The 60,948-nt window shown below is 38.1% G+C and overlaps 1 protein-coding gene across 2 annotated transcripts; it reads right to left on the bottom strand.

The window, feature by feature from the left end:
- Positions 1–4,624: 4,624 nt before the first annotated feature.
- Positions 4,625–40,275, bottom strand: lcor (ligand dependent nuclear receptor corepressor). Of its 2 annotated transcripts, none has more exons than XM_081384945.1 (7): positions 40,145–40,275; positions 17,405–17,470; positions 13,696–13,775; positions 12,995–13,121; positions 10,049–10,378; positions 8,337–8,433; positions 4,625–5,832 (listed from the first exon to the last, which is right to left on the bottom strand). In XM_081384945.1, the coding sequence occupies exons 1-7, from the start codon at positions 40,239–40,241 to the stop codon at positions 4,776–4,778; spliced, it is 1,854 nt and encodes a 617-aa protein (XP_081241071.1). In that variant the 5' UTR covers positions 40,242–40,275; the 3' UTR covers positions 4,625–4,775. The 2 variants fall into 2 exon arrangements, with proteins under 2 accessions (XP_081241071.1, XP_081241072.1); XM_081384946.1 differs by having other exon boundaries at positions 10,049–10,375.
- Between the last annotated feature and the right edge of the window lie 20,673 nt (positions 40,276–60,948).

Raw genomic sequence — 60,948 nt, 5'->3', positions numbered from 1 at the left:
TGGCAGTTGTAAAGAGACATTGAATCAGATATAATAAGACATCGTGTCCATTTTTGCCTTTTCAGATTCTTTCTAATGTCACAACCGACTAGTTTCCCTTGAAGAGTTATCAAACCAATAGCTTAAAACTGTAAACCACCCACATGATGTAGACATGATGGTGTTTTGTGTGCATGTGAGTGTTTGGAGTGTGTATTATTTGTGGAGTACAAATGTGTGCCCTATTGATTTGAACGTGTGCTAAAGTTGTATTCAAAAAAGAGACCCGTGGTTCAGTTAAGCAAAGCATTCAATTGTAAAATACACCGGAGGAAAACAAAAAAATGCGACTAGCGTTATTTATAAACTGCTTCCTTGAAAAGTGATCGTTGCGTTTTTGGAAACGTGTAAAAGTCAAGTACAGGTCCTGATTTCTACAACTAAATGTAGAATCAGCTGCTCTGGAGAGGTCTCACCTGAGGTAATGCTGTTATGTGGATATGCAGTGGAGGTCAAAAGCTTGTCAAATAAAATAAAATAAAATAAAATAAAAGGCTATCGGAACATCTTTTTCAGAAAAGAAATCATAATGAGCCACTTGAGACAAAACAAATGGCACTTCATGTCGGCGTCGATTTCCATCGTTATTTTGTGTAGCATTTCAATGTCAACCAGAACAAAAAGACAAATAAACAAGATTAACAGTAAAATAAATATAATATATTCATTTGTAATATGTATAGTTTTCTTCTTCCATATAAAGGTATCTCTTGAGATTTTTGGAATGCAGTTTAAAAACAAGTTTACAAAGAGCACAAAAACAACAGAAAGGTTAACATTTCCACCTGTCCCATATTCTCCCCTTCCAACCTCCATTTGTGTTTTCCACAAAAACACCCATATGAGGGTTAAACCTGATGGTTGAATCGCTATTCAGAGCACAGGAAAAAGGGATTGTGTCTTACAGTATCCATTGATGTTTGCCTTTGATGATTAACGATAGTTAACTTAAAGCATGGGACCCGTTATTGGCGAGATGCGAAATGTTAAGCGAAATTTTTGATTGTATTCAAAAAAATCGTTTTTTTCTGTACCTGAATGAAAAGGGTGTAAATATTGGTCAGTCAGACACATGAAATGCCTCGCCATCCCCCCTCATAGAAGACAAAAAAGAGGGTGAAATAGGAAAATAAAATTAATTTCCCAGAGTTTCAACTGCTCCTTTTCCACGTGCCCCTGAATGGTATTTAAGGATGTGGCACAGAAAGGTGCGTTTATTCCCAAGGATGAGGTATATTGTGCAAAGACTGTAGTTAATATAACATGTCTATGCACTTCTTGTACAGGTAGTTATGTCTGCATTGATATCCGACTGACAAATATTGCGAACCCTTCTGCTGAATCTATCCTGAGATACGAAAGTACTGAAGGCTACAGGTGTACGTTTCAGAGAAACGCAAATAAAACAACAACTGTTGAAACGAGCAGCAAGAGAAAAATTAAAACAGTCTGTTCAATGTATGAAATGTGAAAGTGCCATGTTTTCTAAACTAAGTTCCAAAAATGGTTCTACATTCATTTGTGTAAAAGATGTTTTGATTTCTTTAAGAGGAGGATGTTTTTGGACAGGGGGAGCCGTTAACCCTGTAATACATTAATCATCGAAGTCAAATTAAATAAATATGTCGAAATGGCATGCACCATTGTGAATCAGACAGCTGATGACGAATTGCAGAATGTACAGTAGCAATTTTGAAAGTTCAAAACTTTCTAGATCAACAATAGGGAGGTTTCCTCCAAAAGATTTAAGTGCTGCAAAACAACTTCCAGTCATGGCCATCAGTGCAATAATTCATAAGTGCCAATTATGAGGGCAAATATTCAATCTGTTAGTACTAGTTGTACTAACAATCTAGAAGTCGCTACTGATCTACTACTTATAATTTACTAGTTGCACTGCAAAGTAATATTTTTTTGAATCTTGTTTTCCAGTAAAAGTTAAGCAATTTTATTGGGGAATCCAACTAAATTTATACTTAAAACAAGAAAAATACATTCGCCAGTAGGGTAAGAACAATTTAATTCAAGGGTTTCTAATATTCTGTAAAATCAAGAAAACATATCTTTTTTTTTTACGGTGAAACAAGACAATACTGGTTAAGAAAAGTTTTATTTTACATCACGTCGATTAATAAATAACCTGATTGATTGATTAAGGACCAAACTAAATTCTAATTAGACACTTTAAACGCTCAGCATTGGTAAAGTGTTGGTGCATTTGATGCCAGACGACCTAAAGGGATTTACGCGTAGAGCTATAAGTATGAATATGATTCTAACTTAGCTAACTTCCCTTCGACTTGCTACATAATCAATTGTAGAAGTACAGATCATCATTTAAAAATTTGCACTAAATATATATATTACTATTGTATGTAGTATTGGTAAAAATAATCAAGATTCCTAGTAATTTCAGTAGTGTCTCCACACATGGCTATAATGGCAATGCAAATTCATTAAACAAAGCTAACGAAACTAAAAATAATTTTTGATTAATAAGATAATTTAAACAACTATAGTGTTGTAGGAAATTGTCCAATACATACAAGCCTAATTAAGGCTTAAAAATGACTTGAATTCACTGGGGAAAATTGTAAAGGTGAGGCCAGGACAGTGTTCCCGGTTGTCCACCATGAAGCAAACCTGGCCAGATTATAAATAACTCATCAGCCTCCACTGAACTGGTGCATGCCATTTACTTAAATTATTGAAATTAAATAATGAAATAAATAAAAGGTACATTTCAAAGAGTCAGTTTCATCCATCAGAAACCCTGAAGTCTGAAGTATAATTTTTTGTCACAGACTGGGTGAGCACCAGGCAGTGATATACCAGAATGCCCTTAAAACAACATCAAAGTGGAGCCTGCCATTCCAAAAGCCTTCTCTTCTCTGAAAATCTTCACAGATCGACGCGCTTTTTCAGTTTTATAGTATACATCAGGTGACACGGTTTCGATTTGAAGAGGGGCAATGTGACACTAAACAGTGAGGCAACACTAGACAAATCTGAGAGTTCAAGCTGTCGACCACTGTGTGTTAAAGAGGTAATTTCTTCAAAACAAAATGAGCATGTTTGGGTCTAAGCTGCAGGACGGCGGGGGTCGTTGAAATGATCCCCCCTTTGATCTTGCAAGTCTCCTTTATGCTATCTGCTACTGCAAAAGCTACTTTAAAACGCACACCCAAACATATTCGCTTTTATTTTTAAACAAAGTGCTATTTTCAGAGAGATCTCAGAAAATTCCCATCGGGCCGGGCGTCTCGAACGATAACATCCCACCAATCTCTGCAATCCATGGCTCAGCTCGACCCAACTAACGCCCGGTGTAAAGCCCTGCCCCCTGACCCAACTCATTTACTGCGAGTGTGTCACAGGTTCCAGTTCAAGTAGGTAAGATGCATTGTTTCTCTAAAAACATGATCGCTATATTTGTCTCAGTTGCCCTGAGTTTTACATGAGGAAAAGAATCTATTCAGAGACAACATCTGGCTCTCTGAAAGAACGCAAATTTATAATATAACAGGGTTATATGGTCATAACCCGACCTACATTTCCCCACCCTCCCCAAAACCAACCCTCTGCGAAAAATGCTTTTCTTTTTATAAATATACACGTCAGCGACTGACTATAAGCAGCGACGAGGGAGCCGCCAGAAACAGCCAAAAATTGACTGCATGAACCCTCCCTCGATTCATTTTAGTAGAAAGATGTGAATCTGAAACACGTTCCTGTCCTGTGTGGTTTAAGTCGGCATCGTCCCCTTTCATGGGTTTTGGAAACCTTTTAAGAGAGAGGCTCTCACCAAGAGTAGAGTACTGTAAAATGAGTATGATGTAGTATGCCAGACAGAACAGTAAGTGCGTAATGCAAGCAGTGTCGAGGTAATCAGGTCTAATTGCCAGATTTAGGCTCTGGCGAGCGCCAGACTGAAAGTGTAGTGCAAAAGAAAGCGCTAGAGTAAAAGAAAAGTAAGTTATACAGTAAAGTAAAAAAAAAATCTTTTCAACATCACAAACATGCATCCCTGAATGACTAATCTTAAGCTTCATTTGTTTTTTTAAAATGGACTTGTCTAATTCTCAGTCTGTTTCAATGGCGCAGAATATAAAAGGAGGAAACTACAAAGAGTTGAAAGCAATCGGTTTTACCTGTTAATAGAAAACGGGCCTAGGATTGATCCCTGGGTCAGAATCCTTGTCAACTCCATTTGAAATAAATTAGTTTTAAAGATCATGAATTATTTCAGAAACCTACCAATAAGAGAAGATGAATTCATTTTTGAAGGGTTATTTTCCAGCTTTGCACGTAAACCCTTCAAACCCCACTTCTCATTTCTCAAAATGGCATGCCGTCCAAAATGCGCGAGCATTAATGGCACAGCTAGCAAAGTTCATGATGAAGGGGGCGAACAAAGGGTTAATCTGCTTGCTTTTCGTTTTTAACAAAATGTCTTTCTGTCGATACTCTCTTATGGCTTTAGTACGCATTTGTTGCTTTATGTTGTAAAAAACTTCAGCAAATGCTTGCAGTGTCAATGCGACCACTGATAACTGCCAATTTGTTTCTTATCCCCAGTTATCAGGCTTAAATCCTCCCATCAATCCCTGCAGTTGTGCTCACCCAGATACTGCAAGTAAATTGGCACAATTAAAGCCCCATCCTCAATTCCAAATCATCAATTGTTTCTGTCAGAATCTAAAACTGTTTCCATTTAATGAGGTGTTCTGTGTAATCTACTCGACTTTGTCTCCTGTCCCCTGCAGGAGATCCACTGGCGTTGCGATGGGTGTGGTGGTGGGCGTCGACGTGGATTCGGTTTCGCCGGTGATCCCAGAGTCTTGCCCCTCGGCCCTCATCATCAGTTTAAGCTTTTTCTTTGGTGGGTTCTTCAGTGTGCCCATCCTCTCTTTTACCTTGTACTCCAAGGTACTGTGGGGAATACCGTAGATGTTTTGCGCCTTTGAAACGCTCATCTTCCCACCCATCACCACAGCAATGGCTTCCTCTAGAATCTCAGTGTTGTACTGCCGATACCGTCCCCTTTTCTTTCGGGGTTGCTTGGAGCCTGTTGGGTCGGCCTCTGGATCTGACGTCGGGTACTGGGGTCCCAAAGTTGGCTGTTCGAGCTCTGCCCCCCAGTACTCGGCCACCGCTCCTGCCTCGAGAAGGCCTCCCAGAGCGGCCCTGCGACTCTGCTTTGGCAAGATGACCCTCAGCTTCCTACTGAGCGCATTCTCCGAGTGCACGTTACCCATCGTTATAGAGCTGTAGCTATAGAGATCCGAGGCGTTCCCATGGGAGTCCCAGGACAGGTCCATGCCTCTGACTTGCGGGATCTTCAAGTCCACTGGAGGGGAATGTCCTGGTTCTTTCTTTACCGTGATGGAGCCAGTGTCATGGGACTTTGTGCCCTTGGTGAACAGGCCTAGGTTCTCCTGGAAAAGAGGCAGGTCGCTTAGGTCATTGAGATTCCCGCCAATTTGTTTGAGCTTCAGGAGGCTGTCTAGATGGGTTTTTCCCCATGATCCATCACGCGAAAGAATGGATTGGGCTTGGCTGTTGAGGAGACCCACGGACTCTAGGCTAGCCAAAGAAAGAGGTGTGGGTTGGCCAAGGAGGCGATGTTTCTGGTTCAGGAGTTCCTCTTTTATAAGGAGTGAACGGGCCAACGGTGGCTTGAGGGGTCCAGAACTAATACAGTTCTCCCTTATCCCATCATGCAAGCTTCTCGGCGGCAAGCCATCCTCATCGTCAACATCTCGATAGTTGTGATCAGCTCTCTGGGAACGCCTAATTTATGGAAAGATAAAATGTTCATATGTGAGAATGTGGTATGTTACTGGAATGAAGTCTTGCACTTAATGGAAAGGAACAATTCTGTTGTCTTCAAGAAATTGAATAGGGGATTTTCCATGAATAGTCACTTTTTGTAAAGAGTAATACCACTTTTACAACAGATCCCCGATTGTGTCGAACAATGAACGCCAAATGTTATAATTTACACATAATCTTGAACTATTTATAATCATTATATCTACAGAACTATTTATAATGATGTAATATTGACTGCATTTGTCAAGCTTAATCATTCATCCCCATTACCATAGATATTGGAATTAGAAAATATCAAACTAATATTTTTTCTTTAATTTGTGGAAAATAAATGGAAACCAACATCCGGAATCAAACAAGCTAACCCCTACTTCAGTGACAGATTAACTTACACAAATTTGCTAGCTTGCCATTCTAACCGTTTTAATTTCATACATGTTGTCATTTTTAATGAAATGTTTTTCCATCTATGCTAGTTTTGTTGCTAAAAATAAAACAAATCAGAGTCTTAAAGTGTATTTAGACATGTCCCAAATTTTAATAAGGTTGCAAATATTGCAAACCACATGTAAAATGAATAGAAAATAAAACGGCTCATGTAATATGTAGTTTGATCCAAGGTTAGACACATACAATTAAGGTTTTTGAACCTTATTTGTGTGGTTTCATAGACAATCATTCACAGTACCATTCTGTATCTTTTCAGAGAACTAAAAATGTACCTTTTCTGAGGAAATGTACCACATTGTCTGTACCTTAGTAAAGTGTCTTAGTACAGAAAGGAAAGTTGATTGTCTAAGCAGGAAATTGAAGGTCCGTCAAGGGGTTTTACATAAACTATCACCATTGTGCTCTGATGATGCTTCACTTAGATAACTCTGGTTGCTCTGTTCTTTCAAACATCAGCTAAATTATGAAATTTTATTCGTGCCCATGGTAGAAATAAAGTTCTTCACTGTAAAACCGCACCATTCCCTACAAGATTTATAAAAAATTCACTACACAGACATGCACTTTTTGGGGTTTTTGTGTATCCGAGTAACATTTTTATAACCTAAAAGAGTACCATTTTAAGGACACCTGTACCTAGAGTATAAATGTTTATTGTGCCAAACACTGGTGCAGCAACAGTCTTTCTATGATCTTTGCATTACATGGTTTGGCTTGAAATGTAAATCTTTTTCATGCGCTTGTTCGAGCTTTGGTGTTTAACATGTTTGATGCACACTTTTGTAACAAATCACTCGAAAGTCATTTATTTACTGTTTATTTTATATGCCGTCAGACTATCTGAGACATCTTAACGCGTTATGTGTTGAGTCTTGCTTCGGACTTGACTGACAAACTGGCATTCTGACACCACAAGCTTCAATACTAGAAGTTCATATCAATATTATAATCATATTCATAATTGTAACCACACAGTCTGTATACAATGTCTACCATTGTAACAGATGCTAATATAATATCAGGGCTAGTTTTTTTTTCTATTGGCCCAGTCAGACGAGTTCAGATTTTTACTTGCCCTGTCAAAATTCACAAAAAGTCATTGTTTTCGACCCATGTAACCTTATAAACAGTGCTTTAAGATTTTCAGGTAGGTCTAACAGGTAAGATATATCCAGAAATTGAATAAAGTTATCAAACACTTCGCAGTCTTCACTGCATAAATTATAAATGAAACATAGATGAATCCTTATTAAAGCTACAAAAGCTATTCAGTCAAGAGCAACGAGTGATTTTCTCCTTTTCTTTTGTTCTTTGATTAACATTAATAACAAACACGAGGAGGTTTATTAGGCAGCTGTCACTTTAAGACCTGATGCACGACACGGATCTGACACACACACCCCATTTCTTTCCCAACTCTTAACGTTCATTTAACTCATGTAAGATTGTGCTTGTGAGGATACTCGACAAAACGGGCATTTTGGCATAATTTTGTGTGGTTTTGTCTGTTCAAGCGTCGTCTGAAGCGGCTTTCTGTGCGCACGAGTCATGTTTCTGTCACACAGACAGGAGATACACAGATCATATAATATAACACTAGCCAAAGGATGATGAAAAAAAAAAGGATGCCGCGTTGTGTTAAATATTTGTAATATGTTAAACTAGAAAAATGAATTGTGTGCGTTAACGTGTTAATTTTGACAGCCCTAATATATATATATATATAAAACCAAGCACTAGGAAAATACAAGTAGGCTATTGGATTGGGACACGGTATCGGCAGATGCTCAATATTCATTGACTCATTCATTCAATATTCATTCATGGGACATCCCTACTCACTGAATCTTATTTTTGTAGTGCTCATTTTGTGAACAAAAAGTGAGACATAAAATAAGCAACTAGTGATAGGACTAAAAACTCATTGACCGATTCACTGATACAGTCATGTGTACAACAGACATGCCAGAAATGGTCACAGTGCCACAAAGAAAAGAAAAAGGACTTCTTACCCCTTAACTGTGGGCATGATTGAGAAACCTTGAGAGCTTTTCATTGAGACACTACCATGACTATGGTTCTTCTTAGTTGAGAGGTCAAGGACTCCATCTGCAAATAAAGCGTTGTCATATTCTAAGACCAAACTAAAACACAAATCAGTTGACCAAACTGAATCAAAGCATCTAGTTATCCTTTAACCATTCATAGATCCAAAGTTTTGATATTTTATAGTCTTGAAAGATCTTTACGAGGTTCTGGTTATAATAATTTCTGTAATCATATTCACAGTTTCCTAACTGAGTAATGCACATCCCAAACGCAAGACAATCTCTGTGAAAAGAGATCTATATACAACAAATGTGTACAGAATTATGCAGTGAGCTGATTATCAACCAAAACGACATTCTGTCTCAAAACTTTGCAAGCTGACTCAATATATTTGATATTTTGTTTCCAGTATAAAATTCACCAGCAAAATGAATATTGTTACGATTTTAAAGCATGTTTTTCCGATTTCTTAAAATTGTGTAAGTACAATAGTTACATTCAGTTTAATAGTGTATTTTCAGGCAAATATTTAAATCTTATTTTAGTCTCTCTTTTTTTTTTTTGCGTATCAAATATTTTAAATGAATCTGCTCAAAACACTGAATCATAATTTGCCCCAATTTTGACAGATTGGAAATTAACATGCTTAAAAATTCAATAAAAATGTAGGTAAATTGCTGTTTATTAAAATGTATTGATATTTCAGTGAATACAGAATAAAAATTTTCTTTTTTTTTTAACGTTTAATGGAGGGCTGTCAAAAGATTAATCGCGATTAATCGCATCCAAAATAAAAGTTTGTGTTTAAATAATATGTGTGTGTGTACTGTGTACAATTAAATTTGTATATATAAATACACACACATACTTGTATATATTTAAGAAAAATTTGTAATCTAAAAATAAAAAAATTATATTTATAAATAATATAAATTATATATAAATATATACAGTATGTATGCAAATATTTCTTAAATATATACATGCATGTGTGTGTATTTATATATACAAAATAATTATACACAGTACACACACATATATTATTTAAACACAAACTTTTATTTTGGATGCGATTAATCGCGATTAATCTTTTGACAGCCCTTAACTTTTAATCGCATCCAAAATAAAAGTTTGTGTTTACATAATATATGTGTGTGTACTGTTGTATAATTATTTTGTATATATAAATACACATATATGCATGTCATATATATATATATATATATATTATATATATATTTCAAAAATATTTGCATGTATATACTGTACATATACAGTAGTCAACATTTGAAGTGGATCAAAAAAGTTCAAAATTCATGTATAACTTTGATGAAAGATTTTGATCCACTTCAAATGTTGACGCCTGTATTTATACATAATTTATATCATAAATATAAATATTTTATAAATAAATAACACATTTTTTATTAAATGCATACATGCATGTGTGTATTTATATATACAAAATAATTATACACACAGTACACACACATATATTATGTAAACACAAACGATGCGATGAACCGTTGCCCAGCACTACTTTTAATAGCCTAAATAAAGAATTAATTGATTTTTTTTTTTTTTTTTAAACATTAAAACATTAAATAAGTATGTTTCGACATTTAAAAAAGATACACATACAGGTTAAGAAAGCGATGAACGCAGCTGGCCTCACCTTGTTCGCTGGGTTCTGGCGTCTCTGGTTTCTTGATGGTGAGGTCCAGCGGGGAGTCCTGGTCTGCCATGAGGAGCTTGCTGAGGACGGGGTTCTGTGCGGAGGCAGCGGTGCCGGTGCCGGGAGCGGGTGTGGAGGCGTCCGGGTCCAGCGAGGGCGCTTTCGGCAGGCTTTGGTCCTTGGTGCCGTTGGGCTGGGACTGGGGTTGGGGTACGTCCTGAGTTGAGCTGGTTTTTGAGGTATATTCGGCAGCGAACTGTCGGATCATTCGCTGCATGATCTCACGAGCCACTAGAGGAATGTGGGGGTCTGTAAATCTTGGGAGGTCTGCTGAGAGAGATATACGGGATGCAATGAGACAACGAATGCATTTAGTGTATATATTACCTCGAGATATAGAGAAAGTAGGTTTAGCTATAAGATATACGTCTAGCCTCCAAATATTTTGATCACTCCAACCTCACACTTTACAGCAGTGTTTTTAGTATCGAGATGCTATAGATGCTTAACGATCTTTATTTTTATATTTTCAATTTTTGTTTTAATTTTAGTTAAAGTTTTAGTATTATTATAATACTTTTTTTTTTCATTTTTAGTCTATATATTAGGGGTGTAACAATATATCACAATACAAAAATGCAACAATATGTATCGTGGATAGTGACAAGATGTATTGTGTATAGTTTACCCAAAATAAAAATTCCAGTTTACAGAGTTTTAGTGTCAGTCCTACATTAAACTATTACATTTAATGTTGAATATAATGTATAATAATACAATGGGGGGATATTTGTGCGTCCTGATAATCCCAAATGTCTTGTTACCAGTAAAAAGTGCCCAATATTATTTGAAATATATCTAGTCAGTGAGAGAGATCAAGTATATTAGTCTGAAGTAATTCAGTATTTTCAGCTTCAGAATCATGAATATTGTTATTCTGGTGTCTCTATTGTCCTGTGCTTTGGGTTATCAGCACCAAGTCCAATATATTAATTTACACCCACAATGTAATACTACATTTATACTTAATAATACTTAAATTAATACTAAGTTAACCTTTGGAGTATCGCAATAATATCATATTGTGAGTTAAGTATCGTGATATGTATCGAATGAGGGTATTGTTACACCCCTACTATATATATACACACACACACACACACACACATTTGAACAAGTCTCTTATGTATTTTGCAATATTATTATTGAACAGCCAGGTGAACAAGAACAAGATGAGTTAATATTTTACTAAAAATACCTCTCTCTTTTATGAATTTTATATCTTATAACACTGCAAACTATTTCACAATGCGCTTGTTTACTGCCATTGTTCGAATCAAAGGCACTGGATTCGGCAGACAAGGCTGTGAAAACATGTCCTACAGGGCAGTAAAGATCTGCAGGCTTTCTAAAAGGGAAGACTGTTTCCGTAGAGTATAAAACATCAAATACACACAGCACAAGGAAGGAAAACATCCTGAAAACATTTGAACCTTAAAACCCTTATCTTGTACACTACACATTATATATGCGTATCGTATGTTTACCGTATAATATGTGATTGTGTGATATACAGGGGTTGGACAATGAAACTGAAACATTGGTTTTAAACCAAAATCATGCATTATTATAGTGTAGGGCCTCCTTTTGTGGCCAATAGAGCGTCAATTCGTCTTGGGAATGACAGATACAAGTCCTTCAGAGCGGTTGTGTTTTCTGACTCACTCGTCCTAAATACCCTGAAATATTTAGATCTGGTGACTCTACAGGCCACGTGAGATGTTCAACTTAACTTTTATGTTCATCAAACCATTCAGTCACCAGTCTTGCTGTGTGTATTGGTGCACTTGAACTCTGATTTGTCTGCCATTATGCTGTGTGGACTGCAGCATTTTATGTACAGCTGTGCTATTGCTCTGCTAATCAGTGAAGATTGGCCAACCAGGCCGTGCATACACAGGCATTAAACCTCCAACAGTTTCAGTTTCATTGTCCAACCCCTGTGTATATATTACACAATAGTCAACATTTGAAGTGGATCAAAAAAGTTCAGCAAAGTTGTCCTAAGAAAAGAACGGGTATTGTTCAAAATTCATGTATAACTTTGATGAAAGGTTTTGATCCACTTCAAATGTTGACTACTGTATATATATATATATATACTGTAATTGATTTAAAGAGGACCTATCATGCCCTTTTTCAAGACGTTTTTTGTTTGTGTATTTTGTACTAGAATAGGTTTCATGCTTGAATGATCAAAAAATACAATATTTTCTCCATATTCTCCATTATTGCAGCTCCTCTTTTCCCAGTCTGTCAGTAACGCTCTGTTTAGTTCCTGACTCCATAAAGCCCCTCCTTCTGAAAAGCTCAACATGCTCTGATTGGTCGGCTGGAGCAGCGTGTTGTGATTGGTTAAGCGCTTCGAGCTTGTTTCGGAAATGTCCCGCCCCTAATTACCATAATCGCCAGTTTCAACACACTACTAACTAACTCAACCAGGCCTCGTCTCTTTATTTTGCGTATGCATATGGGCGGGAATGATTTAAATGAGGAATATTGTGATCTTTTTGTTCCTGGAAGAAAACTTAAAATATTTTGCACTGATATACTGACTTTTCAGAGCTTTTTCATGCTCAAACAGACATTTAACACTAAAGAAGGTTGAACAGAGAGGTCCTCTTTAAATTGAGTTGAAGGTTTTTTGAATTATTTCAAAATGCATTTTTGCAATGTTATCATTATTTGAGGTTATAAAAGGACATAATTTTAGTTAACCACTGTAATTGCCTTTGTTTATAACAAATAACTTTAAGAAAAGAAGAAAAAACACACAATTCAACTACAATTAACATTGGTCATACCATTAAACTGGGAAAAGTGTCTTTAGACAGTCTTCAACTACTTTGGTTTCAGTTCTTGTACTGCGTGTGAAGCTTGTCTTACCCTTTCTATAGAAGACAACATTGAGGAAATCCTCTGCTTGCTTCTCAAGTTTGTTAATATTGGACTGATCTTGCTTGAAGCTGTCCGCTTCAGATAACACTTGGTTGTTCAAACCAACCAAATTTTCCTAGAGAGAAAATACAATGAGAGACTAAATGAATTAAATAAAAAAAGCTAATTAAAAGCAAAAAGCAATCATATTAGAAACTTCATTAACAAATACTTAAAGTCTTTTCTTTTCACCTGAAAAATGGATGTGAAGTGAGTGCTATGTGATGTGAACACCAATATACTTCTCAGACTGTTAGCGGCTAACATTTGTGAATACAAATTACACAGTAATGCAGTTTATCTTCAAAGAAAGAAAAAACATGATTTGAGGTTTGTTATAGAGAAAATCTTCCTTTACAGTGTATCTGTCACATCTGAAGATGTGTTATCAAGTAATATCTTAAACACTAAAAGAGTTACGTTAATAATAATGTAATCTGACTAATAAACATTCCTGAGAGCGTTAATGAGCATCTCTCCTGTTTTTCTTTATATTCAACGCCAATGACCCAGCTACTACAGATACTGTATATATATATATAAAGTGCTGCATGTCTGAAAACATAGCATGACTCAAGGTGAAATGTGACATTGCTAATGCATTGTTTGTGGAAATACATAGATAAGAAAATAAGAGCGAGATTAATTACCTTCACTTTTTCACGTCTTAAGCAGCAAAAGAGACAATTTTCATTAAACGACCAATCTGACACACCCTCAGGCTCACAATCTGAAGGAGAACAAGAAATGGTGTAAGTGAAGTGCTATCCTTTTACAAACACTGAAAACACTTTGCAACTAATGACAACATGTTGGCCAATTATTATTAATTATAATGCATATGAAAAAATTATATACTGTGGTTTTTCCTGCACTGACAATTTTTTCAGTAGCAACCCAAATGATATTTTGGTCCATGCTATGTTTTTTTTATATTAAAGTATTAAAAAGAATGAGAAAACCTGACACTATAGAGGTTTAAGCTCAGAAGTCAGAAGATATTTAGTTAGCATAATTAAATGAAATGCGCAACAAGTGATCTTTTCTTTTCTAATTTCAGTGTGATGTTGAGTGTCAGACTCCTAGTTGTAAAGGAGCATGAACTAAAACGCAGTCTATAATATAACACACAAGCTTAAACGCTGAAGAATAGCGAACGCAACCACGTAAACTTAGATGAAACTGAGGGCGTAAAAACTGAAACAGAACATTCTGACAAAGCAAAACAATGTAAAATAAATAATAATGGTTATATGAGTCGTATTTAATTACATATATTTTTTACTAGTACTTTTTTAATTGATTTAAAAATATTGGTAACACTTTAGTTTAGGGTCCAATTCTCACTATTAACTAGTTTAGCATGCATATTACTAGGATATTGGCTGTTTATTAGTAGTTATAAAGCACATATTAATGCCTTATTCTGCATGATCATATTCTACATCCCCTAATCCTACCCAATACCTAAACTTAACAACCTTACTAACTATTAATAAGCAGTAATTGGGAGTTTATTGAGGCAAAAGTCAAATTTAATAGTTAATAGTGAGAATTGGACCCTAATCTAAAGTGTGACCAAAATATCAATTAAATTAAATCACAAGGAAGACTGTGGCGATCTGATGTATTGGTGAACATTGACAGGAATCATGTGCAAAAAAAATAAAAATGGCCCATTTATTTCTAAAGAGGGGGTGGAAAATGGTCATGAGAAACTAAATTACAATGGTTTTTGGTGTAAGAAACCTTGACTACCATAAGTGGGCCTGGGGGGGGGGGCGTTTAAGTGATAAAACTTGACCCCTTATATGACCCCTTTAAATATGCTTCTTTGTTATGATCCTTGGCAGATTATGTTTTCAACGCTGTGTCTGATCATAGCCGCTAGCGGACAATCACATGAAAAGGTCATTCTGCTTATTTTTAGGAGTTGCCGTCTCTTGACCGACTGACTGCAAAGTAACCCAAGCGGAGACAATCTTTTTTTAGTCTAGACTACTCCATGTGTGACAGGTAAATTGAACAAATTATGTGTTATAATAAGGAGATTTAATAGTGAAGAAGAACAGAGAACGGTTTATTAAATTAAGACAAAAGGATAACTTTTCAAAATCAAACAATCTCTCATTACCAAAGAACATGAAGAGCCAGACCTAAACTGTACTGATCTGGGTATAAATAGTAGTTTTCTTACTGTAGTTGCCAGTAACAGCAAAAAGATAAACGGAAATGTCATTAAAATGATATATTTATCAATGGACATTTATTAATATGAAATGTTATTGCAAAAATACGCATTTTTCTTAATAAATAATTGTCAGCATAATTTAAAACTTGGAGAAAAAGTTGGCATAGAAAATTCTGTGTGAAGGTAATTTGCATTTCAAGTGCTGCAAAAAAGAACATCAAAGCCCTGCTTATATTTCATGCTCATTCATGAAATTTTTTATAAAAATGTAGTTAGCTTAATATGATTTGATGGTTTAGGCTCATGAATGGTTCTTTTGAGCAAACAACTAAGTAGTTATACCTTTAGAAACAGACAATTTGAACATTTTCTGGTTTTATGGTTGACAAGCTAATGTGCGATTAGATCGTTGCGTTCAATTTTGTGAATTTACAAAAAGACTAAAGGTCTTAAAACAGAACCCTGAGGCACTCCAGAACAAAAGAAGACATTTTTACACAGCAATTTTGTTCAAGTGGACAAAAAACCTCTTTAAACGGTTTCATTATTTAAAGTGCAGTACAAAAGATTTGTCCGTCGAGCAGTGGAGGCATAAAACTACCAAAACAATGTTCCTCCGAGAGTAATTTGCAATAACTTTTTCAGCGTGAATGAATATGAGGGTTTGAATTAGGGCTGTGCAACGATTAAAAGTTTGTGTTTCCATAATATATGTGTGTGTGTTGTGTATAATCATTTTGTATATATAAAGACACACATGTGCATGTATATATTTAAGAAAAATGTCTTATTTATAATATAAATTATATATACAGTGCTATGCATAAGTTTAGACACCCATACTAAAGTTGACTAAAAAGAGGAATAAAAAATCATCTTTTGGAAATTGAACTTAATGCCTTAATTAAAAAAATTAGGAAAAATCCAACCTTTAAGGACACCAATTTTCTTTGTGAATGAATAATGTATTGTAAATAAATAAATGTTCTTCCTTAAAATACAGGGTGCATAAGTTTTGACACCCCTATGTTAAATTCCCATGAAGTAACTGGCCTTTAAAAATAAAAATCTGCCTGCCTCTATGGGAATTTAACATAGGGGTGTACTCACTTATGCACCCTGTATTTTAAGGAAGAACATTTATTTATTTACGATACATTATTCATTCACAAAGAAAATTGGTGTCCTTAAAGGTTGGATTTTTCCTATTTTTTTAATTAAGGCATTAAGTTCAATTTCCAAAAGATGATTTTTTATTCCTCTTTTTAGTCAACTTTAGCATGGGTGTCTAAACTTATGCATAGCACTGTAAATATATGCAAATATTTCATATATACATGCATGTGTGTGCATTTATATCGATTTATATAGACTAAATAGTTATACACAGTACATATACATATATTATGTAAACATAAACTTTTATTTTGGGTGCGATTAATCATTGCACAGCCCTAGTTTCAGGCTTATTCGTGTATCTGTGGTTACAACCATTCATTTTATCAGAGCGAATGACGTCAAACCTCCAATAACTTAAGAACTCTACAAATCTCTCTCTCTCTCTCTCTTTTAGCTGCTCCCATCACCACAGTGGAACATCTGTACATTTATTCGGCATGTTTTAGTCCAGATTTCCTTCCTAACTTCACTAAATCTCGGATTATGTATTATGTTTAAAGCATTCTGAGACTAAAATAACACTTTAAACATTTCTGGAATAAACCGGCCAACTTCTTTGTCTCACAAAGGCTAATTTTATTGCTAGCACAGTGCGTACCCTTGAACACACTATTTTTGAACACAGTTTGAAAAAAAATTACAGGTTGATTGCAAATTATGCACAATATAGTTTTTAATTTAATGTCATATTTAGTTTTGAACATGCACTTCACTGACGTTATTGTTTCTTTGGTAACCTACAGTGGAACAAACAGTCATAGGTGAAAAAAACTTATGGCCAAATGTTTTTTTAAATGTAATAATTCATATTTTTAATACATTTTCATGACTTATAATATAAGGTCAGGAACATGGCTAATATAAGAAAATCTGAACAAGAAAGAAAAAAAAGGTCTTCTGTATTTAGACTGTAGAAGTTTCCAACATTCGAAACTAACAGTAATCGTTATTTTAATCTTCACCACCATCATATAAACTGCAACACTGACCTTGAAAGAAGGTAAGATCTTTTACGAGTCCTGGTCCAAACAGCCCCTCCAAAATGCTTTCAAACCCTGTGAAGAAGACAAAGGTACATTCTTATTAGCTATATGTATGGACTTTAAGTACAAATCACATGTCCACCCACGTCTACCCCCACACGAGCACAAGCCGCTTTCAATTTTATGAACTAAATCAATGCTTTGCCAATTTAATCCTGCCACTCAATTTAATTAACTGAAAATACTGGATCAACGGAGTAGTTGCATGAATACACTCTGATGAAGCCGCTAAAATAGGGAGTACAAAAAAAAAAAAAAAAAATCAGTATTATTCTGGGTAAATGTCTATAGAAGTGATTTTGCACAAGCCCTGGAAATCTTACAAAGGAACCAGATGCGATGCAGACATCTGAATACACAATGTCGACTCCTAAATGAAGAACTGCCACCAAAAATATCTAAAAAAAGGTTTATGCAAATGAATACAGCCATCATAATGAAATAATTAACATCGTCAAAATAACATTTCTAAACCGTACCATACACTTAAACTCGAATGTATGGCATTTTCTTGAGTTGAGGCAAAACCATACTGTTCAATGACGTCCTTAAAGCTATGCTGTCACAGTGATTAAGAAGAACATGATCACAAGTGTTTGTCCTTCAGGAGAAACAGAAACAGAAACAGCCAGACTTAGTTAGCGTGATTCACTATTCATCAGCTGTTCCCACTGCAGTTATAAAGCATGCATTCCAAATTGTTGCTTCTACAAAGGAGGCTTTGAAAACAAAAACGAGCTCTTCAAAGACTTCTAACATTGTAGTCCATTAAATGCACCGCATTAGTGCTAAAACTGCAGCGCTTTTCCAGCTCTAGTGGATAATTGCATTGGTAGGTACACAGTGATCAAGCACTGGACATAGAATGCAAAGATATTTGTGATTAAGGACATTTTTTTTGTATATATATATATATATATATATATATATATAGATTTTTTGTGCGATTACATTTCATGAACATTTACACATTTCTGCCATACATCATTTTTTGCCCAAAATCAACTGAAACTGAGTTATATTGCTTGTGAAAGTCAGTGTAGTTGTTCATATGATGTGCATTTACAGATACACATTATAAGTTATATTGTAATCAAGAGTATTTTATAAAAAAAAAAAAAATGATAATGGACTGTGATGCCGAATTTCTTTTTGGATAAAATGGTAACACTTTACAATAAGGTTTCATTAGTTTACTACATTAGTGAACGTGCACTAAGAATAAACAATACTTCAACAGCATTATTAATCTTAGTTAATGTTAATTCCAACATTTACTCATACATTATTAAAATCAAAAGTTGTGTTTGTTAACATTTAGTAATGCACTGTGAACTAGCATTAACAAACAATGAGCGTGTATTTTTATTAACTAAAATTAACAAAGATGAATAAATACTGTAACAAATGTATTGTCCATTGTTAGTTCAAATACATTAATAATGTTAACAAATAAGACCTTATTAAGTGTTACTGATAAAATAATGAGCGATGCAAGATGAGCCATTTTCCTGGAAGAAAAAGACTGTACATTTTATATGTATCTGCTAAAAGCCAATTTAGTCAAGTACCTCAAAGCTGACACACACGGATGACAAAACTAACGTTTTACTTCATGGAGTGTTTGATGGTAAAAAGTGTTTGGAGAAAAAAAAGCTTATAAGCAAATTTAAAAAACCTAAAATAATTTACAAATGTCACAAACAAAATGAATACATATAATTTGTGTGTATATATATATATATATACTGTATATAAATTGAGCCTAAAATTGAATCCTTACCCAAGTTGGTTTGCAAGATATCAAGTATTTTGTATTATCATAAGTCTTGGTATAATACTTCATACAGGCCTCTTGCATTTTGTATGAAGGACAACTGTGTGGGATATCGACATAGAGCGACTCAGTCAAGCCAACAAAACTAACATTCATTCACTACATGACCCTAAATCGCCATGAGCAAATGAAGAATGCATTCCATACATACACAACAGTAAAACCAGGGCGGGGAAATGTCCCACTGAGGGGTGCGTGAACGAACAGAAACAAGCCAATCAATTTGACACCAGGGAGGGTCACGTCACGTCAGCAGCTTTTTGTTCGAACTTCCTGGTGACCATTAATAGTCTATATATAGTGTAGTGGATGAATGAATAATTTACTTTCACTGGGCAACAAGCAACCATGTATCTAACCAGTAGATAAGATCGATATATCGTACAGAGTCTGAGTCCTGCAGATGGTTGAAGGACAACGTTTCCAAGATGTACGTCTTGAGCAAGCTTTCCACACAAGCTAACTGGTTCAATCTTTAACTGAATTAAATCTAACATAAATGCATATGTGTAATCTATATTGAGGACAGATTAGAAGGCTCAGTTACTGTACATAATCATGCTTTTACCACTAATGCTGAAATTAGTCTAAACACAATTAACACGGAGTGCTTTGCTTAGGCTATGTTTCGAAAAACCATGAACTACATTAGGGTTTATTTTATCTACTAAAAATTACTAGTAAATTATCCCCTTAAAAAGTGTGTGTGTGTGTGTTCATCCGGTTCGATCCCATAAACTTCTAATTTTCTTTTCTTTCTCTTTTATATATATATATATATATATATATATATCTCGGTATATACGCACACACTTCCACTGTAACATTTTATATATATATATATATATATATATATATATATATATATATATAAAAGAGAAAGAAAAGAAAATTAGAAGTTTATGGGATCGAACCGGATGTGACAACGTTTCCGAGCAAAATTTGAGATTTAGCATAAGCATTATTTTATGAGATTTAGCATTAGCATTATTTTTGAGATTTAGCATTAGCATTATTTTTGAGATTTAGCATTAGCATTATTTTTTTGAGATTTAGCATTAGCATTATTTTTATCTGTGGTGACAGCAAGTCGATTTGGAGATTTTCACACGTTGGACCGAGTACCGAACCCTGAGGCACACCGTTTGACATTTGGCCCCTTTGAAATGAACCTGGATATTAACTGCTTCTGAATGAACATTACAATAATTTGTTAATATTTTGGCTTCATATATGTTGCTAAAAATTTACTTTGACATTTTTTGTTTTATTTAAAAAAATGGCTGTTTCATGCTTAAAATCTAGACTTTCCTAAAGGCTTGAGCTGTTGTCAATATCTTCCAGACTTCCTCTGGAACATTTTAAGGAACTAAGCACCACCCGAGAGATCAATATCATCTTACATTAAGACTGGGGAGGTGTGTGTGTGGGGGGGGGGTTATCTCTTTCTCTCCGGGGATGGCAATACCTTCCTTAAATCGTTAAAATCAGCATATTAGAGACGGCGCACGCTTGCCTCCCCGTGGTTTATCTTAACCCTAAATTAAGCCAACTCCCTACCCCCAATCCTCAACGTCCTCCATTCACAGAAGGTAGAAAGGGGGTTGGGTTTGTTCTTTCAGGGGAAATCTGTGTCAACTACAACCATCTCTATCTGGTAGAGCCATTCCCTGAGACGGATGTCAGCAGCGTGACAGTCAGGTCAAAGGAAAACTAAACAAACCAGTGTGTCGAAGCAAAATTAACTGAGTTTTCAAGAGCGAAACTGACCAATATAATGGCAAACATACACCTCCATCAAGGCACATGGTTAGTCCCTGCAGAAACGTCTCCGATGGGAAGAGTAGATTGTTAGATTTCAACATATACATCGGAAGAGGATGTCACCCTTTATCCGGCCCCAAGCAGTTCAAAAGACAAAAAAGAAAAACACACCAAAATATGATCCCAATCCTGCCCTCATCCCCATTCTTCTGTCCACTGTTGTGTTTAAAGAGCAGTTTCTCCGCATTTCAACCGCATTCATCCAATTTCACTCCAAGCTTATTCAAATTTGGGAGGGGTGGAGGAAAATGGGTCATTTCTCTTTGTTTGGTTAAGGAGTTAACCCACAAAAAAAGCCGCAGTGTTTGAGAAAGCAATCCCAAATCTGCGAAGAACCTGCCATTGTGATCCCGACGGCTATTCTATACGTTTAGAGGAGGGGGGAAAAAAGCAGCAACATTTTCCTTGTGACAGGAATCTGCCGGATGAATTCAGCGTGGCGGCACGCAGGAGTCATGCAGCGCAGTTCAACTATCCTGTTGGGGCCAATGATTTATTCAGTGCGCCATGTGCCAAAAGCAGAACGTCTAATTAATTATCCAATTATTTAATTATCCGACTGAAGGCCACCGAAATGATTAGGATTTCAATTGTAAAACGAAAGCTTGATATCTTTTATTATTCCTTTGACACGTTCATAAAAATAAATGAAATCAATTTTTAATGTGCTCTAATTTTCAAGCACCAAGAAATATAGCTAGAATACTATAGAGCTAATCTAAAGTAATTTTGATTAAAGGTCCCACTATCTTTAATATACCTTTTCATGATATTATACGAAAACACATATCTAAATAGTGTGAGCCTCAATGTCCGCTATTAGAAATATGAAAAGAAGCATCAAGGTATGATAACATCCACTCGTTTGTCCCAAAAATAAAAATAAAAAATATATATATGAAAAATAAAATAAAATAATACAAGCCCGAGACATCAATACAAGTACAACTACACAAATTTTATCCCTTCAAATAAGCTCAAACATATGGAAACTTATTTCCGCCACGTAATAAAAACATTTAAAAAATAATTGCGACTTTTTATCTCACAATTCTGAATTTCTTTCCTTACAATTGTGATATAAAGTCAGAATTGCAGGATATAAACTGGCAAAAACGGGATATAAACTCGCAGTCGTTATAGAGTTTATATCTCACAATTCTGACTTTTTATCTCTGAGTTCTGACTTTATAACACGGAAAACAAGCTTATTAGGCATTATCAATGTCTGTAATATAAATAAACTACAATGTGCATTTAGTGTTTGGGATTTGTTCAAACAAGCCCAAGAAAATGAAGGTAGGCAAACTCTGAGCTGAGAATACATTCAGTAAATTATTATTATTACTGCTATGGTATCCATTATGTAATACATAATATATAAAAAATATTCATTTATAAATAATATGAATATTCATATTTTTTTACATTTATATTTTTTTCAGCAAGTTAATACATAAACAAAAGATGCAAATTAAATCATTTTAAAAGTAATCAATTTGACATCTATTTTCACATTCTTTACAAACAGAACATAAATTCACAAATCATTATCCTAGACACTTTGCTCACAAAAAGCGAGCGCGTTTCAAACGCTTATGTTTTATTCAGCGTTTAAGACGCTCATATTTTTAGTGAAGCGGAACAGATGTTGTGGTAACGAAGATTACCTTCGGCTGCTTATGCTGCAGCTGGATAGATTCACCCTTGAGAGAGTAGATTCCTGCTCTTGTCTCAATCACCTGCGAGGTGTACGGCGAACAAATGCAAACCAACGCCGAGTGAATAGCGCAGATATCTCATGCGACCGCTGTTGGTGTCTACGTGATATCAATAGACTGAATTCTCCATTCTCATACAGGAAAGTGCTTTATAGGTTTTCTACGCTTCAATTCACACGTTCTGCCAGAGTCAATTAACTTCAATTCCAAATAAACTGTAAACACCGACATAAAAGCATTGCACACAGATGACCTTGTGTCAAATGCTTTGAACACTTAAAAAAGGAAAGAAAACCTGTAGTATTTCTTTGGCTCCAAAAAAAAAATCAAACCATAGACCTTTCCTTGCTTTTTAATGTTTGGCCTTCGCTTTTAATGAGATTGAGGAAATAAAACCCTTTTGGCTAAACAAAAAAAATCGAAATCTTTGGTTTTTATATAATGTTTACCACATGAAAGTGGAAAAACCGACAGTAAATGAAGGGAAGAGACACGTTGAAAGCCGGATTTGAACCTCGAGAGTCCGCGTGAGCATCACAGCTCAGCGCCATTAACCACTTCGCCACGGCTTTCGGTACAACCTTAATGTTTCGTTTTGTTCATTCAAGAACTGCAACCCCTAAAAACCTGTTTTCTTTCATCGCAGAAGCTTAAATAAAAGAGTGCCACATCACCTGTGTGAGATTAATGGTATAAATAAGCGCAACGCTGCTGCCATTTTGCCTGCCGTCACTATTTAATGCCCTCTATCCCCGTATTTCACACACAGACATCAAACTAATTAATTTGAAAGACTGCTGAAAAAGCTAATTATGAGGTCGCAAGGTGCACATACTTTATTATTAAAGAGAGGACAGGAAAAAAGGGAAGTTTATGGAGGCAGACCGGTGTGCTTCCTATCCTCAGGGCGTAAAAGAAGGGTTTCATACGTTGCTTAGTGACACTGGGCGAGATCGCTATACTTCTCTTAATTAGCCTTTACTCCATCCCTTTGTCTCCAGCTGCCTGTCAGTCATCTTTTTTGGACTATATATATATATAACATGTTTGGATTGCAAAAACTCTTAAAAAGGCTTTTGAATTCTAAAGGATAAAAGGGAGGATCGAATCAGGACATCTGCCCCCAATCATCCATTTCATACGGGGTCTTTGTTTGCGGATGAATGGCTAATTATGATCCTCAACTGATGTGGCGTAGCATCTGATGAAGTTAGAAAAGTATTTATAACACGCTGGCCGTAACTGCGAGCTCCTGGAGAATGCCGTAGGAAGGTCTACTGCAGATGAAGGGCGCTAGGTTAAAGGAAAGGTAAATTAATGTTAAACAGGTTGCATACAGTGCATGGAGATTAAAGCATGACTGAGTTTTTAATAACCATACTCTGAGATCAAGGTGGAAGATGGTAGATATAATGCTGATTATATACAGTGTGATACAACTGAATGACAGCAAATTAGATCCTCGCATTTATTCAGAACTCAGTGAGGTTGACTAGTTAATTTAGACTTTTTCTTAACGGCAAATATATTTTAATTAGCATTCTGAGCTTTAGCTGTTAAACAGCTCTGTCTGTTTTTGAAGGAAACAACTCGAACGGATGCCTGACCGCCTCAAGGCCAAGATCTACACTGATGTAGATGATTCGTTGAATTTAATAAAAAAAATTATCGTAAGTGGTTTTTATCGTAATTTAAAATGCATTAAGTTGAACTAAAATTGATTAAGTTCAACTTAATGCATTTGTTTAAATGTATCTAAGATCAATTGTGTGCAACCACTTACGATAAAAAAATTGATTAAATTCAACTAATCATTTTTTCAGTGTATCAGATTCATTGTTCGCCCTGTGAATCACGAACAGGCTCTGCGTGTTATGGAGGTGCGGACGGGATACAGCGACGGGACCACGTAGCGAACGAAGACGTCAGGAAACGGTTGGAAGTCTAGGACGAATCTAGGAGCAACTAGGATTCAGTGGCCTGGGGTCTGTTTCCCGTACAACGGCGTAACTCGCTGCTTAACTACAATAGTACGATGCATCATTGAAGAAATCAACTAGCTAGTCGCGACTGTTTCCCAAAACCGTACTATCGCAAATTGGTCGTCCAACCACGTTGGTTTATGACGTCACGCAGGTGTTGGAGTAATAACTGCTTTTAATGAATCTGTTTGAGATCGAATTAATGCTAGATGTTTAGCTATAAATTACAGACATGGCATCTGAGGACTATTTCTCATATTTTGCTCCAGATTCAATCATAGGCTCGTTCTTAGAGCACGGTCACACATGCACACTCTTTAAAAATGGTGCTTTAAATCTCTTGACAAACTCAAAGACGTAAATTACATTTGTATTCATTCTAAATAAAAGACACAGGTTGTACTGAATGTCAGCTTGCTTATTTTGCTCAAGATAAGGATTTATTAAGTCATGCAATATTATGTCATGCAATCTAGAAACTCTGCTTCTAACCACAGGTCGAGAGCTGTCGTTCCAACCACACAACTTTGCGATACTGTTTGCGAATGTTCGTAAGAAAGAAGGTTTCGTTTTGTTATCATGGCCACCGACAAGCAGTTAAATTCATTATTTCTGCTCCAGGCTGCCGTAGTTCCTCCAGTTCAGCAGATGGCGCTGCTTCTACCTCTCTGCTCATTCTCAGTGGAGGGGAAGGATATATCAACTTCCGAATTGGAGATGATGGAAGTGATGGGGCCAGTGAGAGTGTCCTACAGAGATCAGAGCGAAGTCACATGATTATTTGGCAGAGCCCCACCCCCTTCGTCTCAAGCCCCGCCCTCTGAAAGCAATTCAGCTGTTCACTCAAACTGTAGCGCACTACATAGTACAATGCATTACAGTTCTTCTGTCCCCCTTCTATTCGCCTTATTCACCTCGAACGTTCCACCGAGCCTGAGGGGTACACTGACCACTTCCGGGAGTTCTCACAACGCGATTTATCTCAGTGCAATGGCGCCTCACGGCTGTGTTCCCCAATGTAAAAAAAATATATTGCATTACAATAAGTGTGTTGGGATTGTCAAAACATTTTTAGTAACTAAACTGAATTTTATTAGGTTTAGTGACAACATGTTACAATGTTTACATGGTAGCCTACAATTTCTGGTAAGCTACGCTTTTTTATTATTTCAATTCAATTCAATTAGTGTGATTTGATTTAATATTGACTCATTTGGATAAATATTAGGTATTCAAGATAGGCATTACATTTTCTAAAGAAAAAAACAACTCCCCTAATGCTGTAAACATACAGAGAGACATATCAGCTGGCAGTATTATTTAAGGTTAAAATAACTCAAATTAAATATAATGCGTTTTTTTATTATAATAACAACTTTATTTAATGACATAAGTACAAATATAATAAATATGTAATATAGTAGGCCTACACATATTTAGCAAAATACTCTCTATAGCTCTTTTTTTCTAGCCAACTAACGTGCTATAGCCTCGACAATGGATAATACACATCAGAAGGTGAACTGACTTTAATAGGCATTGTCTTTAAAAAAAAAAAAAAAGGGGAGACCAATAAAAAAAAATAAAAGAATTGAGAGAGAGAGAGGGAGCGAGAGCTTGAGAGTGAAAGAGAAACCGATCTTGGAAATTGTTGCTGCAAAGTGCAAGACATGCTGATTAAAAAATGTAATTAAATAAAAAACACTTAAAAAAAAAGAAAAAAAAAAAAGAAAGAAGGTTTCGGGAAACACCGACTCGTTGAACTGCTGATAACGACGGAACTTGCGAACACAGATGGCTAACGATGCTTTTGGGAAACGCACCCCAGGTCTTTTGACTGATTAGTAGGGGTGTAACGGTACATGTAGGGTTGGGAATCGAAAATCGTTTCCAGAAATACTTGAGGTCAGGAATCAGATACTTGTTATAAAATAAAAAAAATTGATTCCTCTAATCGATTCCTTTGTGAGCATTTCAATGTGATTTTAAACCATTCAAGCACGATTTTCAGCATGTGTAACTATATTGGGCAACTCTTAAAGTGACAGTAGCCTAATATTCCTGCTGCCGTCTCTATAGCAACACTAATCAAACAACAAAAGACAAAGCGAAAATTCACTCGTTCTTGACTGAATAACTTTTGTATATTTGTAATGTATTTATAAAGCGCAGTGTTATTTTACATTTGATTACAGTTTCTGTACCTGAATACCTGGAAATCTTAACCTGTTAAGCTGCAACGCCACTTTTGAAAAATCCCCAGAAATGACATACCCAAACTGAAACAGATACAGTTCATGAACCCTTTGCACTAAAAGCACAAGTATGATCTCGTTTGAAAGCTGACACCTGGCAGTTTATTGTAAATGTAGAATTAATTATTGTCGTAATTACAAAACTTTGAAGCTATTTATAACAATTTTTGTCAAGTTATTAGAAATTATTTTTTATGAAACATCCTCATGAAAATAAAATTGAAGTGGGCACTGGAGCAATCTAGAAATGCACTACAGCTAAAGCCACATGTCTAAACATTTTATGTTTAAAATCTGAAGATAATAAGCCCAAAACTCTGTATTTAGTTAAATGTTTTTCAAGACCATGTCATGTGACTAACAGTTAGAGCTAGCTAGCATGTTAGCTTAGCACACCATCAATACACGACAATATATGAGATTAAAACCATGTTTATGCTCAAAACGTACTTTATAACTCAAGCCGAATGTTTTAAATAATCTTCTGTGATCTAATTTAGCTTCAGATAAAAAAATCAGACAGAAAATATATTATTTGATAGTATTATGCACAATGATGAAGTCTATATAGATTAACATTACATTATAAATATAATCTATTATTATGAAAATACCTGGCATGTCTTGAAAAACACAGGTAACTCAAATATCATTGCAATCATGTTTATTGTCTTCAAAACATCTGTATCTGCATTTTACAGCGCGAACTCTGTAGCTTTGTGTGTGTTCGAGGCTTCCTGGAATGTCACATGATCATGGCTCTTCTTCATGTTTCATATATGGACTATATTACTGTGCATATAGCGCCCTCAGGCTATTGGTATGAATTGAAAACACTGTGAATTAGAATACCAAACGCTCATAAAGATTACATTGACGCATTTGGGTATAAATTCAATAAATATTATTCCTGTCTATAGAAATATGATGTAAATCTAAAAGAATCTATCAATATTTCTCCAAATCTGCACATTTTTGAGCTAAAGCCCTGAGGGACGTTGTTTTGTGTATCGCTGTCATGACGACAGCACGGGAGTTTTTTTATGAATGAAAGCGGCTGACGCGCATAATTCATATTAAAGGTATCGACTCATTTTTTCATTTCATAACTCCTGACACAAATTAAGACATAACTGTCACTATGAGTTTCTCAGAATACAATAGTGGTCAAATACTGAAACTTGAGTCTTATATCTTTTTAATGATGTATAGTTTGTCAAGGTATAACATTAAATCTGATAGTAATTTTGAATTAAATAAATAAAAAACGCTTCAGTGCGCCGACGCACTGGTGAAGCTTAACAGGTTTTAAAACAACAATTTTACAATTTCAATCGTATCTTTGTTCAGTTGTATCTATTTGTTGCGAATGCTTGAAATTTATATTAAAATACAAAGGCTAGTTGTTTTTCTTTAGTATTTTTAAACCACAGGCAAACGTTCCTTGCTCAAGTTGAAATTAGGAATCGATAAGAAACGTAATTGATAAGCAGAATCAAAATCGTAATCGTTAGAATTCAAACGATACCCAACTCTAGGTATTTGCCCCGAACCGTTCATTACAGGCGATCCACACTCCAATCCAGAAGGGGGCGACGCTGTTCTCTACCAGTAAAAAGCACAGAAGAAGAAGAGACGATCACTCGGTATGTTTACATCTCTCAACCAGTGTTTCAACTGTGGAAAGATATCAATAAAACAGCTTGAGAATAATATCTCACGTAGCACTACATTTACCTCAGGGATTTAGTGTCGACAGCAGGGTTAGTCCGCAAGATAAATTAACTCTAGAGAGAAGCATTTCGTAAATATGCACTATATTAGCCTATACATTATATTTATTTAACCTGTTAGTAAAGTCTTGATTATTTAATGTATGTTTAAATAAATATGACATGAAAACAAGTTATGATTATATTTCAAAAATGAGTTTGATTAGAAAATTAACTTTATAATAACTTAAACTTTTAGTTAATGCAAAACATGTATGTTAAATTTTACATTTCTGCATTTTTGGCAGACGCTTTTACATTCTTATCAGCTCTGCCTTATGTGCAATTTAGTGTTGATTATTATATATCTAAAAATAAATAGCAGCTAAATTGAATAATTTGGGCTCTGTTGTTAATTATAACCTTTAATATTATAGTAATTTGTAATTAAGGGCTCCCCATATAGTTTACAGCATTAGCTAAGATAGTTTTTTTATCTTTCAGAAAATGTATTATAATAGAATTGATTTTAAACACATTTACACATTTGTGTATATATATATATATATATATATATATATATATATATATATATATATATAAAAAAAAACAGTTTCACCCAAAACTTTTTAAAAACAGTTTTCAGAATCAAAAAATTGTCATATAACAGGCAATAATACATGAATAATAATAATATAAACGGACTATCCAAAAATATCATGTCCCATTTTGGCTCAATTCACTAAATAAAAACTTTAGCATTTGTCACTTTTGTTAACACTCTCAAAAATATGCAAATGAATGCAACATTTTAAAGATCAAAGCAATAGCCAAATTTAGACAACAAATATTACTTGATACCCCTGGAGACTAGAATCTAAATAAAGTAAAAAGGCAGTAAATAAATAAATATTATTCAAAAATATATTCAAATTGTTAAATGTCTAAATAATAATAAGTCTAACCTAGTAAGAAACACTATGAAGATCATAAAGATAAAGGATAAAAGAAGACTTCCAGATAATGTTGTCCTATTACCTGAAATACATTGCTTTTCCAGCAACAACAACAACAAAAAAAAAATTAATAAATAAAAAAACTGAACATTCCTGGTACAAGCTAGTGCACAAAACTCTGAGAAAAACACACTCAAATGCTTCCTGCTTCAGCTATTTCATTTTCCCTTGTCCAATTCCAGCAAGAACATTGCAAGTGCAGAAGTGTTATTTGGAGAGGAGGTTGAACAATGTCATTCGGGCCCCTCTTGACCCAGATTGTGTTCGAATTAGAGTGCGGGAAAACTGTACACCCGCAGATGTGCTTTTAGGGAACGGCCAATCAAATTGAACCCATCAGGACATCGGCCCTCTATGACAGGACCTTTTAGGTCATCAAGCCCCAATTGCAGGGAATGTACATCTCGCACATGCACCAGTTGTCATAAAAACGAACTATTGGCTACGAAAGGCAATTTTAAGCTTTTGATGGTGGTGATTAGTGTCAAAAGCAATGTTTACTTGGCCATTAAGTACCAAATGTGAAGCATTAGGTTGAAGTAGATGTGGATTTAAGTCCACTGCAAAGCAGGTTATTTATAGGGTTAGGTGTTCACCAAAAACAAAAACAAATGTGATGTAGAAAAACGCCTTTTTTTTTCTTCAAAAAGCCGTAATTTTTTAAAGAATAGATCAATATACCACAATACTTCATGTTTGCAAGGCGTATGTTGGTTATTTTCACGACTAGCACGTCAAACCGATGTGGCGATCTCCATGTAAACCCACAGAACATCTGCAGCACATTTAAAAATATATATTTCTTTGACATAATTATTATTTTTTTCTGTAAAAACGATGTTATTTTTATAGCCTGAGGACAATCTGAGAATGAAAGCACTTACAAAAAAGGCATGGCCTTCATCGTGTGTGTGTGTGTGAATTACATTGCCGCTATTTTGCACCTGAACCTTGAATCAATAATATCCTTCTATCTGTTCATTTAATAGGGTTAATGGATATAACAAAAATGTTTTTTTTTTTGTTTTTTTTCATATATTTTATATTATATTGTATAAATACGATTATTTCAACCATGCAGTTAATGTTGCCAAGTATGTTTAAAATGTACATAAAATACATAATTAAAAACATAGAGTTTTCCCAAAAATATGGATATTTACCAACTTATATTTTCAGAACCAGCAACAGAACCACCATAATAAATCAAATCCCTCTAAAGGCGAACACTGATAAAAACAAAAAAAGAAGAAACCAAATGAACTGGTTTTATTCAAGTCAAACATATTATTTAGCATCACTGAATCAATCTAAATGTGTTAATTTTATACCAACAAAATTAAAATGTATGGGTTAAATCAAGTAAAAAAACAGCTCTTTATGGTAACAATTGCTGGTTACCACTTTCTAGAGTGTAGTTCACCACCACACACACACACACACACACACACACACACACACACACAAAAATGTTGTTTAAATGTTCTTTCTTCAGTGAAACATAAACGAAGAAATTCTTCAGAATGTCCAAGCTGCTCTTTTCCATACAATGAAAGTGAATTGTCTATATCTTTAAAAGTCAAATTGTGACAATTTCCACTGTGAGTGTAAAAGAGCAGCTTGGACATTCTGTTAAATAACTCCTGACTTCCAGAAAATGTTTTCTTTTCATTTGGGTGAACTATTCCTTTCAAAAAGACATCAGAGAACATGTATCCATTGTATGCCAGTGTGATAATTCAACAATACACGAGTGAAAGGAAAACTTCAACATGCAATGCAGGAGATGCGATAGCCTACTCCATTCAAAAACACTCGTTCCCACAAATCCATCTGTCTTGAGTCCTCCAGGTCTCTCCCAGGACAAATCAAAAACTACACATCCAAGACCAGAGTTAAGTCAATGCACAATTCAGAAAATTGTTGGTAAAAAAGTAGGATTTAAAAAAGGAAATTTTCCCAATAATGCCCCAAAATTAAAGCTTTACCAAGAAACTGTCAAACTACCATGAAAATATCATAATTCAACCAAATAGCAATATATATCCAGGTCTACTGCTTTGTGTTTCTCATTTCTCATTTATGAGAAACACAAAAACAACTCAAACTTCAGCAAATAACATCACTTCGTACTCCCTATATCTGCTCAAATACTATTCTAGGTTATATGGGTTTTAATGAGATTTAATCTAGCTTTGAAAAAAAAAAAAGGCCGGACAAAAAGTAATAACTTCGCTGGAGAGATAATGCGTTCCACTAAATGATTTTTAATCAGAACTGTGTGGAAAAATCCCAAAACATTTGAGAATATTAAAATTACCAAAAAATAGATTGTTTTATAATAATAATTCAGGATAGTAAACACGTGATTTTTACTTTTGTAATTAGTGGCAGCTACTGAACAATGGGATTCACAATTAATCCTCATTTAATAGCAAAAAGACCCTGAAGACAATAATCATCAGATCACCAGAGTATAAAATCATCTCTATTCGGGAGGAGGGGGGGGGGGGGGGGGGCATGTAATTGATATGAGATTTCTGCCTGCTCTTTTCATATGATTTTTTTTTCACATGGATTCTTGCTCTATGAGAAACAAAAGAAATCCTCCACGTGTTGGGATCCAGATGGATGTAGGAGAAAATGAATGATACATCTCAGAGATGGGCAAAACTACACACTTGTAAACTCTACTAGAAGGTTGGTTGTGTGTGGTAAAAAAAATATTAATTGTATGTTTTGGATTCACCTGAGCCTGTTCTTGTGCTTTAAATGGGATGAACTTTTCTGAGAGAGTTTTACAGGATGCAAATGTAAGTATTGGTGCAAAAAAATTCTCAAAAAACCCTCACTAATCGACCAGTACTTTGTTTGACCAATCGACCATCGCAACCCATCCCTAATAACAGCTAATCATAACCCAAAAATACATGATACACAATAACCATAAAACTATTAAGCAATGTTAATGTTAAACAATGACACAAGAAACATTAACAGTGGCTTTTACTTCATGACAGAGTGACTTTTGTTCACATTTGGTTCAATATATTTGCAGGGTTGCATCTAGATTAAATATTACTGAAGCATTCAAAATTTTAACCGCAAAATCTGGGGTAAAAAAAAAAGTCACTCAAATAACATTGATGCATAAGAAATATCCATCAAATAACTATAGTAAGTTTGGAAAACGTATAAATGTCTTTGTGTACAACATTTCACAAGTAAGTTTCAGTAAGATTTAAACTACTTTGCTAAAAGTGAAGCTAAAATGTTTTTAGCGTTTAGGAATTGTACCACTATAAAACATTAAAACCTGAAAACTAGGCTGAATGTATTTGCCACTGAAATCTGCATCAGCATGCCAACAGTTCCCTGAAAACATCCACAGCATTAGGCAGCAAAAATAATGTCAAAATTCCTTCAACCCTCACCCTAATCTAAACTCATTCCCAACACGGCAAGTGTTCAGGGGGTTTAATGGATAACAACCACACAGTGTCACATGAGAAGTAGACAAGAAAAAAAATGTAAACCATATGGCAGATTTTTGACACGCTTGAATTTACAGGGAGTTGTTTAGCTAAAGGCTAAAATGAACTTCAGCACAGAAAGAGGAAGAGTGAAAATTTAGCTTATCTTGCCTTTTACGGTTACTGGATATCAAAAAGAAACACTCCCAAAGTTCTTGTGCAAGAGGCTGTTAAAGACTGTTTCGTTTTATCAAATCAAAGGACTCGCTTATACCTAGAATCTTTGGGAAATTTAGGGGAAAACCTGCCTTGAGACAACAAATGTGTTCAAAATGAAATATGTTGTCTTTTCAAACTGTTCTTTTAAATGTGAAAGGTTTTTCTTTTTTACAATTATTGTTCATTTGCATCTGACATCCAAAATACCAACTGATCTACTTAAAGGGATACTCCACTTTTTTTGGAAATAGGCTCATTTTACAACTCCCCCAGAGTTAAACAGTTGAGTTTTACCGTTTTCGAATCCATTCAGCCGATCTCCGGGTCTGGCGTTACCACTTTTAGCATAGCTTAGCATACATCATTGAATCGGACAAGACCATTAGCATCTCTCTCAAAAAAATGACCAAAGAGTTTTGATAGTTTTCCTATTTAAAACTTGACTCTTCTGTAGTTACATCGTGTACTAAAACCGATGGAAAATGTAAAGTTGCGATTTTCTAGGCTGATATGGCTAGGAACTATACTCTCATTCCTGCGTAATAATCAAGAAACTTTGCTAGTGCAGCGGGCGTAATGATATGACGCAGCGCCTGAAAATAGTCCCCAGCTCGGTAACTTCCAACGTGACCGGGACTAAGTTTGTCTAACCTATTAGACCTATTTTCAGGCGCTACGTCATATCATTACGAGAGAGATGCTAATGGTCTTGTCCGATTCAATGATGTATGCTAAGCTATGCTAAAAGTGGTAACGCCAGACCCGGAGATCGGCTGAATGGATTATAAAACGGTAAAACTCGACTGTTTAACTCTGGGGGAGTTGTAAAATGAGCCTATTTCCAAAAAAAGTGGAGTATCCTTTTAAAGGCACAGTGTGTAAGTTTCGCCACCAGAGCGTTATTATTCGCTTATTCAAAACAGTAACAAAGGCGTAGCTTGATGACGCCGTGAATGAGCGTGGGATCATATGAGTTGTCGTCTTCACCTTCACAGCCAATAAAAAATAAACAGAAATCATGTTCATGCATGAGCTAATGAATAAAAGTTTTACTAACATTACTGTGATATGATGCCGGGCCGTGCGGGATTCGTTGAATTTAATCATTTTTTTTATTGTAAGTGGTTGCACACAATTGATTTTAGCTACATTTAAACAAATGCATTAAGTTGAACTCAAATTGATTAAGTTCAACTTAATGCATTTGTTTAAATGTAGCTAAAATCAATTGTGTGCAACCACTTACGATAAAAAAAGTATTAAATTCAACAAATCATTTTTTCAGTGTATGCCGTAGTCGGCCATTCCTTTCGTTTTGTTGGTCATGTTTATTTTACGATTAATGTCTGAAAAAACTTGAATTTTGTTACAGTTACGTTTGATCACTTAAATTCACATTATTTTATTTCATAAACAGCCGCAAGTGCTGAATTACCACTCATACTGGCCATTTTATTTGACAAATTGAAATTGTGGAGTAACGCAGCGGTGTTTGACTTGGTCAAAACAATCATACTAAAACACATTTGACATAACACTACTATGTTGAGCTATAAAACAAAGATTAGTTATCCGTCAATTAATGTATCCAAACAGTTGCTATAAAAAACAATATTTATTAAAGCGTCTTTGGTGCTTCCATGATTTCCATGATTGGAAATCTAGGGTAATGCGGATATGACATCAATGTTACACTGGTTAAAACTGCTGATTTCTATGGATTTAAACATTGTTGGAAACATGAGATAATGTAAGTATAAGTAAAAAAAAAAAACATAACACTGTTCTAGTGGTTTTTGGATATTTTAATCCAAAAATCTTACATATTGTGCCTTTAATCCAAAAATCACTATGTACATGGACACACACACACACACACACAAAAAGAACAGGATTTGCATGAAATGAGGAGTCAGAAAAGTCAGAATTGGGATAAAGTACGGATTTAATCTAGATGCCCTTTGACAGAATGAGAATCCCTGTGGTTTTATAGGAAATAATAATGGAAACAGACTTCCCAGATGTCAAAATACTTAGGCACAGAAGCCTGGCATGTTTAAGATCCGAACTGTTGAGAAAAATCCAGTGGAAAAACCAAAAGTATTATCTCTGTGGGAGTGTAGTGCTAGTACATTTAAAGTAGTTTACATGGTTTAGTGAAACCCTGACAGCTTCAAAGCTGTGATGGAAACTGCAAGCTGTAAACTCGATAATCATGAAGAATCAATGTTTTAGTTCCTTAGCTGCGCCACTGTAAAATAATCACAGTTGCTATTGCGATTGTAAACCGGCTTCTCCAATGGTGCAAACAAAACACGTCTTTCATTTGGTCATCTAAACTTAAGTGCAATGAGACCTAACAGTAATTGTATATTTCACAGAATAAAATACTAAATTCAACTAACCTAGGCTTTATGGAGCATAACCATTGAAAAATGTTCCCTATATTTTCCCTAAATGCAATATCTCCCCACAGAGAAAAAGATCCATACACAATTCAGATGACAATTTAAAAAAAAAAATCAATTTAAAATGCTGTTGATTTTCAGCGGTGGTCAAAAACGAATGCAACTTGAATCAATGCACCTTCTTGCAGCCTACATACCAATTAAATCTGCTGGAAACTGTCGTCAAATAGCTCCAGACGCTTCTTTAACAACCTCTTCAGTTGGGGGTGGATGTTCAAGAGCTGCTAGAAACGTTTTACGGTCTAGCTAGAGAAATATAGGTATAAAGTCGCTCTCAATATGTGCCACCAAAACCAAAATGCACGATTATCAACCAATTTGAGAAGAACTACAGGAACTTGTTAAAGCACTAGTATTTCATCTATCTAGTATGGACTAGACCAAAACTGGAGACTAAGGAATTGGCAAAATGTCAAAGGAATATCCAAAATAGCCCTATATTCGAGAGAAATGTTGCAAGAAACATAATTGGCCATAAGGTTGTTGCTGATCTTTGATGAAGAGAGGGGAAAGGGAAGCTTTCGAAGAGAGAGAGAGAGAGGGGGAGGTAGATGATGACTAGAGATAAAAATAAAAAGTGACATTTTTCCTGATGGTAATGGTTCTCACAGCAAGCAGCTTTGACCTTCAGTTTTGTTTGAATTTGTGACGCTCTCGAGCATGACACCAAATGTGTGCCGACAAATTCACACAGAAAGAGGTCCGAAAAGCCGGGAAAGCCAAGGTTAGGTTTGGCACTGGAGCGTCGGGGTCCACGTATGGATCAAGTGTTTGCAGGGGGTGAAAATAAACAGCAGATGGAATAAATTTGGCTTATTAAAACACAGGCACCTTAACCAAATACACATCCATAACAGACCTCCATCCACAACACCCCAAATCCTATTCAGGGGTCTCGTAATAGACTGTTACTTAAAGTAAATGAAAATAAATGACAAGGAATGGCACAACTGAAATGCTCATCATTAAATGAATGTAAATAAAAACAGTTATTTATCAGTCATTTTTTGTCAATTATTATGAATTTATTATTATCAAGAGTCATTTTTAATCAGGTTATTAACCATTTTAGGCAATCAGTTTTGAGAACCACTGCTGTTCCCATAATGCAAGGCTGTATAAAAGTTACCAACAACATACAGGAAAAGCTAGCCTGTAGGAAACATAATAGTCCATGTTACATTACAGAGGGCGATTTAGTATCAGACTACAAATAGAAACGGAAAAAGAAATGTATGACAAAATATGATACTGACAGTCCAAATTCACCATCAAACTAATTGGCTTGCAATGGAAAAAAAAAGGTGTTTCTGAACGTTGCAACTTCTATCAGTGCTGGAATGCTGGACAAGTGTGTTAACAACAATAGAGTTTGGATTTTGGAACTTTGACCCTGGAACAAAAAGTTTGAGGAAATGATTTATGATGCTCCCTAAAGCGTTATCAACAGAGCTCGGGAGAAACATCTCGTCATGAAGGTGTGAATCAACTTTTACACACTTTCAGAAATACGGTGGGAGATTAATGGCTTTGGTTACTTTTTAAAAACACATGATAAAGCTAAGCTCTCGTTATGAATTCACTGCAAATTTTCAATAGGCTAAGCCCAAAATATTTAGCCTAGATTTCCTCAAAACGTACTTGGAATTATTCTCTTATGATGGACAGAATAACTACACAGCACAAGATACAAGAAGCAACCAATCTTTAAGCCTTAAACACAGCAATTATATTTAAAATAGAGTTCCCACACAATTATCATTTTTCTATAACATAGTCATTTGTGATTACTAGAAGGATAGAGATTGTACTTTCAAAGAAACAATCTTATACAATGTAATATTTTTGAGCAGAATATAACAGGGAAAAAAATATATTAACTATAGAAATTCCCATGATTTGTAAGGAAATAATTAAAGGGTTAGTTCGCCCAAAAATGAAAATGATCCCATAATTTCCTCACCCTCGAGCCATCCTAGGTGTATATGACTTTATTATTTCAGCCAAACACAATCAGAGTTATATTAAAAAATATCCTGGCTCTTCCAAGCTTTATACTGTAATGGAAGTAACGCCTGAGATTTTAAAGCTCCAAAAAAGCACATCCATCCATCATAAAAGTAATATATACGACTCCAGAGGATTAATTAAAGAGCGTTTTTGTAAGAAAAATATAATCACTGGCTCCCGATAACACTTCTACGTTCGTTAATACGTCATGCGTCGGGTCAGAGGTCACTCTTCCACCGGAACTAGACTCGCGTACGGGCGTTACCAGAAGCCAGTGATTATAGTTTATAAAGTTATAAATATGGATGTCTTTCTTACAAAAACGCATGGCTGTGCTTCAGAAGGCCTTTATTATCCACCTGGAGGTGGATTACTTTTATGATGGATGGATGCACTTTTTTGGGCTTTAAAATATCTTCTACCATTCACTCCCATTATAAAGCTTGGAAGAGCCAGGATATTACTCAATATACATCTGATAATGTTTGGCTGAAAGAAGAAAGTCATAAACACCTAGGATGGCTTGAGGGTAAGGAAATCATTTTTGGATGAACCAACCCTTTAATGGCTCACTGCCAAATATCTTTCATATTTCAGAACAGAAGAGCAATGAATCCAGCCAACATAACCTCAGTGCCTTGATACTTCCTGAAACAGGCATTTTGATACAGATTGGGAGTTTTTTCCTCGTATCATGAGATGATAACTAAGCAGGTTTCACTGACACATGCCATCTTCGATAATAAAACACATCCTAGTCATTTTAAACACAGAAGTGTGTCATATTTGATATGATGTAGAGCATGTTGAGCAAACAGAAGAGCAAAGTTCACAATAAAAGCTTTCCCATTCATAGAGATCCACATATGTGACATCTAAAATGTATTTGTGGCATGTGTCATCTTAAGCAACATTATAATCAGACTTTGTGCTGTTCACTGTGCCGTTGAAATATCTACATTGTTTTGGTTGATAAAGTGTGTCCAACATTTACTAAAAAGCTGCAGTTAACAGATGCCAAAAGCCAAGGGTTTTCTGTCTGACATTAAAAGGGAGATTAACACAAATCTAGGGTTGAAAACGAGGAAACCTCGAGGTTAAGACTCAATAGATAATCTCCAAATAACATCAGATACGGCGATTTAAAAGGATTAAACACAGCTAATGAAACATGTATGTAACGGGGGAGGGGCGGGAAACCAATATTTTCCATCATATTTTTGGAAATGAGAAACAAATGCGAGTAAATAACACTTTGAAACGGGACTCGTGGGTTCCTAAAAACCCAATAATGTTGTTATTTGCGCGACATTTTGGCTACACTGGCAAGTCTCGTTCACGGACAAAGCGAGCAATCGATTAACCAAAAAAAAAAAAAAAACACATCAAAACAGACTCAAATATCAGCGCGTATATATTCGCCAAAAAAATCGTCAGATTAAGATCAAGGCGTTATATTAAAATGCTCAGTATAGCAAGAACTGGTCTTGACAAGGCCGCGATAACAACTATGCAATATGCGCAGTGTCATTTTCTTTGTCAACCCCCCACCTTCCCCTAAAATACAAAATTATTTTCTGACATTTCCCCATTGCAGCAAAGCGCGCTCCCCCAGCGCCGATGATTTGAGGGAAGGGAGGACGCGCGCGCGCGCGCAGCAGCAGCATGACAGTGGGGCGGGGACGCGCACAGCCCTCCCCCAACCCCAAATAATACAGTAGCCTACAATAAAACAGGGAGCGCGCACACTGGCAAAAGGAACGCATTTGATTGGTCAATGCACAATTCTCTCTGTACACGTAACACGCCCTGCTTACAATAAATAAACATCGCCCAAATTTTCTTAAAAAAATAATAACTTACAGAAATAACGTCGGGGCAAAAACGCTAACTATTACACAGTGAAATAAAAACAAATGTGCACTTGACACATTATTGCTCATATTACGGCCGCATAACTAAACTCATAAATGCGTTTTTTTTTTTTTTGATAAGGTCCAGCGGGTGGTGAGCGGCTATGAGAAAAAATCGTTGCGAGACAAAAAAAAAAGACGCTTCGCTCGCCGCTATAGGCAATAGATTTCCACTAGTCCCCTACACCAAATATACACATTCACGGAACGTGAAGCTGTTCTGGACAATTCTGCATGTTAGGTTAAACGAGCTTACCTACACAGTGAATGAGTTTATGCCGCCACGAATCAAGTTCCTGCCGAAAGCCGCGCCTCTCGATCGTGCATTGCTGCCTTCTGCACAGACTCGCCATTTTCTATCGGCCCCTCCCGCGGGCGCGCACCTTCTACTGGGAGCTTCCCAGAGTCGACGTCATCAGTCTCTCTCTCTCTCTCTCTCTCTCTCTCTCTCTCTCTCTCTCTCTCTCTCTCTCTCTCTCTCTCTCTCTCTCTCTCTCTCTCTCTCTCTCTCTCTCTCTCTCTGTGGGAAGGGCTGGAGGGGGGTCTTCGCTGCTGCAGCACTCTTCTGATCTGACATGTCCCTCCCACATCCAAATCTTATTCAGCCTATGCCGAAGCTTTACATTCTGCTATAGCGTGTTTCGCTGAAAATAATTCAGATGACTTCATTTAAAAATTGTCTATTATCATAATATCCTTGTCATTTATGTTGTGTATTTCATGGTGATAAATAATATATAAAACAATAAAAATACATTGCAATTTTTTTAATAATAGCCTGTACTTTAGGTAAAAATATAAAATAATGTACATTACAGAAACATAACTGAATTATTACATTTTTACTAAGTTTCTCTGAGGAATGTTTAATGCATTAAAGGAATAGTTCACCCAAAAAAGAAAATGTCATTTATTACTCTCCCTTGTGTTGTTGTTAGCCTGTCAGACTTTTGTTCATCTTTGGGACACACATTAAGATTTTTTTGATTAAATCTGAAAGATTTCTGCCCTTCCATTGACAGCTACGCAACCACCACTTTGATGCTTCAAAAAGTTCATAAAGAGATAGGTAAAACTAATCCATATGAATCGAGCAGTGTAGTCCACATTTTCCGAAGAGACCCCAGATAGCAAGGTGACATTGATTCATTGAAATTCCATCAGAATCATCATTTTGGTTGAGGTTGAAAATTCAGTGCTAAATAATATTGGATCAATGTTGATATTTCAATGCTTCAAATCAAGACATTTTGGTCAGCTTCATTTTTCCCCACTGGGGGAACTTAGACATAGGCTAGGTCAATCCATCTGTTTCCTCATTCAATACGAGAATGAACCTCATTGGTTCTTGCTGAAGCTCAAACGTGCTGCGTAACAGGGCCGGATTCAGCCAGCCCCACTAGGGGGTGCAGGTATATCAGGGGGGGCAAGTCATTTTTGGGGTGTCAAATCCCCCCAAACCCCTAAAATGCATAGAAATCTATACTAACTATACTATCATCATATCAGTTCATCTATTCATATATCTATCTTAGGGCTAGGTTACACATATTACAAACTAAACAAAAAGTGAAGGTTTTCAAGTTTCAAAAGATAATATTGTCAATATGAAATGAATTAGCTAGGAACTAACAACAAATTATCAGAATAATTGTTTTTTTTAAACAAAAAATCAAACAGAATATAGATACATTTTTGTTTAAATCCTTGGTGCAAATTAGAGCAGCTTTCAAAGACAACATAAACTAAATGAAATGCTAAGCTATTAGCAGTGTCAAGCCAGATGTTAATTATTTTGTGGGGATTTTTGACTGCTAGGTTATATTCTGTGTGTGAAGGCTTATTTTATTTTAATGTTTAAATCTCTTTGTTTTTTTCCCTCTTATGGTATAACGCTGGAGTTCTCGGTAAATTTTTCAGCAGACGGAACATTAATGTTCTCCGCTGCCCGGTCGGCTCCTGCAGCCCAGACATCCACATGTGTAGGCTATACCGCTTGCTAATTCACAAGTGCTGTAGGTAACAGTGGGAAGTCTGGGAACATGGCTATGTTCCCACAATGATTGGTTCGGCACAGCGCTACTAAATTCTGATTGGCTATTCTTATGTCTATTTAAAAAAAATTGGACAAATGAGTTCTATGCAATGGTCTCATATTTCTTTCGAGAAAATGTTATTTCGCGATAGATATCGTTATCGTTTTATCACCTAGCCCTAAGATAGATATATGAATAGATGAACTGATATGATGATAGTATAGTTAGTATAGATTTCTATGCATTTTAGGGGTTTGGGGGGATTTGACACCCCAAAAATGACTTGCCCCCCCTGATATTTTACCTGCACCCCCTAGTGGGGCTGGCTGAATCCGGCCCTGGTGTAGAGTAACATGGGAATGAACCTCATTGGTTCTTGCCGAAGCTCAAACGTACAGCGTAACATATGAGAATGAACCTCATTGGCTCTTGCAGAAGCTCAAATGTGCATAACAGGATAATGAACCTCATTGGTTCTTGGAGAACCTCAAACGTGCTGCGTAACATGAGAATGAACCTCATTGGTTCTTGCTGAAGCTCAAACGTACTGCGTAACACATGAGAATGAACCTCATTGATTCTTGCAGAAGCTCAAACGTGCTGCGTAACATGAGAATGAACCTCATTGGTTCTTGCTGAAGCTCAAACGTACTGCGTAACACATGAGAATGAACCTCATTGGTTCTTGCTGAAGCTCAAACGTACTGCGTAACACATGAGAATGAACCTCATTGGTTCTTGCCGAAGCTCAAACGTGCTGCGTAACACGAGAATGAACCTCATTGGTTCTTGCCGAAGCTCAAACGTACTGCGTAACACATGAGAATGAACCTCATTGCTTCTTGCAGAAGCTCAAACGTACTGCGTAACACATGAGAATGAACCTCATTGGTTCTTGCCGAAGCTCAAACGTGCTGCGTAACATGAGAATGAACCTCATTGGTTCTTGCTGAAGCTCAAACGTGCAGAGTAACATGGGAATGAACCTCATTGGTTCTTGCAGAAGCTCAAACGCGCTGCGTAACATGAGAATGAACCTCATTGGTTCTTGCTGAAGCTCAAACGTGCTGCGTAACATGAGAATGAACCTCATTGGTTCTTGCTGAAGCTCAAACGTACTGCGTAACACATGAGAATGAACCTCATTGGTTCTTGCTGAAGCTCAAACGTACTGCGTAACACATGAGAATGAACCTCATTGGTTCTTGCCGAAGCTCAAACGTGCTGCGTAACATGAGAATGAACCTCATTGGTTCTTGCTGAAGCTCAAACGTACTGCGTAACACATGAGAATGAACCTCATTGATTCTTGCAGAAGCTCAAACGTGCAGAGTAACATGGGAATGAACCTCATTGGTTCTTGCAGAAGCTCAAACGTGCTGCGTAACACGAGAATGAACCTCATTGGTTCTTGCTGAAGCTCAAACGTGCTGCGTAACATGAGAATGAACCTCATTGGTTCTTGCTGAAGCTCAAACGTACTGCGTAACACATGAGAATGAACCTCATTGATTCTTGCAGAAGCTCAAACGTGCAGAGTAACATGGGAATGAACCTCATTGGTTCTTGCAGAAGCTCAAACATGCTGCGTAACATGAGAATGAACCTCATTGGTTCTTGCTGAAGCTCAAACGTGCTGCGTAACATGAGAATGAACCTCATTGGTTCTTGCTGAAGCTCAAACGTACTGCGTAACACATGAGAATGAACCTCATTGGTTCTTGCCGAAGCTCAAACGCGCTGCGTAACACGAGACTGAACCTCATTGGCTCTTGCTGAAGCTCAAACATGCTGCGTAACACATGAGAATGAACCTCATTGGTTCTTGCCGAAGCTCAAACGTACTGCGTAACACGAGACTGAACCTCATTGGCTCTTGCTGAAGCTCAAACGTACTGCGTAACACATGAGAATGAACCTCATTGGTTCTTGCTGAAGCTCAAACGTACTGCGTAACACATGAGAATGAACCTCATTGATTCTTACCGAAGCTCAAACGCGCTGCGTAACACGAGACTGAACCTCATTGGCTCTTGCTGAAGCTCAAACGTACTGTGTAACACATGAGAATGAACCTCATTGGTTCTTACCGAAGCTCAAACGCGCTGCGTAACACGAGACTGAACCTCATTGGCTCTTGTTGAAGCTCAAACGTACTGCGTAACACATGAGAATGAACCTCATTGGTTCTTGCAGAAGCTCAAACGTTCTGCGTAACACATGAGAATGAACCTCATTGGCTCTTGCTTAAGCTCAAACGTTCTGCGTAACATGAGAATGAACCTCATTGGTTCTTGCTGAAGCTCAAACATACTGCGTAACACATGAGAATGAACCTCATTGGTTCTTGCCGAAGCTCAAACGCGCTGCGTAACACGAGACTGAACCTCATTGGCTCTTGCTGAAGCTCAAACATGCTGCGTAACACATGAGAATGAACCTCATTGGTTCTTGCAGAAGCTCAAACGTGCTGCGTAACATGAGACTGAACCTCATTGGTTCTTGCTGAAGCTCAAACGTACTGCGTAACACATGAGAATGAACCTCATTGATTCTTACCGAAGCTCAAACGCGCTGCGTAACACGAGACTGAACCTCATTGGCTCTTGCTGAAGCTCAAACGTACTGTGTGACACATGAGAATGAACCTTATTGGCTCTTGCTTAAGCTCAAACGTGCTGCGTAACATGAGAATGAACCTCATTGGTTCTTGCTGAAGCTCAAACGTACTGCGTAACACATGAGAATGAACCTCATTGGTTCTTGCCGAAGCTCAAACGCACTGCGTAACACGAGACTGAACCTCATTGGCTCTTGCTGAAGCTCAAACATGCTGCGTAACACATGAGAATGAACCTCATTGGTTCTTGCAGAAGCTCAAACGTACTGCGTAACACGAGACTGAACCTCATTGGTTCTTGCAGAAGCTCAAACGTACTGCGTAACACATGAGAATGAACCTCATTGGTTCTTGCAGAAGCTCAAACGTTCTGCGTAACACATGAGAATGAACCTCATTGGCTCTTGCTTAAGCTCAAACGTGCTGCGTAACATGAGACTGAACCTCATTGGTTCTTGCTGAAGCTCAAACGTACTGCGTAACACATGAGAATGAACCTCATTGATTCTTACCGAAGCTCAAACGCGCTGCGTAACACGAGACTGAACCTCATTGGTTCTTGCAGAAGCTCAAACGTGCTGCGTAACACATGAGAATGAACCTCATTGGTTCTTGCAGAAGTTCAAACGTGCTGCGTAACACATGAGAATGAACCTCATTGGTTCTTATCGAAGCTCAAACGCGCTGCGTAACACATGAGAATGAACCTCATTGGTTCTTGCTGAAGCTCAAACGTGCTGCGTAACACATGAGAATGAACCTCATTGGTTCTTATCGAAGCTCAAACGTGCTGCGTAACACATGAGAATGAACCTCATTGGTTCTTGCAGAAGCTCAAACGTGCTGCGTAACACATGAGAATGAACCTCATTGGTTCTTGCAGAAGCTCAAACGTGCTGCGTAACACATGAGAATGAACCTCATTGGTTCTTGCAGAAGCTCAAACGTGCTGCGTAACACGAGACTGAACCTCATTGGTTCTTGCAGAAGCTCAAACGTGCTGCGTTACAAGAATGAACCTCATTGGTTCTTGCAGAAGCTCAAACGTGCTGCGTAACACGAGAATGAACCTCATTGGTTCTTGCAGAAGCTCAAACGTGCTGCGTAACATGAGAATGAACCTCATTGGTTCTTGCAGAAGCTCAAACGCGCTGCGTAACACGAGACTGAACCTCATTGGTTCTTGCAGAAGCTCAAACGCGCTGCGTAACACGAGACTGAACCTCATTGGTTCTTGCAGAAGCTCAAACGCGCTGCGTAACATGAGACTGAACCTCATTGGTTCTTGCAGAAGCTCAAACGCGCTGCGTAACACGAGAATGAACCTCATTGGTTCTTGCAGAAGCTCAAACGTGCTGCATAACACATGAGAATGAACCTCATTGGTTCTTGCAGAAGCTCAAACGCGCTGCGTAACACTAGAATGAACCTCATTGGTTCTTGCAGAAGCTCAAACGCGCTGCGTAACACGAGACTGAACCTCATTGGTTCTTGCAGAAGCTCAAACGCGCTGCGTAACATGAGACTGAACCTCATTGGTTCTTGCAGAAGCTCAAACGCGCTGCGTAACACGAGACTGAACCTCATTGGTTCTTGCAGAAGCTCAAACGCGCTGCGTAACATGAGACTGAACCTCATTGGTTCTTGCAGAAGCTCAAACGTGCTGCGTAACATGAGAATGAACCTCATTGGCTCTTGCTGAAGCTCAAACGTACTGCGTAACACATGAGAATGAACCTCATTGGCTCTTGCTGAAGCTCAAACGTGCTGCGTAACACATGAGAATGAACCTCATTGGTTCTTACCGAAGCTCAAACGCGCTGCGTAACACGAGACTGAACCTCATTGGTTCTTGCAGAACCTCAAACGTGCTGCGTAACATGAGAATGAACCTCATTGGTTCTTGCTGAAGCTCAAACGTGCTGCGTAACACATGAGAATGAACCTCATTGGTTCTTGCAGAAGCTCAAACGCGCTGCGTAACACGAGACTGAACCTCATTGGTTCTTGCAGAACCTCAAACGTGCTGCGTAACATGAGAATGAACCTCATTGGTTCTTGCTGAAGCTCAAACGTGCTGCGTAACACATGAGAATGAACCTCATTGGTTCTTACCGAAGCTCAAACGCGCTGCGTAACACGAGACTGAACCTCATTGGTTCTTGCAGAACCTCAAACGTGCTGCGTAACATGAGAATGAACCTCATTGGTTCTTACCGAAGCTCAAACGCGCTGCGTAACACGAGACTGAACCTCAGTGGTTCTTGCAGATGCTCAAACATGCTGCGTAACACGAGACTGAACCTCAGTGGTTCTTGCAGAAGCTCAAACGCGCTGCGTAACACGAGACTGAACCTCATTGGTTCTTGCAGAAGCTCAAACGTACTGCGTAACACATGAGAATGAACCTCATTGGTTCTTGCAGAAGCTCAAACGCGCTGCGTAACACGAGACTGAACCTCATTGGTTCTTGCAGAAGCTCAAATGCGCTGCGTAACACGAGACTGAACCTCATTGGTTCTTGCAGAAGCTCAAACGTGCTGCGTAACACAAGACTGAACCTCATTGGTTCCTGCAGAAACTCAAACATGCTGCGTTACAAGAATGAACCTCATTGGCTCTTGCTTAAGCTCAAACGTGCTGCGTAACATGAGACTGAACCTCATTGGTTCTTGCTGAAGCTCAAACGTACTGCGTAACACATGAGAATGAACCTCATTGATTCTTACCGAAGCTCAAACGCGCTGCGTAACACGAGACTGAACCTCATTGGTTCTTGCAGAAGCTCAAACGTGCTGCGTAACACATGAGAATGAACCTCATTGGTTCTTGCAGAAGTTCAAACGTGCTGCGTAACACATGAGAATGAACCTCATTGGTTCTTATCGAAGCTCAAACGCGCTGCGTAACACATGAGAATGAACCTCATTGGTTCTTGCTGAAGCTCAAACGTGCTGCGTAACACATGAGAATGAACCTCATTGGTTCTTGCAGAAGCTCAAACGTGCTGCGTAACACATGAGAATGAACCTCATTGGTTCTTACCGAAGCTCAAACGCGCTGCGTAACACGAGACTGAACCTCATTGGTTCTTGCAGAAGCTCAAACGTACTGCGTAACACATGAGAATGAACCTCATTGGTTCTTATCGAAGCTCAAACGCGCTGCGTAACACATGAGAATGAACCTCATTGGTTCTTGCTGAAGCTCAAACGTGCTGCGTAACACATGAGAATTAACCTCATTGGTTCTTATCGAAGCTCAAACGTGCTGCGTAACACATGAGAATGAACCTCATTGGTTCTTGCAGAAGCTCAAACGTGCTGCGTAACACATGAGAATGAACCTCATTGGTTCTTGCAGAAGCTCAAACGTGCTGCGTAACACATGAGAATGAACCTCATTGGTTCTTGCAGAAGCTCAAACGTGCTGCGTAACACGAGACTGAACCTCATTGGTTCTTGCAGAAGCTCAAACGTGCTGCGTTACAAGAATGAACCTCATTGGTTCTTGCAGAAGCTCAAACGTGCTGCGTAACACGAGAATGAACCTCATTGGTTCTTGCAGAAGCTCAAACGTGCTGCGTAACATGAGAATGAACCTCATTGGTTCTTGCAGAAGCTCAAACGCGCTGCGTAACACGAGACTGAACCTCATTGGTTCTTGCAGAAGCTCAAACGCGCTGCGTAACACGAGACTGAACCTCATTGGTTCTTGCAGAAGCTCAAACGCGCTGCGTAACATGAGACTGAACCTCATTGGTTCTTGCAGAAGCTCAAACGCGCTGCGTAACACGAGAATGAACCTCATTGGTTCTTGCAGAAGCTCAAACGTGCTGCATAACACATGAGAATGAACCTCATTGGTTCTTGCAGAAGCTCAAACGCGCTGCGTAACATGAGAATGAACCTCATTGGTTCTTGCAGAAGCTCAAACGCGCTGCGTAACACGAGACTGAACCTCATTGGTTCTTGCAGAAGCTCAAACGCGCTGCGTAACATGAGACTGAACCTCATTGGTTCTTGCAGAAGCTCAAACGCGCTGCGTAACACGAGACTGAACCTCATTGGTTCTTGCAGAAGCTCAAACGCGCTGCGTAACATGAGACTGAACCTCATTGGTTCTTGCAGAAGCTCAAACGTGCTGCGTAACATGAGAATGAACCTCATTGGCTCCTACTGAAGCTCAAACGTACTGCGTAACACATGAGAATGAACCTCATTGGCTCTTGCTGAAGCTCAAACGTGCTGCGTAACACATGAAAATGAACCTCATTGGTTCTTGCAGAAGCTCAAACGTGCTGCGTAACACATGAGAATGAACCTCATTGGTTCTTACCGAAGCTCAAACGCGCTGCGTAACACGAGACTGAACCTCATTGGTTCTTGCAGAACCTCAAACGTGCTGCGTAACATGAGAATGAACCTCATTGGTACTTGCTGAAGCTCAAACGTGCTGCGTAACACATGAGAATGAACCTCATTGGTTCTTGCAGAAGCTCAAACGTACTGCGTAACACATGAGAATGAACCTCATTGGTTCTTACCGAAGCTCAAACGTGCTGCGTAACACGAGACTGAACCTCAGTGGTTCTTGCAGATGCTCAAACATGCTGCGTAACACGAGACTGAACCTCATTGGTTCTTGCAGAAGCTCAAACGTACTGCGTAACACATGAGAATGAACCTCATTGGTTCTTGCAGAAGCTCAAACGCGCTGCGTAACACGAGACTGAACCTCATTGGTTCTTGCAGAAGCTCAAATGCGCTGCGTAACACGAGACTGAACCTCATTGGTTCTTGCAGAAGCTCAAACGTGCTGCGTAACACAAGACTGAACCTCATTGGTTCTTGCAGAAACTCAAACATGCTGCGTTACAAGAATGAACCTCATTGGTTCTTGCAGAAGCTCAAATGTGCTACGTAACATGAGAATGAACCTCATTGGTTCTTGCAGAAGCTCAAACATGCTGCGTAACACGAGAATGAACCTCATTGGTTCTTGCAGAAGCTCAAACGTGCTACGTAACATGAGAATGAACCTCATTGGTTCTTGCAGAAGCTCAAATGCGCTGCGTAACATGAGAATGAACCTCATTGGTTCTTGCAGAAGCTCAAACATGCTGCGTAACACGAGAATGAACCTCATTGGTTCTTGCAGAAGCTCAAACGTGCTACGTAACATGAGAATGAACCTCATTGGTTCTTGCTGAAGATCAAACGCGCTGCGTAACACGAGAATGAACCTCATTGGTTCTTGCAGAAGCTCAAATGCGCTGCGTAACACGAGACTGAACCTCATTGGTTCTTGCAGAAGCTCAAACGTGCTGCGTAACATGAGAATGAACCATATTGGTTCTTGCAGAAGCTCAAATGCGCTGCGTAACACGAGACTGAACCTCATTGGTTCTTGCTGAAGCTCAAACGCGCTGCGTAACATGAGAATGAACCTCATTGGTTCTTGCTGAAGATCAAACGCGCTGCGTAACACGAGAATGAACCTCATTGGTTCTTGCAGAAGCTCAAATGCGCTGCGTAACACGAGACTGAACCTCATTGGTTCTTGCTGAAGCTCAAACGCGCTGCGTAACATGAGAATGAACCATATTGGTTCTTGCAGAAGCTCAAATGTGCTGCGTAACACGAGACTGAACCTCATTGGCTCTTGCAGAAGCTCAAACATGCTGCGTAACATGAGAATGAACCTCATTGGTTCTTGCAGAAGCTCAAATGTGCTGCGTAACACGAGACTGAACCTCATTGGCTCTTGCAGAAGCTCAAACATGCTGCGTAACATGAGAATGAACCTCATTGGTTCTTGCTGAAGCTCAAACGTGCTGCGTAACACGAGAATGAACCTCACTGGTTCTTGCAGAAGCTCAAACGCGCTGCGTAACACGAGACTGAACCTCTTTGGTTCTTGCAGAAGTTTAAACGTGCTGCGTAACACGAGAATGAACCTCATTGGTTCTTGCAGAAGCTCAAACGTGCTGCGTAACATGAGAATGAACCTCATTGGTTCTTGCAGAAGTTTAAACGTGCTGCGTAACACGAGAATGAACCTCATTGGTTCTTGCAGAAGCTCAAACGTGCTGCGTAACACATGAGAATGAACCTCATTGGTTCTTGCAGAAGCTCAAACGCGCTGCGTAACACGAGACTGAACCTCATTGGTTCTTGCTGAAGCTCAAACGTGCTGCGTAACACGAGACTGAACCTCATTGGTTCTTGCAGAAGCTCAAACGTGCTACGTAACATGAGAATGAACCTCATTGGCTCTTGCTGAAGCTCAAACGTACTGCGTAACACATGAGAATGAACCTCATTGGCTCTTGCTGAAGCTCAAACGTGCTGCGTAACACATGAAAATGAACCTCATTGGTTCTTGCAGAAGCTCAAACGTGCTGCGTAACACATGAGAATGAACCTCATTGGTTCTTACCGAAGCTCAAACGCGCTGCGTAACACGAGACTGAACCTCATTGGTTCTTGCAGAAGCTCAAATGCGCTGCGTAACACGAGACTGAACCTCATTGGTTCTTGCAGAAGCTCAAACGTGCTGCGTAACACAAGACTGAACCTCATTGGTTCTTGCAGAAACTCAAACATGCTGCGTTACAAGAATGAACCTCATTGGTTCTTGCAGAAGCTCAAACGTGCTACGTAACATGAGAATGAACCTCATTGGTTCTTGCAGAAGCTCAAACATGCTGCGTAACACGAGAATGAACCTCATTGGTTCTTGCAGAAGCTCAAACGTGCTACGTAACATGAGAATGAACCTCATTGGTTCTTGCAGAAGCTCAAATGCGCTGCGTAACATGAGAATGAACCTCATTGGTTCTTGCAGAAGCTCAAACATGCTGCGTAACACGAGAATGAACCTCATTGGTTCTTGCTGAAGATCAAACGTGCTACGTAACATGAGAATGAACCATATTGGTTCTTGCAGAAGCTCAAATGCGCTGCGTAACACGAGACTGAACCTCATTGGTTCTTGCTGAAGCTCAAACGCGCTGCGTAACATGAGAATGAACCTCATTGGTTCTTGCAGAAGCTCAAACGCGCTGCGTAACATGAGACTGAACCTCATTGGTTCTTGCTGAAGCTCAAACGTGCTGCGTAACACGAGACTGAACCTCATTGGCTCTTGCAGAAGCTCAAACATGCTGCGTAACATGAGAATGAACCATATTGGTTCTTGCAGAAGCTCAAATGTGCTGCGTAACACGAGACTGAACCTCATTGGCTCTTGCAGAAGCTCAAACATGCTGCGTAACATGAGAATGAACCTCATTGGTTCTTGCTGAAGCTCAAACGTGCTGCGTAACACGAGAATGAACCTCACTGGTTCTTGCAGAAGCTCAAACGCGCTGCGTAACACGAGACTGAACCTCATTGGTTCTTGCAGAAGTTTAAACGTGCTGCGTAACACGAGAATGAACCTCATTGGTTCTTGCAGAAGCTCAAACGTGCTGCGTAACATGAGAATGAACCTCATTGGTTCTTGCAGAAGTTTAAACGTGCTGCGTAACACGAGAATGAACCTCATTGGTTCTTGCAGAAGCTCAAACGTGCTGCGTAACACATGAGAATGAACCTCATTGGTTCTTGCAGAAGCTCAAACGCGCTGCGTAACACGAGACTGAACCTCATTGGTTCTTGCTGAAGCTCAAACGTGCTGCGTAACACGAGACTGAACCTCATTGGTTCTTGCAGAAGCTCAAACGTACTGCGTAACACATGAGAATGAACCTCATTGGTTCTTGCAGAAGCTCAAACGCGCTGCGTAACACGAGACTGAACCTCATTGGTTCTTGCAGAAGCTCAAACGTGCTACGTAACATGAGAATGAACCTCATTGGTTCTTGCAGAAGCTCAAACGTGCTACGTAACATGAGAATGAACCTCATTGGTTCTTGCAGAAGCTCAAACGTGCTACGTAACATGAGAATGAACCTCATTGGTTCTTGCTGAAGATCAAACGTGCTACGTAACACGAGAATGAACCTCATTGGTTCTTGCAGAAGCTCAAATGCGCTGCGTAACACGTGACTGAACCTCATTGGTTCTTGCAGAAGCTCAAACGTGCTACGTAACATGAGAATGAACCTCATTGGCTCTTGCTGAAGCTCAAACGTACTGCGTAACACATGAGAATGAACCTCATTGGCTCTTGCTGAAGCTCAAACGTGCTGCGTAACACATGAAAATGAACCTCATTGGTTCTTGCAGAAGCTCAAACGTGCTGCGTAACACATGAGAATGAACCTCATTGGTTCTTACCGAAGCTCAAACGCGCTGCGTAACACGAGACTGAACCTCATTGGTTCTTGCAGAAGCTCAAATGCGCTGCGTAACACGAGACTGAACCTCATTGGTTCTTGCAGAAGCTCAAACGTGCTGCGTAACACAAGACTGAACCTCATTGGTTCTTGCAGAAACTCAAACATGCTGCGTTACAAGAATGAACCTCATTGGTTCTTGCAGAAGCTCAAACGTGCTACGTAACATGAGAATGAACCTCATTGGTTCTTGCAGAAGCTCAAACATGCTGCGTAACACGAGAATGAACCTCATTGGTTCTTGCTGAAGCTCAAACGTGCTGCGTAACATGAGAATGAACCTCATTGGTTCTTGCAGAAGCTCAAACATGCTGCGTAACACGAGAATGAACCTCATTGGTTCTTGCAGAAGCTCAAACGTGCTACGTAACATGAGAATGAACCTCATTGGTTCTTGCTGAAGATCAAACGCGCTGCGTAACATGAGAATGAACCATATTGGTTCTTGCAGAAGCTCAAATGTGCTGCGTAACACGAGACTGAACCTCATTGGCTCTTGCAGAAGCTCAAACATGCTGCGTAACATGAGAATGAACCTCATTGGTTCTTGCTGAAGCTCAAACGTGCTGCGTAACACGAGAATGAACCTCACTGGTTCTTGCAGAAGCTCAAACGCGCTGCGTAACACGAGACTGATCCTCATTGGTTCTTGCAGAAGTTTAAACGTGCTGCGTAACATGAGAATGAACCTCATTGGTTCTTGCAGAAGCTCAAACGTGCTGCGTAACATGAGAATGAACCTCATTGGTTCTTGCAGAAGTTTAAACGTGCTGCGTAACACGAGAATGAACCTCATTGGTTCTTGCAGAAGCTCAAACGTGCTGCGTAACACATGAGAATGAACCTCATTGGTTCTTGCAGAAGTTTAAACGTGCTGCGTAACACGAGAATGAACCTCATTGGTTCTTGCAGAAGTTTAAACGTGCTGCGTAACACATGAGAATGAACCTCATTGGTTCTTGCAGAAGCTCAAACGTGCTGCGTAACACATGAGAATGAACCTCATTGGTTCTTGCAGAAGCTCAAACGCGCTGCGTAACACGAGACTGAACCTCATTGGTTCTTGCTGAAGCTCAAACGTGCTGCGTAACACGAGACTGAACCTCATTGGTTCTTGCAGAAGCTCAAACGTACTGCGTAACACATGAGAATGAACCTCATTGGCTCTTGCTGAAGCTCAAACGTACTGCGTAACACATGAGAATGAACCTCATTGGCTCTTGCTGAAGCTCAAACGTGCTGCGTAACACATGAAAATGAACCTCATTGGTTCTTGCAGAAGCTCAAACGTGCTGCGTAACACATGAGAATGAACCTCATTGGTTCTTACCGAAGCTCAAACGCGCTGCGTAACACGAGACTGAACCTCATTGGTTCTTGCAGAAGCTCAAATGCGCTGCGTAACACGAGACTGAACCTCATTGGTTCTTGCAGAAGCTCAAACGTGCTGCGTAACACAAGACTGAACCTCATTGGTTCTTGCAGAAACTCAAACATGCTGCGTTACAAGAATGAACCTCATTGGTTCTTGCAGAAGCTCAAACGTGCTACGTAACATGAGAATGAACCTCATTGGTTCTTGCAGAAGCTCAAACATGCTGCGTAACACGAGAATGAACCTCATTGGTTCTTGCAGAAGCTCAAACGTGCTACGTAACATGAGAATGAACCTCATTGGTTCTTGCAGAAGCTCAAATGCGCTGCGTAACATGAGAATGAACCTCATTGGTTCTTGCAGAAGCTCAAACATGCTGCGTAACACGAGAATGAACCTCATTGGTTCTTGCAGAAGCTCAAACGTGCTACGTAACATGAGAATGAACCTCATTGGTTCTTGCTGAAGATCAAACGTGCTACGTAACATGAGAATGAACCATATTGGTTCTTGCAGAAGCTCAAATGCGCTGCGTAACACGAGACTGAACCTCATTGGTTCTTGCTGAAGCTCAAACGCGCTGCGTAACATGAGAATGAACCTCATTGGTTCTTGCTGAAGCTCAAACGCGCTGCGTAACATGAGACTGAACCTCATTGGTTCTTGCTGAAGCTCAAACGTGCTGCGTAACACGAGACTGAACCTCATTGGCTCTTGCAGAAGCTCAAACATGCTGCGTAACATGAGAATGAACCATATTGGTTCTTGCAGAAGCTCAAATGTGCTGCGTAACACGAGACTGAACCTCATTGGCTCTTGCAGAAGCTCAAACATGCTGCGTAACATGAGAATGAACCTCATTGGTTCTTGCTGAAGCTCAAACGTGCTGCGTAACACGAGAATGAACCTCACTGGTTCTTGCAGAAGCTCAAACGCGCTGCGTAACACGAGACTGAACCTCATTGGTTCTTGCAGAAGTTTAAACGTGCTGCGTAACACGAGAATGAACCTCATTGGTTCTTGCAGAAGCTCAAACGTGCTGCGTAACATGAGAATGAACCTCATTGGTTCTTGCAGAAGTTTAAACGTGCTGCGTAACACGAGAATGAACCTCATTGGTTCTTGCAGAAGCTCAAACGTGCTGCGTAACACATGAGAATGAACCTCATTGGTTCTTGCAGAAGCTCAAACGCGCTGCGTAACACGAGACTGAACCTCATTGGTTCTTGCTGAAGCTCAAACGTGCTGCGTAACACGAGACTGAACCTCATTGGTTCTTGCAGAAGCTCAAACGTACTGCGTAACACATGAGAATGAACCTCATTGGTTCTTGCAGAAGCTCAAACGCGCTGCGTAACACGAGACTGAACCTCATTGGTTCTTGCAGAAGCTCAAACGTGCTACGTAACATGAGAATGAACCTCATTGGTTCTTGCAGAAGCTCAAACGTGCTACGTAACATGAGAATGAACCTCATTGGTTCTTGCAGAAGCTCAAACGTGCTACGTAACATGAGAATGAACCTCATTGGTTCTTGCTGAAGATCAAACGTGCTACGTAACACGAGAATGAACCTCATTGGTTCTTGCAGAAGCTCAAATGCGCTGCGTAACACGTGACTGAACCTCATTGGTTCTTGCAGAAGCTCAAACGTGCTACGTAACATGAGAATGAACCTCATTGGCTCTTGCTGAAGCTCAAACGTACTGCGTAACACATGAGAATGAACCTCATTGGCTCTTGCTGAAGCTCAAACGTGCTGCGTAACACATGAAAATGAACCTCATTGGTTCTTGCAGAAGCTCAAACGTGCTGCGTAACACATGAGAATGAACCTCATTGGTTCTTACCGAAGCTCAAACGCGCTGCGTAACACGAGACTGAACCTCATTGGTTCTTGCAGAAGCTCAAATGCGCTGCGTAACACGAGATTGAACCTCATTGGTTCTTGCAGAAGCTCAAACGTGCTGCGTAACACAAGACTGAACCTCATTGGTTCTTGCAGAAACTCAAACATGCTGCGTTACAAGAATGAACCTCATTGGTTCTTGCAGAAGCTCAAACGTGCTACGTAACATGAGAATGAACCTCATTGGTTCTTGCAGAAGCTCAAACGTGCTACGTAACACGAGAATGAACCTCATTGGTTCTTGCAGAAGCTCAAACGTGCTGCGTAACATGAGAATGAACCTCATTGGTTCTTGCAGAAGCTCAAACATGCTGCGTAACACGAGAATGAACCTCATTGGTTCTTGCAGAAGCTCAAACGTGCTACGTAACATGAGAATGAACCTCATTGGTTCTTGCTGAAGCTCAAACGTGCTGCGTAACATGAGAATGAACCTCATTGGTTCTTGCAGAAGCTCAAACGTGCTGCGTAACACGAGAATGAACCTCATTGGTTCTTGCTGAAGCTCAAACGTGCTGCGTAACATGAGAATGAACCTCATTGGTTCTTGCAGAAGCTCAAACATGCTGCGTAACACGAGAATGAACCTCATTGGTTCTTGCAGAAGCTCAAACGTGCTACGTAACATGAGAATGAACCTCATTGGTTCTTGCTGAAGATCAAACGCGCTGCGTAACATGAGAATGAACCATATTGGTTCTTGCAGAAGCTCAAATGTGCTGCGTAACACGAGACTGAACCTCATTGGCTCTTGCAGAAGCTCAAACGTGCTGCGTAACACGAGAATGAACCTCATTGGTTCTTGCAGAAGCTCAAACGTGCTGCGTAACATGAGAATGAACCTCATTGGTTCTTGCAGAAGTTTAAACGTGCTGCGTAACACGAGAATGAACCTCATTGGTTCTTGCAGAAGCTCAAACGTGCTGCGTAACACATGAGAATGAACCTCATTGGTTCTTGCAGAAGCTCAAACGCGCTGCGTAACACGAGACTGAACCTCATTGGTTCTTGCTGAAGCTCAAACGTGCTGCGTAACACGAGACTGAACCTCATTGGTTCTTGCAGAAGCTCAAACGTACTGCGTAACACATGAGAATGAACCTCATTGGTTCTTGCAGAAGCTCAAACGCGCTGCGTAACACGAGACTGAACCTCATTGGTTCTTGCAGAAGCTCAAACGTGCTACGTAACATGAGAATGAACCTCATTGGTTCTTGCAGAAGCTCAAACGTGCTACGTAACATGAGAATGAACCTCATTGGTTCTTGCAGAAGCTCAAATGCGCTGCGTAACACGTGACTGAACCTCATTGGTTCTTGCAGAAGCTCAAACGTGCTGCGTAACATGAGAATGAACCTCATTGGTTCTTGCAGAAGTTTAAACAAGCTGCGTAACACATAAAAAAAAAGATGTTCATTTGGGTTCCGAAGAAGATTGAAAGTTTTACGGGTTAAGAATAACATGAGGGTGAGTAATTAATGACAGAATTTTTTTTTTTTGGGTGAACTATCCCTGTATAAAAATGATAATGGCTTGCAATGCAAGAAAGATTGCCATGCATCAACAGCTTGCAGCCTTTTCAACCAATCAGGTGTCACTCGGACAACAGCTCAGCCAATCAGGTGTCACTCGGACAACAGCTCAGCCAATCAGGTGTCACTTTGAAGAAGCAGCGAGTGAAGGCAGTGATTGTCTGGTCATGTAATAAAGCAGGAATTTCTGTTCCCTCACAATTAATGCTGGCAGAATAGCAGGTACAGTGCAGTTAAAGGTACGCTGTTTAGGAGTGACTGACAGCTTTTATTGTACTAGCAGTGGCGCTGCAGATTTCCTAATGTGATTTCAATGGGTTACTGTGCACAGTAACAATTGAAGCAATTGTTATATGGGATGAAATGGTAAAAGTAAGGCAAATGAAATGAATAAAATATAAATGCATTATAAGTTATTTCCTACCTGAGAATCGTGTGCTTAATTTTCACTCCAAATGGTATCCCAGTAAAGTATAAAGGCTAGTTAATCATAATAATTATTTGATGATTAGCAAAGTTGCTCTTTTCCATCCAACAAAATTAAATAGTAAGAATGGTTATCAAACATGAAAAATGCAACAAAAGGAATGATGCGTAAAGCTATACATTTTAAAAATCTAACTAAGAAGCTTTATACAGTAGACCAGAGACCCTTATTCAGATACATGTCATGATGTTGCCATAGCTAAAGAAGTGAATGATTCTTAAACCCCAGAGGTGCACAACTATTCCAGTAGAATTCACATAATATAGAGTATAAAATAATGACTCTACTGTATGTGCTGTATGTGACGCAAGTAGCTGTAATTTTTTAATCTCTTGTTCCAATCTATATTTCCCCTGCACCCTAAAAAAAAAAAAAAAAAAAAAACTCGAACTCAAACCTTGAATTTACTGAAGCCAAATAAGCAATAACAGACAAGTAATACCTTACAGGTCAGGAAAGAAACTTGAGTTGCAAGCACATATAAAACACATTGAAGCAAGAGGCTTTGTGTGAGGAACGCATTGAAATGTATTCACTGAAACTGGATTTGGAAGAGCATTTATTTTACTCAGTTGATAGAAATAATTCATGAGACCAAAAGGCTACACGTGAATTCAGACTTTACAATTAACTGTGGATATGTGAAAAATGTGCATTCTCACAGTCAGGGTCAGAATAGTAATTGGAAAGAATATATATTCAATATAACCCATTTTCGGGAAACGAAATATCTCAGTTGCGTTGTAAAATCACAAAGTCTGCTGATATTAAATGATCATATCACAAAGAGTCTTCTACAGGCGTCTTTAGAGACAGCTAAACACACAAACAGAGGCTCTATATGTACCAGGGCTCCACATACCCTCAAGGTCTTCTTTGCAGTATGGTATAAACAAAAGGCATCAGTCCCACAGCGAAAGACAAAGCAGTCACTCACAAGTGATCTGAATACGCTTTTGGGTGATGGTTTGGTTAAACTGTAACAGACACAGTTTTGTTGCGTGTGCACATGTATGAAACAATGCAGTAAATTGATGTGTTGTGGCACGTTCTCATGCAGACCAAACTGACCTGTTGATTGGTTCAGTTTTTAATGAACATTGACTATGACTAAAAATGACTAAGTTGTAACCCCCCCCCACTCAATTTGCGCACAAGGCCCGCATTACTTAACTCTCTCATTGCCTAATTTGTTCCTTAGCTTTGTCTCATGCACAGCGCTCAAAGCGTTTAGGGATAATCTGATGTTCAAATACCAGTGTAGTGGGGGAGGGGCTTCACGGACAGTGTTTCTTTGGAGATTGGGAGCACAGTATGTGTGTTAAAGGGGCCAATACAAAAGATTACATATTTATGTCGTGTAAGCCTTCAACGTTCATTTTAAGTAAACGTTGATAGCTTTGTTTAAGCTAGTGTTTCCTGAGCTGCTGTCTTCAACGCCGATGCCAAAACAAATGATATTTCACCTGATGTGAGCCTGCAGTTTGAACTCAATATGATGGCATAAGGAGACTGAGTACTGTAAAGACAATGGGCCTCATTCATGAAACACAAGCAGAAGGATTTTTTTGTGTGTGTAAATCATTTATAAGGCCATTCAACATTTTCAGTTTCATGAAAGTGTTGGTATTTTCAAAATGCAGGGCCCCTTGAAATCCGTTTTACTTTTTCCCAAATTACGTTTCTTTTCTTCTTTTTTTTAAATTCCGTTTTTTCTGTTTCAATTTTTTGACTTTGACTTTCAATTTTAGAAATCAAAAAGCATGTCTAATTCATTTAAATCATGAAACTTATACAATTTAACAACAATTTATTAAAAGTTAAATAATAATAATAATAACATGTTTAGGGCCCTATGAGATAATGTTTTTTTTTTTTTTTTTATATTCCGTTTTATTTTTTACCAAATTCTGTTTTCTGCTTTAAGTTTTCTGGGTTCCATTTTAATGGTTTAATTAAATTTTAAAAATCAAAAAGCATGTCTAATTCATAATAACTAATTATGATAATAATTAATTAATTTAACTCATAATAACACTCACACTAATTCATTTTTATGAAATGTTTTTTATTCTTCAGAAATTCTGTGTTGTGTTTTTTTTATTTTCTGGCAATCAAATGAATGCATAAAACATTAATTAAAAAATTAAGTTATTTTTATTAGTGATATTACATTGCTAAATTCTACTGTACAACAGTAATATATTTCTGTAACAATTTCTTCAAGTTAAACCGAACTTTTATTTTGACAGGTTGCCGTAAAGAGCTTTCAGTTTCTCTGTTCATGATATGCCATACAATGTTATTCGATATGAAGAAATAAAAAATAAATAAAAATAACAACAGCTCTGCGCCCAACCACATAAACATCTGAACATTTTGTGTTATTTTGGACTAACTAAAAACACTGCATTGTGTCCCACTGTATTATGTACCATAATATTTCACGAGTTCGTATATATTTGTAATCTTTAAGATAAATACCCTTTAAAGATAAAGATAAGCCCTATGAAAGATTGACATTTATTAAAATACACAGGCTTAATGACCCATTCTGAGGTTTTCGGGAGGTTTTCAGATCTATTTATTTACAAATGACTTTTGAACCGGCTCTTAATGAGTTGGTTTATTAATGATTTAATAACGATTCCATAATTAGCCTAATTCACACTATTGTTGACACTATCATTGCTATTGTTGCTATATAGTTCACACTAATGAATTCATTACAATTCAACAAAAATAGCTTGACTCAAT

This window comes from Scardinius erythrophthalmus, assembly GCF_964197995.2.
Source record: "Scardinius erythrophthalmus genome assembly, chromosome: 14".
Taxonomy (NCBI): Eukaryota; Metazoa; Chordata; class Actinopteri; order Cypriniformes; family Leuciscidae; genus Scardinius; species Scardinius erythrophthalmus.
Note: the sequence above shows the minus strand (reverse complement) of the source record. Positions and strands in the feature narration are given on the sequence as shown.

Bases quoted from the DNA above. Each gene is read 5' to 3' on its own strand.
- lcor (XM_081384945.1), bottom strand. From the start codon at position 40,241: ATGGCGAGTCTGTGCAGAAGGCAGCAATGCACGATCGAGAGGCGCGGC. The intron at 13,776-17,404 runs GTCAGTGTTGCA...GTTCTCCTTCAG, and splicing joins AGATCTTACCTTCTTTCAAG to ATTGTGAGCCTGAGGGTGTG. The intron at 8,434-10,048 runs GTGAGGCCAGCT...CTTTATTTGCAG, and splicing joins GCCAGAACCCAGCGAACAAG to ATGGAGTCCTTGACCTCTCA.